The sequence below is a fragment of the Anopheles nili genome, chromosome 2, assembly GCF_943737925.1.
Source record: "Anopheles nili chromosome 2, idAnoNiliSN_F5_01, whole genome shotgun sequence".
Taxonomy (NCBI): domain Eukaryota; kingdom Metazoa; phylum Arthropoda; class Insecta; order Diptera; family Culicidae; genus Anopheles; species Anopheles nili.
This window is the reverse complement of record NC_071291.1, coordinates 33187575-33258016: the sequence shown is the minus strand read 5'-3', so window position 1 is coordinate 33258016 and position 70442 is coordinate 33187575. Positions and strand designations below refer to the sequence as shown.

The window sequence follows — 70442 nt, the reverse complement described above, 5'->3', positions numbered from 1 at the left end:
TCGGAGCGAATCCGTCTGTAATTTAGCGAATAATTGCTCACACCTCACTGCTCTGATAAAGCTAGCATGTTGGCCCTGCGAATGGATTTTTGGACACTGCCGGCGGCATCAATTAAACCGAGCCTTCAACCCACGTGGGGTGATATCGTTTATAGTCTTGGCGCGTCTCGCGGTCGCGGATTCGTGCGCTAAGCGATGAGGAGTCACGATAAAACTGTAAACTGCCGCTCGTACCCGTAGGAGAAACACAACCCGTGGGTCTCCGTGGGCCTGCTAATTACCATTTTGGTCACCACCACGGCTAGCCCGAAAGGCGTCCGGTCGATCGTCCTGTTTTTCTAGCCCTCGCGGACCATGGTTCGCCATACTGCGGGATCCTTTTCGCACCAATTTTGGGCTCAAGCAGTAAAGCAAAGGGGTTACTGCTTCGCGCGGGCTCCGTCAAACCGCGCAACGCGTTGTTTGTGCACTTATTTCATCCAAATTTGGTCATCATGATGGGGTTGTTTGGTGGAGATTTTTGTGTTTTTTTGTTTTTGTTGTCTTGGTTTCATGAAGCAACCAGCAGTTTAAGCTGGAGTTCTTGTGAGTTTTTGAATGCGGGGTTTGTTTTTTTCATTCGTTAAATCTATGGAGCATAGAGAGCATTATTTTTCCGGCCGGGAACGGTGTGTCGGTGGGGGCCGTTTGCGGGCTACTCTTTCCACGAATGGCTGCTTTTATTGATCAATTAGGAAGTTCACAAACTTTATGAGCTACGACGCACTAATAAACCGTGTTTGGGACGGCACACGATCGGCCAATCGGACCGGCCTTGATAATCTGCATGACAGCAAGCGAACGAACGGAAAAAGAACAACTTCATCCGATCGTCGTTACATTTGGGCACGCATCAAACGTGTCGAAAAGGATTCAAGAAAAAAGTACCATCCAAACGAACGGTAACTGCAGCCTGGTTGAAGATCACGGGCCATTCAGAAAGCTCCCCAAGCCGGAATCGTAAACAGGCTGCATCCTGCGGAGTGGACGAATTCCGTTTCTTCGCTGCTCGCCGATTAACATTTTATTTCGACCATTATTTTCGTACTCGTGCAGGAATGGTTGGGTTTTTTGGTTTGTTTTTTGTTTGCATTTCGCAAGCGTTCGCCCAACTGGCGAGGATGGAATTGATGGTACAAAATATAAAATATGGTACCCCACATTGACGAATGCATTCGTCCGCAAGACGTCAGTTTTGGTGTCCTTTTCGAAAATGGTTTCATGTCGGGGTTCTTTTTTTTTGCAAACACCACACTCTCGCAGGTCTCGCAGGGTATCAACCTGCACAAATGGCATGACAACTTCCTTTTCGTCTTCCGTCCGTCGCCCGGGCGGTTTGCAACTGGAACAGTTTATCGGGACGATAAACGATCGCAAATTAATTTATTTACGGCTGCCATCAGTCGCCGGAATGTTTATTGATTTATTCGACGAAACGGGCCCGGAAAAGGGCACCTCATCTTCGTGTGTCTGCGATATACCCGCACCCGGAGTTTTGGGGTTTGTTTTCAACGGCTCGCGAAGGTATTCAATTAAGCTGTTGAAAATGCCGCCGCCGTACATGTGCTTTTAGGATCACATGGGATGGGTTTTGTATGCAAAGTGAGCCACCGAGACGGGGGCCGTCGGAGCCTTTGTGGTTAAATATAAGTATCATTAATAAGGGTTATTATTTGGTTGTCCGGAATTGAAATGCATCATAATTTCGGGCATAAGCTCCCCACACTCTGCGGAGGATGAAAATTATAATGTTGATGGTTTTCGCTCCGTTTTTCTCGACCAGTTATCAAGGTACTAATTGTTAGACCAATTAGCTGCTCGGGAGACTATTTTTTGTCCTTGTGATCGCGATGTTTTTGTTTGCCGTGTTAGCATCCTTCCATGTGGCTGGACAACTTGAGCTAACAACAACCACATCACGCTTGTGAGCCATGTGTTGCAAGCAAATAATTTTCACTAATCGAAACGTTTACCCCGATCGTTTCACGGGTTTCTGCCGGTGTTTTCGTTGGTAAATCACTGCACTGCAACAGGTATAGCCACAGTTCGAGGCCGTAATGCAGTGACCACTCGATGTTGCAGCGTGCCAGCCCGGTTCGTGTATCGTGTTCCCGCATACCGATCGATGGACCACAGTTGATTAATGGGTTTTTGATGAATTTGACATTTTGCAGCTGTCAACAGTGATTTTCACCGCGTTTGCTAGTGACCACTTGACGGCTCCATTCACTTTGCGACCGCAGCCCTGAGAACGCGCCGGCTGCCTTCGTGACGATCGGAGTTCCTGTTGCAGGGAGAGTAGGTCAGCCGGGATGTCGATTGCAGCGTGCTGGACTGAACATACTTCGAGCAAAACGAGTACTGTTGTCACCGGTTGCCAAAGTGAACTCAAAATCGAGGATGTAAGACTGTCCCGTTTTTGTGCCGTTGGTTTTTAGTGTCGTCACTAGCCGTGCGACTCCCGAGTCTGAAGAGTCCTTGTTGTATATTCATGAGCCTTGGTCAGGAATCGCATGCCATTGGGAGGATTTTTTTGCCGGACATTGCAACCCGCCCTGCCACTAGTGGTGTCCATGATTGATGCGGTGGTTTGATTTTTATGCGTTCCTGAAACATTCGTTCAATACTCCGGACGGAGGGAATTAATAATTTATTGTAAAGTTTTTCTACCATCTTCCTTCAGCCGCTCGTAATGTATCAAAAAAAAAGCACCGAACGGCACCAGCTCACGAACGCGAGTAATTTTTAAGTGATACGACGTTCGGTTGAGAAACGGATCGAGTTTGCCGACCCAAAACGCTTTGAGATCGTTCCGGGCGATCGTGTGCCGATCAAATTTCGCTGGAATGCGTAATGACGGTCGTAAATTATGATGGAAATGCACAAAATGTTCATAATTTTGATATATATTCGCATATATATTTATGTGCGTCAAACATTCTACCACGAAAGCCCCACAAAAAGGCAATCGTCTCGGGCACCCCTCGAGATCTTCACTTATTATGCACACGGTTTGGCCATATTTTTGGACGAAAGCTCCGCGTCAAAGCAATCGGCACGATAATGCTCTTCCCGCGGCACACGAAAATGCACCTTGCACCCTGCGAGAGCGCACCGTATCCGTAAAAGGGCAAATAAACCCGTTACGCTGATGTGCGATGTGCGCTGTGGCTTTCTCGTTGGCAGGTCGCAGTTTAATATGATAATCAAGACATTCACTCACCCGGCAGCCGAGAGTCCTGTGAGAGTTACCAGCCATCCAGGACGTGCGATCGTACTGGCAAATTGTTATTATTCCTGTGATCTTCCTGTTTGTTCTTGTGTTGCCTGCGGGTTGTGGCGATCCGGGCGCAATTCATCATGCATGGCAGCGCACGAACGGGTACGTTTCACAATGAAATAATGGCACAATGATGCATCGGTTTGCCGATGCACCGGCCTGCTAAATGAAGCCGTTTTTCCCATTTGCCCGCGTGCCCTGCGGCGCAGTGTGTGCATTGTGACGGGCTTGAAGGGCCGAAGGTAGCTTGCAAATCAATATCTCGCAGCACGCCGTAAAAGCTGTTGATCGTGTTTTGGGTGCAAACAAAAGCAAACGAAAATCCTCTTTTCCTTGGCGTTGATTCCGTTGATCACCATTTCGTCCGATCGTGTAGCGTGTAGGCGAATGGGGAGGAAAAAACGAGTCAACCAACGACACAAGGGAAACCTTCTAGACGTTAAGCAAACGACCTGCAACATGTCCGAAAAGGACACCGAGCCAAGGCGGCGATCTACACCGAAATGGATTACATCTGATAGCGATTTTGTCATAAGTGAGCGTAATTTTCGCTCACAGATTCTACGATTGCTGGCGGCCTGCTCACCGGAACGCTGCGAGCCCTTTTACACCTTCCCTCCTAGGGCGGCCTGGCATGTCCTTGGACCCTTTTTTAAGCGCAACGAACAGTTGGCAGGTTGGCAGGAAAAATTGTACCCCAGTTCCAAGAAGCACGCGGACTTCAACACCGCGGTGTTTTTGCGCTTTTTTCGAGAGCAACTTTCTCGCAGCTCGACGATCACCCGCTCCGTCGTCACGTGAGCGCGAGGTCGTAAATTACAGCAGTCAATTAAGTTTAAATAAACGAGTTAATTTAAAATACGACCGCACGAAACGGGTGTCAGATTGAAGGAGGGTTTGCGTGGTGGGTTTTTCTTCAAAAACCGAGCATGCGCGTCCCGCAGGGTGCATCCGTGCTGTGAGACCGAAACAAATTATGGGCAAATCGTTGTTTGCAATGCAATATTTATTGCACTCTGCGCTGCAACCGCAGTGCTGATGGTTCCAGATGATATAATTGATCCTGAGTGCGAGCGTGCAGCGAAGGTACGAATGTTTGCGTATGCATATTCGGCTCGTCAACGTGCCTGGCTGTGTAATCGCTGCTTACGATGCTGTCGATGCAGCTTGACAACTTCTCGACACGGGCACTGGCAACTGTCGATCGACACCTGAGACAAAGGCGAATATTGTGCAAGCGAAAAACCCGTGGAGTACCTTTTGTGGGAGATGTTTGAATTTGAATTTAAACTCAAACGGTTCTAGAGCAGAGAGATTGAGCTAAGCTTTCGATCATAACCACCGGCGGATCGGTTCTGCCGGGTGGAGTAGGCACGTGTGACGGTTACGTGAGGCGTCCCGGACAGACACCTTCGCACATTACGGCCAAGTAATAAGATGACTGATGCATTATTCAGTGTGGTAATGAGGCGCGTCTGGACGGGGAAAGATTCTCCGGCTGGTTTCCAAGATATGGCCCGGGGTTCGAATAGCGCCATAGCCGCTCGTAGTCAACCTCACCAAAGCTGTGACGCACATGGAAATGGCATCTGTCGCTCGATAAGATGCACCCGGCACTATCGCAACGATCGCGATGGCTAGTACCTGGTGGCTAGACGCGAGATTAGCTGCATCTTCAGTGGTCTGCGCGGTTGTTCCTTCATTTTGCTCCATCCCTGAGCCAGCTTGGACGATGCAGCTGTTAAGTGATAAATTAATTCGCTAGCTTCAGCCCGAAATGGTGCACGGAATCACCCTCGTGGGGTTGCAGGCTTGGCGCAGATCGATTATGCTGTCTCTGGCCCCCTCGAGAGATTGACGCCACACCTTTAGGGATTCCTACCACAATCGGTGCCCTGTTCGATCGGCGCACAGATCCGTTTGGGAGCTCGGAATCACCACCATTCGAGGCGTGTTATTAATTTCTTGCCCTCTCTCTCTCTCTCTCTCTCTCTCTCTCTCTCTTTTTCTCGTACACGTGGCACAACAACAGTTGGCGGGAAACGTTACTCAACAAGCCACGATCGGGCCTGTCACGATCGCAGGCATCTGGATGAAAGTGGCGTTCGTCGGTATTTTACTCTTGTCGATCGCTCAACGACGGTTCGAGCCGTCACTCGCGCCGCTATGGGTTGCGATTCTGTTTTTTTTTATCTCAAGACATTCATTGAATGCCATCTTAAGACCCACCGATTCAAATGGTAATCCATGCACACGCAGACGCGATGCCTGCATAAAATCGGCGCGGTAAATTCACATGGGAGATGCGAAGTGAAGCAACGCGAAAAAAAAAGCATCCCGCTCGAGCGGTCTTCTCTCACGGGTTAAATTCTGTTCAAGAGCGTGCGATACGCGTTGGTAAAGCGAAAAGAAAGAAAGAGGTCCGTTAGGGGTTAGTATGGCGTGTGAAGTAACGATTGATGATGACCAATGTTGAAATCCGCGCTGTGTCCAATTTCTTCTACCAGCGATCCTTTAACTCAGTCCGGAGTGGCGGCACCGTGGGCTTTTAAAAGGATGAGTAATCGATTTCCCTGTTAACGTGCAGCTTTGTTAACATTTCGCCCGTTGCATGTACGGATCGATTTGAATGGTCCCGGTGAAAAACTATTGACAAGCATTGTGGCAGAAACCGTGGCGAAAAAAAGGGTGCTAAAACCGAGGAGAATCACACAATCAAAGACCCAATGAAATGCTTTAATGGATACGCCGTTTTGGGGACGTGCGCATTTGTTCGTGGATTGAACTTTTACTTAGCCCAAATTGAGCTCTTGGTTCATTCGCAACATGCATAATCTCACCTAATACATTGTTCAGTAGTCGATTTTGAGAGGCACCAAAAAGTCCCAACGATGGTTTTACCTTTTTCTTGACAGGATTCGCTTTCACGCTCGTTATGGATTGGCCGGAAAAATCCACGCCTCTCTTCATGAGAGTATTGCTCAAGATGCTTACAAGAAATTAATTTATTTATGGGATGGACCAGGTGGAAATGGTTATGATCTATTTTGTATCCCGCATCACGGCCACGATAGCGCCTCAATTGCGCCTAGACGATCGGCTCCTATGAGACTCGCGCGCGCCCCGACAAGCATCGCAGCGGGGCGGGCATAATTATAAATAATTATTATCATTTGCCCGATAATAAAACACCGATCGCTGCAGATATCGCAACCTATCATCCTGCCCGGGATGTGTACGGAGCAGATATGATTAATCAAAAGGGGCTTACGCGTTTGTAACGTCGTTTCGGATCTTTCTACACCTCACGGCACGGCGCTGGATGCTGGATGAAGTTGTGGTTTTGAAAGTTAAACCTTGTTAGCGTTGTGGCGTAGATTGTGCTATCGCGATAAGATAGGACAACACGACACGCCTCGTAACATCAGTATCAACGGACGCCTAGCTCTTCCCGAGCGCGTAATGATGCGTCAGGCGCTAAAGGCAACATTATGATTAAAAGGATGCATAAATTTTCCTTTTGCGAGGAAATGATTGCTCGTTCTACTTTTAGCATGAGTTCGGCTCATATGCTCAATTTTGCGGCAATGTTTTATTTTCATAACAAAAAAAAATGAACACTAAGTAGAGTTATTGTGATGCTCAAACAGTTCAAAGGAAAATCCGTTTCTTTAGTTCGCTTGGATGTAACAAAACTGGCCAGAATATTGATCACCGCATGCAGAATTATCGGACGGTGTTTCGTTTCCCGTAATCGAAAGGATTGGCGTGTTACGGGCTCCTGTCGTACACGTGTTCATCGATGGTGTATCGCAATGTTAGCAATGTTCTACAATTGCTACTCGTGATAGTTGCGCCAGTCCAAAGGGCGGCGCAAACAACACGAGAAACACATTTGCAACGGGGTGTTGAAAATGTCTCCGCACAGAAAACATAAAACCAATCAACGGTTCTCTCCCTGAGCCGGTGGCAAATGATCGTACAGGGAAACATCGGTCTAAAGTCAGGTTCGTACATCGTCCACCGATTGTGGACACCGCAGGGATCTTACTTCAATGTGGAATATGGTGTGGCTTGTGCTTGATATCAGCTTCCGAATGCTGGCGCTCAAATCTCGTCGATGGTTGAAAAATTGAGGCGCCTACATTTTATCGGCAGACTTACAACATAATTAATCCAAACATACATAAATCATTCGCTTATCACCCGCTCGTGGTACATGCAGCTGGTGGTGCCGGTTGGCGATTTGCAAAAAGAACAGGAGCCAGATGTGAGAGTGTGTGGAGTTGTTGGTAGATAGAGATACATAGTTTATTGATTAGGTTTGAACTCGCAAGGAGGCAAGGATTTTCTCGTCCGTTGAACATACGAGCTTACGATATTATGAATGCATATTATATGCTTTTAATATGTTTCAGTAACAAGAATTCTTGATGGAAGCATCAGCCTATATCACGTCTAAAGCTGTCAGCTTTGACATCGAAGGTGTTCTCGGAGACTTTAAACTGTGCAAGGAGTGGGTCAGGATTCCGCTCATGTTTCGAATTAACTGGAGTCTCTCGTTCATCCGGCTTAAGCTTCGATGGAAGGAAGGCGTTAAAGTGCATGTAAATGGATGGTTCCGTGAGCCGTTCCGGGCACTTGTTCTGTAAAAACCGAAACACCAACACGACACCAACCCGATAAACAAGGGTGCGTTTATTTTTTGGGGCACTCCGCGCGTGTTGTAAGATCAAAGTCAACGAAATTATGTGAAGTAGCACTTCCCGGGCCGGGGAAAGAAGCTATAAAGTTTGGCAAAATATGATTATGGGTTTTTGTGTGTTTCGAGCCACTTCAAAGCCCTCGCCCAGCGTTATCTGATGTGTCGGGTGGCGAGTGTTAAACGGTTTCACCACTATCAAAACGCCAATGGCTTCAGAAAGCGGGTTTTCTTTTCCACACCGCCGTTTAGATTGTCTGGTTTACGTTCGCCGGGAAAATCGCATTCGGTCGTTCCTTCGGTTGGCATCATCCTGCCGCCTGACAGCGACACTTAACGCCATCACCGCCAGCTTGGAGCGGATTTAGTATTTGTTTATCGCGCATCGATTGTCGACCGGACCAATAAACGGGATTTGCGGCCCGGTCTCGGCTACCGTTACGCGCAGATCCATGGTTAATCATTAATTAAAAATGTATCGCTTGACGGGACGGGCCGTGGCTCAAACGGGCGGCCACAGGGTAGCTTTTCCGTAACGACGCGAAGAGCACGGGGACCATTATTCGGATGTGGTCCACACCCGGGATTAGAGCACTGGCCGGCAGCCGTCAACCGATGACAGTCGGCAAACATGCGAACCCGTATGAAGTCGATCAATTTATGCAAATATGACAAGCGGCTTCCAGGCGCGAGCAGCAAAAAGCTCTTAAGTGTCGCCGGACGTGATTGCGCGAGATCGGCCACGGGACGGAAGCGGTCATTTTGTTTGCGATAATTTTTCACACCATCTGTCACGGCCGCTGATCCGAGCGTGCGAGGAAGCTCCACCGTCTGGCGGATCTCGCGGTCGACATCGAGCGGGTCTGTCGGTGTTCGCGCCGGCACCTGATGCGTCGCTGATGTCAGAGTGGATAGATTTACGGTCTCGCGGGTCCGCTACCACGGCACGTATCTGGTTCGTAAAACGTTTTTGCTAATTTACTGTCAAGTTGTCAATTGTCCGAGAATGGATCTGGGTGCCGTCGTCGTTGAGCCGCCGTCATGTCGATGGCTACCGGTTTTTATTTTACATGCCGCCAACGAAACGCCGTTAGTATCGGTTGCGAGTATGTTTTGATCGCTGCCTTTGTTTGGCACAAAGATCGACCGATCGACGATTGAATAGAAAAGGACTCTCAGTGACGTGGGCGTGTGTTTAGAAAGCATTAGGCGCTCGGATTTAATCCGAAATCAATCGCTAAGCATTCGGACAATCGTGTGTTGGAACTAAAATTAAAGGGTTAGATTGTAGGAAATTGGTCTTATTAGCAGGCATTTGATTCGTTCACCTTCTATGAGATAAAAGACCCGTTACAAATGAGACTAACCGAGCCAATGCATTATTTGAAACGAAACGAACTCCTCATCGGCTTACGAGTGGGTTTATATGCCTGAACTTGCATTAATGTACCATTGCGATATTAATGAGCTAAACATAGGTGAATTCGTTGTGGCTGGTGCCGCCCATCCTTGGTAGGCGGTTTTGTTTGAAGTTTCTTCTCGTTCGCTATCCCAAATGCCCCTCAACGTTGCATTAGAAACGCAATCACAAAGTGGAGCATATTTGCACAGGCTAGGCATCGAGATAATCAGGGAGCGGTTGCCGCAGGCTATGAAAAGTAGCTGAATGTACGAGAGCAGCAAAAAAAATGAACCGCTAACACTGGCTAATAAATATTTGGAAACGATTTTGAACTCGATGATGAGATCGCCGTCGGCAAAAGGGGCTGTATAATCGATTTGATCGATTGATCGTTGAATGATCCGTTCGCACACAATAAACTGTAGAATATCGCCCGACGTAAAGTGCCGTTGGGGAGGAACTTTCTACTACCATAGGTTTTAAATCAAAGATTTCGTATTGTATACACGTGAAGACAAACAGTTGAAAACGTTAAAATGTTGCGTTGAATTTTTGCGTGAATGCTGCTCGAAGTTTTATGACACAATTTATCACGTGATCGTTTTATGATGTACAATTTTGCCAACAAAACTGTCCCACGTTGGAAGAGACCATAAAAGAGACCTCGAAACAAAATGGTGCAGTTGTGGTTTCAACGAGCCGCGATGTCGGTTGTCGGTGCCTTTTTTTTGTCATCGATAAAATTTAAACCCAACTTGTCGCCGTTAAGCGTAAAGCTACCCGCCACTGCTCATGTTTCGGTTCGCTGTCGTTTTAGCAGGCGACAAAAATTCGCAGTCAATTTGCACGTTTTTTTCACACTCAATTGCACCTCTACCGGAACGAAACCTGGCGTGGTGTTGACACACGGTGGAGCTTTGTTTATTTCCGTACCGATGTCGTAAAATGTATTTTGCGGCTGTTTGGGAGGAATTCTTTCAGCACTAGCCCTGTATCCCTGTACCGCCGAGCGTGATAACGCAATCTGGAAGAATCGTCTGTATTGAGGTGTGATGCTGATGCAAGTGTGTGGTTTTTTAGATGTGGTTCAAAACGGTTTTATGATCTAAAAGATGCAAATTATTCAGCTAATAATAAAAAAACAATAAGAGCATGAAGCGGAAGATTTATTGAACATATTTATAACACTCTCAGGCATGGCATCATTTGGGACGTTTTCAATTTTAAGCTGTACAAAGTAATTCGCTTTTAAACCGTTGTTTATCGCAAAACATTGTGACAAAAATCAATAAAAACGTGACAATATATTTCCCCGTGTTTCATAAAATAAAACGGCATTCAAAAATGGAGAATCCGTTCTCGCTACTTAAGGTGGAACGTAATTCAAGTGAAACTTCTCTCCCATCTGAATAATCTGGCTTGCCACACCCTTGTCAACCCCGGCCGTTTTGAGTATGCAAAAAATGAGGTTACAAATCGTTTAATTTAATGACCGTGCTGACAAACAGCGTCCGTGATGACGCAGCCCGATCCCACTGCCCCAATGCCAATGCTGACAATGCAAAATACATCTCAGCAGCAACATTGCGAAGTAAGAGGAACCATCAACAGCGTGCACGTACAATATGCGTACCGAGCGTTAAAGCATGTCGCTTTCCTAGCTAATCTCTCGCGATCAAACGTGTTTTCTTTATCTTAACCATCAAAAAGTCATTCGCATGGCCGCTCCGATGCAACAAAACTGCAGACGATGCAATTCGATGCCGTTCCGTTTCCCCAATCCGAGCTTGCTGGGTGCGTTGGGAGATAATTCGCATTGCTCGTAAAAATCTCCATCGCATGTGTTAGCCCTCTTCCACGTCTGGACGCCGTTCCAACGTAGCGTCATTAATATGCTCCAATGCTCAATGGAGACATCTTCAGCGATCGTTGTGCGTCTTTCGAGGCGCCCGTTGCCTCCAACCGGGTTAACTCGATCCCTTCCAATCCATCTCTAGGAGACGCGCAATTACGCGCGATCGTCGATTAACCCTTGTCGAGCCGCCGGTCGGTACGATAATTACGGAACGATAGCTAACGATTACAATTTAATTAATTGCTTGTGATGTGTGCCCCGTGGAAGTACTTTTTTGCGTACCTGTGCTGGCGATCCACTTCCGGTCGATCGGACGAACCGTAGCACTGCAACTCGGTGGGGAAAATCGTGCTGCCTGGCGGCTGCTAACGTGCAGATCCTGCCTCGGCCACCTGGACTTAGTGAAGTGAGTTATCGCAGTGTGGAGAGTGCTTGAAGTTCGGGTAGAGTTCACGACCAAAGACAGCAATGTCACTTTTCTCATCAAACAACGGCCGTCCGCGGTCCCTCATGGAGGCGCTGCTGGCGAAAAAAATCGAAGCTGCGTCGCAACAAACTGGCCCGGGAGGATCGCGACTCATTCGAACGGATTCCATGGATTCGAGCAGTAGCATCGGCTCGCTGGGATCGCTTATTTTGGGTGACGATGTTTGCCGCTGTGACGATTGTCTGCTCGGTATCGTCGATCTCTACACCATCGGTCCGAAGGAGACGGCCAGTAGCATCAAGAAGGTAGGCAACTGTTACGTAGAACAAACTACTGCAAAGGGGCACATCAATTCCAATTTATGCGGGTGTTGCTCAGAGAGTCGCATGACGTGGATGCTGGCCTATTTTAAGCTTTTTTCTTGCTGTGAAAAAATGTATATCTTGTCACTTTTTGGGATCGTTGCGATAGCGATGTATATTTTATGTCCTATAGAAAATCGCCAACTAGCGTGTTTATTATGGCTACCGCGAACATGAAATCGATACTAATGCGGATCGTTTGAGCAGATGGTAATACCTTCTGTGCTGTTTTATGTTTATCGTTATATGTCTATTCTATGAGATGTCGCTTTTCTAGCAGAAAAGTTCCAACAATTTAGCAGTCATATTTAAAAATTCCGTCTAAGCTACCAATTAACAGCACCGAAGTTTATGTCCTTTAGTGTTGTTCATAGAAAATATTTATGCTAAATCTTATTCATAATAATAGTTGATTTATTTCGTGATTACAAGTAACATTACATGATAGCTTAGGTTTTGCACTCAATATTTTTATTTTATTTTGTAGTACTAGGAAATACTTACAATGCTTATCAATCTGGGGTCCAAGATTGGTCATATATCGTGTTATTCGTATTTATTGCAGAAGTTTATTTAAGAAATGAGCCTAAATTGATTAAGTAGATTAGCAGTGAAAAAGAAAGATTTCTATACCAAATGTTGCAACTAGTTTGCCGATCATTCAATTGTGCTGTATTTTATCGTATGAACATTTATTCGATTAAATCCAAGACTAATTCAAGAGCAATTTGATAAATACGAAAAAAGCGCCATCTTTTGGCCGGTATTCGTTCCTGACCGCGAGATGGCGCTGTGTGTTGTTGGTTGAATATGATGGCAAGAGTATAATGGTTGCAAATGTTTGGTCTGTTAGTCTTAATGCGTTAGTAATTCTTTTAGTAATTAGAAATAAAATACATTTACTGAAAAGCAGGTAATAAAAGTGCGAAAAATAAGGTAGTAGTTTGACTATTTATTTAAGGTTTCTAGTCAATCTGCCTGTTTTCCCAACATCCGAATAATTTCTAAAATTGATGTTATTAACTCTGATTGATTTTATAAAAATAGTGAGAAAATTAATTACTATTTTTTTGATGAGATATGGTTGAAATATCTGAAGAAGAAAGAGACAAAAAATCAAGTTGTTCATAATAGGCATTGATTTACGCTATACTTCTACTAAAACATACATTGATGAATAATGAGAAAGCTAAGATAATTAGCCAATCTACAAATTTTGAGTATTGTTGTGGTCGTTGGAATTAAATAGATGTTTTTGAATGAAAAAATGTTAGAAATTAAATAAAATCAAATGAAACAAACGGACGTGTAATTAACAAATAATGAATGGGAAATGTTTTTTTTTTTGAATGCGATTACGTGTAACCAAGTGTAACTGTTAGAAAACAATCGTGCAAATAGAGCAAGCTGGTGTTAAACAAGAGAAGCATTCATCCATCACAAGAATAATTTGGAATGACGATCTAGGGAACGAAAAAAGAAAGTATGGCCAACCCTAGAGCCAAGCCCTCAGTCTCTCAGTGCGAGAGACGCTTGGAATTGCTTGAAATTCTAAATGAATAAATTAAAATACTAAACGAAGATAATTTATTTTATTGCTGTATTGTGCAAGTCGCGTGTGCTGTGCTAGCGCGTTTAGCTCGCTATCGTGCAATGAGAAGAATGCAGCCGCAGTAAATTGAACTGGAGATGCTGCCTCTATCTTCAATTTGGCTTTGTTGGAGTTTTTTTTTCCAGCAGTAACTAATAATCATCCCGCATGATAGTGTTTTCTGTGCGACGATGAAATGTGATTTAATTCGAATTCATCACACACTTGCACGCTCATGTAGCGTTATTTGGACGGAATCAAAAGTTGTGTAAATCACAGCTGCTGCCAGAACTAGGTCACATTTCAGAGCAAACGGAATGTTTTAGACGTATCGTTTTCTTAAAAATCGATGCAATTTTATTAAAGATGTTGAAGCGTAGAAATCGCAATACGAACAAAAAGCTCCTCGACGAGCGATTGGTAAAAAAGAGAGAGAGAAAAAATGAGACTGAGAAAGTTGTCAGAGCTTTTGATCGTGCGCTCTCTGATACTTCTCATGTACACTATGTTCATTTAGATGCACGCTGCCATTGACTATCGACTTTGGTTAGTAAATTGAGTAAACTACTTACTACGCATAGTTCACTTTTCGTATTGCGTAGCAAAAGTCACGATATGAAACTGATAATAAAGTTCTTCATTCAGCTAAGGCTCGATAAAAAACATATTTCGGTGGCTAACAAATGGCTCAAATCAGCACATAGTTAGTAAATGCTGCGATTATTGCCATAAATCGTTTATGTAAAAAAAATATAATCATATTTCATAAAAAACATAGGTATTTTACATTTAAAATTAAAATTGAAGTAATACTTCTGACGAACATGAAAGTTTAAATATCATGATCATGAACTTGATTGTAATAAACACCTCATGAGTTTCAAAAGCAAACAATGTTTTTCAAAATTTTCTGCTTAAAATGAGCAGAAAGTTCACGAAACGATCGCTGGCTTGGAAATGATCGCGAATGAAGTTTCGCCTCGTGCCAACAGAAAGAGAGATCGCTTGAGAGCTTGCGCCAAGCTTTCGACGCCATTCTCTCCGATCCGAGCAACGGCAGTCGGTGGCCCCAGTTTCCAAACACCAACACACGTACCAACCGCCCGTATCACTGATAGCGTGCGATTCGTGTGAAGCAAACGCGACGATCAGCGTCACAAACGCGATCGTTGCTCGAAGCTGGTGTCCCCACGCGCACCCAGCTTCCAAGCTCGCACCCGTGTGCCCCGAATCCGTACGAACCAGCTCGATCAGCACACCCACACACATACACACTCATTTGGAGCGCGCTTGGCTGCCGCGAGCGCTATTGTTGATATATCAGTTTGATTCCAACCGCCGGTCGTTGTGCGTGGCGCGTTTTCCGAACCGGAACTACGTAGAACGATCATCCGCACTCAATTCAGTTAATTTCGGGGCCCGGTTAAAGCCCGTGGTGATCGTTCAGAAGAGTCGATCTAAGGGCGAGGTGATCGCGGTGAGCGATCTAAGGGCATTCAACGCCAACGTGACACAGGACTCGCAGTGCAAGGCGGCCTACGCGCCCCAAAAAAAGACACAGTGTTTGGGAAGAGCGCAAACTTTCACTTTTGGCCCCGCGGAAAAAGGTTAAATTTCGGGCGTGAACGCGGCTACCGGTTTGCTTGGTTTCGGTTTCGGCTTCTCTTCGCGGCGGTTTCCGTGCCCGTCCCCGCATGGTGAAATGATCGTTCCAGTGTTCCGCGATGGTGATGGCCACAAACCGGGCGTGCACTAAACCGACAGGCCCCACAGTGTACGTAACGGCATCAATGAGCAGTGTTGTTGTGCTGCGTTTTTATGCGCTTTTTTTTCCTGATCTCCCCCCACAAACGCAAAAACCAGCCAAAGGGTGTAGCGAACATGGCACCCATAGGGGTGGGAATCTCACCCCCTACATTCTCCCTCCACACACACACACACACACGCACGCATGCGATTGCACGTTCGATCGCCACCAAAGGTAGCGTTCTCGGGAGCTCCCGTTCCCGTGCGAGACGACTAAATATTTGATCTCGCGATTAGGGTGTGGGATCTTGCGGGAAACAATATACACGCGCGAGAACACAACCCACCTGGAATGCAGCTGCGCACCGGTGGCTTTCGCGCAGGTTTACATCGCAATATCGCCTGCCCGCGGAGACATTCGCCGAGAGACCGTGCACGATTTCGCGGTTCTGCCCGATACGGAGTGGACGTTTGTTTTTTTTTTGTTTCTCGAGCCGGATTGAAACTTTCCCCAGGGCCCGGTGAGATTATTTAAGGCAGGCAGGCAGACAGCCCCAGGGGGTGATTATCTCCCACGAGGCATACAGCCTCCTCCGTACCGGGATGGAAGCAAAGAAAAAGGGCACCATTCCCGCGATCTTCAAAAACCCACTCGAGGCGCCTCCACCAACACTGGATTGTGTTTGAACAACGCGGCTCATTATCAGTTGCTGCGGTGGCGGTGGATTACGGGCCTATGGGATGGGAGTATCTGTTTGCAAAACAAAACCGCGCGTTAATGCACAACTGGCGGAATGATAAGGTTGGGAGGTGAAATTAAATTAAGCCACCGGTACCGCATCTTTTGGCTATTGGACCGGCCAACATAAAAACCCCGGCAGATGGTCAGGGTGATCGTTTCGCCTTCGAGCGAACGTGCAATAAATTTTCCACTCTTCAATGGATCGCCCAACTGGCGAATGGAATGCCGTGGGTCGTGGGCATCCTCCCTGGCGAATCCTCGACGAAACGGTTCGTGGACGTTCTTGAACTGTCATCGTCAAGTCGCACGTCCACGCACCGTCGTCGGGATGAAGTCGTTTGCCGTACAGCAGGGTCTGCTGTTGTGTGTAAAATGCGTAGACGTACGCCTTCTACCGCTTCCAGGAGTCCAGAGTCCGGAGAAGCTCAGCCTCCTACGGATTGGGGTGGTTTTTTTTTTCGTACCGATGAGTCATTCGACTGCTTGGTGGCCTGGAAATGGAATGAGCGCATTTTTTTCCCACCCTATATGTCATCCTTCCGTCGTCGCTCGTGTACAACGATCGATGAGCCGCACGAGGATGATGAATATGTTCTGTTGGGTGTTTCTTTTTCGTGCGGATGCTGGAAACATCGCGGACAATAATTCACATGGTGCGAGAAAAAAAAATAGACGACACTGTGGCCTTCATTTGACGCACACGCCGTAACGTTCTCGTGTCGGAGGGTGTGAATGCGGTCAGCTTGCGGTTTTGTACGACGTACGACGTCATCAATTAGCAATTTTAACATCCTCTAGCCAGGGGTCGGGTTTTGCGACGATGGCGCAGCTAGCGGAAGCCCCCGTCAGAATTGTATCGATCGCTGAAGCGTATCGACTTTCCTTCATGGTCGTGGTTTGCGTCAAAGAATTGTTTTAAAATTCAAAACATTTTAATCGTGACGCACGGTGGTGACACACCCCGTGGCTTTAGCAACGATGATCGAATGGAGGCTCAACATTTAATCAGAATCTTGGATTAATCGACCATGGCTTTGGACTTTCCAGCGAGCTCTGGTTCTTTTCTCGGTTTTGGGTGCGTTGGATACGTTCTAGAAGTTGCTTTTCTTGTCATTGAGAAAAAGCATACAATGTCTTGTGCTTGGTTATTCCAAAACACCGCAGAAAGGGATTTCCACAAACAGAACGTAAACGTCAGAAGAGACAGACTGAGCAAACGTACGAAGTCACCGAACGTCCGCATTAGTTGTCATCATTTAGCGACTCCTCTCGCTTCGATGATGGTTTGATTTTATGTGGCGTTTTGGATACTTCAAAATGCTTCAAATTCTGTTCACATATTGCTCGCACGGTTGTATTTCGCAGTGGAGCAAAACCGTTCACAACAACCCGACTCGGCGGTTCTGAGTTGTGCCTCTGAACCGGTTGTCATCTCTAATGGCCGCTAATGGCGTCCCTGACGTTTCCTTATCATCTTAGCGTCACATTTGTACCCAGGCAAGAGACACGCCACCGTTCACGTTGGTGGTTGAGAAATAAATTTTTATTGCCTCAGCCATTTCGCTGGGTTCGAGTTGATTGCACAATAGTGCGATGTTTCAATTGCAGCAGCACTCCGAACGGAGCAGAACGCGAACGAATGAGCTAGTGACAGGTTGGTCGGTTGAAAACTTGGCAGCCGGCAGAATGGTGGAATACCATTTTGCGTGCTTGCGTGGAACGCACGCGTTTGTAAAAGCCATCACGTAAAGATGTGCTTATGTGCTACCAACGCTGTACCAACTGACACATCGCGAGATGCATGCTTAACATGCACCTGATGCACCACTGGTGCCATGGCGATTTCTCAAAACCGACATTCTTGGGGATGCTTGGTGAATGTCGCAGCAACAAAAAAAAAAGCAAAACACCTTTCTCTTCGCTCCAAACGCGGAAAGGTTTTCGGTGGAACGTTCGCAGCAAAATACACTGGCACAAAAAAGCCCTACAATAATTCGCGATTTTATTGTTATTCGCGACGTTTTGTCTTGCGCCCGCGGGCGCAATGCCATACCTTTGCGCTTAATCGATTATACCATTTGTGGGGCAATTTCGATGAATTACAATAATGTAAAGCTGATTACTGTGTCCACTCGGTAGCCGGTAGGGACATTCATTGCCCGGTCCGGGATGACGGGCTGTTTCTGGAGCTATGTGTGTTGAGCTCGTCAAAAGCTGGTGGTCCAGAGTGACCGCTCATCATTCGCTCCGTGGCCCCAAAGGAATATGGCGTTTTATTCGCACGAGGCAAACCCGTCCCCCGGCCAGGGCAACCGGTTCGGAGTGGCCCACTACCAAATAAGACCCCTCATAAGTACCGCAATAAATTTCCCTCGGTTCCTTCGGCGACGGAACGGGAGCACTATGTGGCCGTGTTGGTGACGATCGATTGGAAGTGGCCGTGGTGGGGTAAAAGCGACGGCAAAAGGCATTTTCACCCCACTGATGGACGTCCTGAAATTGGTCCGTACACTTATGGAAACTTGCCCGAGACCCTCCCATTGGGGATGGTGGGCTTGGTTCAAGACAAATTAACTTCGGAAGCGCGTTGCACGCTCGTTGGCAATACAAATGGGGAACAATCGGGAACCAAAGGGGTTTGTGCGTGTGTGTGTGGAATGAGAACATGGGATGTTTGTGCACCTTTTTGCCTCAGGGGAGATCCATTGTGTGGCAGTTCGGCTTCCACTGACTGAGGTCTTACCCATTTTGCAGTGCTCCGGAGAGCATTTCCCAGGTCTAAGTGCCACAATTCCCAGCGAACACTACCGAGGGCTCAAGAAAGGATGCCTATCTGCACGCTACCGACGGTGACAATTTACGAGGATTTCGATAAGCTGAGCGCGAAGGAAGTTTACTTCACGGACTCCGGCGACAAGGTGACGGTGAAGCTGCTACACTTTCCCGACCTAAGCCCGGAGGAGCAGGATCACCTGAAGAACATGTCAGACAGTGGCGACGAGCATGGAAGTGCCGCAGGTATCAGTCCCACGGCGAGTGGATCGGGTGGTGATGCGATGCCACGCACGCGCAAGAAGTCCTTCACCAGGAAGCTGTCCAATGATGCTCGCAAATTCTCGGCCCTCACAAATCGCAAGAACTCGAAGGATGCCGACCTAACGGCGCTTGCCGGTGCATCAGGAGGGCCGTTAACTCAGCAACCAGCGGCCGGACAACATCACCATCACCATCATCATCAGCATCACTTCCATCACTACCATCATCATCATAATCAGCACCATGGGCAGACGTCGCAGCACCGACAGCGGTCTCAGAGTTCGCCCCAACCGCAGTACTACTATCAAAATCAGCTTCCCATACTGCAGCATCCGGCCGCGGAGGCCAGCGTCGGTGGAGGCAGTTCGCTGCGCCACCGGATGGGTGTGAACCGATCGCCTTCTCCTCGTCAGTCCGCCAGCCTGTGCCCGGGGTATGAGCAGTACCAGATGTCACTGCTCGAGGTTCCCATGCCACGTGACTACGGTGATGCATCGAGTGACGATCTGAGCTCCGAATGGGACTCGGATGTACCGGACGTTAGGCATGAACCGGGAGCGAAGGTAAGCTGGAGGCGATGCGAGGTGGCTGTACAACACTGGGCACCATCGATTGCTGGAGGTTGTGGAGATGTGCCCTATCGGAAACTAGCTCGCTGTGATGGGATGGATTTTTGGTGCGATCATCGTTGAGATCTGGTACAGTTTGTCGAGGAAAACGTTTCTCTAACGGTAGGGTTTGTTTGATTGCAAATTGCACTGATTGCATTCAGATTGAAAACCCAACCGGACACGTGTGGTAAGGTTCTGTCGTCATGAAGATCGTGATGCAGCGTTAATGACGACGTTTTCACCCTCTCCGTGACGTACGTTTCGACCCTCAGGATTCGTTCACTTTCGTTTTCTGGGGCATGTGCATGGGTCGTAAAATTTCGTCCGATCAGAACGCGTTCTAAATCGCTTCCATGTTTATTTCGCCGGTTATAGCGATGAGCCTTCACCGCGCGATAAGCGGTCGCTTCTTCTGTGAAACTGCGCAGTGTGTGTGTATATAAATAGCCTGATCCGGAATCAGCCGCAACCTGGGAGTCATTTAACGATTGTGATCCGCGACTGGCCCCGTCCAACAATGATCCATCAGGGGTGATCATGATCACTCTGTCGATCAGAGGCCAGGGAGCCTTAATAAAACCCTTTGAGACGAGAACAAAATGCCGTAGCTGAACATATGCATTTAAGAGGATATGAGTGGCTTAATCAAATGTGTACTGTAGGATTTGGGAAGTATTATTCGAAGGGGTGTTAGGAGTACAAGCTTAAGAAGCTTATCAATGAAAGCCCATTCTTTCAAGCTCATTCTGCCAGGGGTAATGGTGTCAGCAGAACGAGTAGCTTTCACATAAACATCGGTTCATGGTGTTCTGAAACTGTAAATAGTATGAGTTAGAAGATAAGAGTTTTATAGCTGTACAATTATCGAACGATCTTTGAGACAAAAACAAATCATAGAATTTACTAGACGTAAAGCGGTAGTAATTAAATTTACGTGATATCCTAGAAGCCTGATACTTGCAATTGGTGAAAAGCATATGAACTACTGTTCCATAAGTTTGTTTCAGCATTTTATGAAAACTAGAGTACCTAGAGTAACGCTGCAATCGTGAACCAACGTCTTCAGCTGCGTTGCGTACTAAAAGCACAGAGCGCGTATGTTCTCCTACACGACATGAACGCAGCACGTGTTCCGCGCGTTTGCCGCGATCACTTTCGCGTTAATCTAATTTATTCCTATCAAAACCATCGCTTGCCAGCGCTCGCTAGCGGTGCGGATCATTCCTTCCCACAAATTCAGCGCTCGAGCAGGTGCATGCGAGCGCGCATTTCGCACGCCACTTCCGGAACCAAAGGCTAACGAGCTAATTTGCTGGCGGCGAAAATCTGATCAGCCGAAAATGGCGACAGCAAACGACGCACGGCGATAGTAATTGACGTGACATTTTGCTACGCACGGCAATGTCGCCCTCCATCCTGGCCCTCGGGTTTTGCGGTCGCTAACCAGCGCCGTGCGAAACGGTGTGTGGGCTCCAGCGTCATCGGCGTCATTGGCGAAGAAATGTGATAGCCTCCAGCGGCGGTGTGTTTACGTAACATTGATGCTTACGCATGCTGCTGCCCCTGGGATGAAGGGAAAAGAAATCGGCGCGACAACAAAGCGCTAATAAAAATGCCACACAGCTGCAGTTGGGCATGAAACGAGTGTGGCACCACTCGCAGATGCGTGTTGGAATGTGTGTCGTTGATTCGATTACATTTAAGCGCAAAATGTACGCGCATTTCGACGCAATGATCTGTGAACGTCGATCTCGTTTGAAGAGCTTCGGCGAGCTCCGAACGTAGGTTAGTGAGCAAAAAGCAAAAGTTTACGCGGGAATTAGATAAACATGACGCAATGAAAAATGCAAATCCAGACGCAATGAGCGGATGGTAATGAATGTTACATACGTTGGAAACTTGAACCTGCTCCGCTTCGAACCACAACGCTAGAATCGAGAGATGATCTTTCCAATCGGTAGAAACCGGGTAGACGTCAACTCATCCTGAACCGGGCAGCGAACTGCAACGAATAATAAACGATAGGACGTGTTAGTGGTTTAAGGGGCGACATTTACGGTTCGGAAGCGTAAACCTGTACCATATTGCTAGCAAACACCGACAGTCCCAGCAGGGAAGATGTTCGCGGCTGCGGTGAGAGTATCGAATTTCCTACAACACCACACCGGTTCGAGGTGTTTTTGGATGCGTTTGTTGCGTGGCTAGAAAACCCGCAAGGTTGATGTTATATTACACCGAACGTTGGAATTCAAAAATGCTATACACACGGTCACTAATGTCGCATAAATGTCACCGTCTTTCTTCGACAGCCTTCCGGATGGCGCAAGCTGCGAAACATCGTCCAATGGACACCGTTCTTTCAGACGTACAAGAAGCAGCGCTACCCGTGGGTACAGCTAGCCGGTCATCAGGGAAACTTCAAAGCCGGCCCGGACCAGGGAACGGTACTGAAGAAGCTGTGCCCCAAAGAGGAAAAGTGCTTTAAGGTAAGGGCCGAAATCGGCGAGAGTGATCTAGAGCGAATGGCGTTGGAATTCACGGTGTGTCTTGCTATTTGCCGCAGGTTCTGATGAAGGATGTCTTGAGGCCCTACGTCCCCGAGTACAAGGGCCAGGTGAACAGCGAAGATGGAGAATGTATCCTTTTTAAAACATTACATAGCTTAATCTTAAAAATATCTGCCATGTGTTCAGGTTCTTCGATCTGATTGATTGCACTAAACTTTGTTGAACTTTATCTTTCCTTAACTGCATAATTATTTCACCTTCAGCAACATACATACAGTTGCAGGATTTACTAAGCGACTTCTATCAACCTTGTGTCATGGACTGTAAGATAGGTGTCAGAACCTACCTTGAAGAAGAACTGTCGAAAGCCAAAGAGAAGCCGAAACTTCGAAAAGTACGTATGGAGCACTCTGCTGCTCAGGTCCGTCACTAAACCGTGTGCTTGTTTTATCTCATTGCAGGATATGTATGAAAAAATGATTCAAATCGATCAAAACGCCCCTTCCGAAGAGGAACACCGAGCAAAGGGTGTCACGAAGCCACGCTACATGGTGTGGAGGGAAACCATTTCCAGTACATCCACGCTCGGATTCCGAATAGAGGTAAGGGCGCTCAGCTCATCAATAAGCCCAGTGTTCGTTAGCGGGAGCCACGCTACAGAAGCAGGATGTGAATTGGTTTGTTTTTGCTCAACATTCAGCATGGTGTTTAGATAGGTGATCTTATCGATCGCAGAGGGAATGATGTGCACTTCGAAGTATTGAGCAGAAAACTCGCATTTGTGTTTCTGGTTGTTATGTACCTCAAAAAGAATAATTGTTTTCGATGTGAGTAATTGATGCCGGCAATTGTTCAATCATATTATTTTGTTTTATTTTTTTTTGTTTTCTGTTATGAAGGAACATATATGGCTTTCAGAGCTTTTAGAAAGCTGGCCCGGATCGCTTCAAAAGCTCCAAAAGCTCAAATATTTTCGGAGTTATTGCACCTAGGCCAATGAATATTTCAATAAATGAGAATTATTTCTTTAAGAATAATGGTATTCTTTTAAATATTCTGAATAGTGTACAAAATTCTAGGTTTTCATTATTCACCCAGATTCTAAAGATTCTAGATTGAAGACATGCTTTTTATGCAGAATTCAAAACGCTGCTATAGAGTGTAGTTTACTGCTAAAATATATCTAAGTAAATTGAATCGAAGTAAAGCATGCGTTCGATCTCATTTTAGGGCATTAAAAAGAGCGACGGAACAAGTTCGAAGGATTTCAAAACTACAAAATCACGGGATCAAATATGTGATGCATTTCGCGAGTTTACCGAAGGATTCCCTCATGCAATGGTAAGCAAATGCGAGTGCGATTTCAGTCCTGCGGTTGCCTCATGTATGTTTCACGTATGATGCTTTGCAGCCGAAATATATCCAGCGGCTAAAGGCGATCCGGGCGACACTGGAATTTTCCGAGTTCTTCAAGAGCCACGAGGTGATAGGCAGCTCGCTGCTGTTCGTACACGACCGGCACAAGGCGAGCGTGTGGTTGATCGATTTCGCTAAAACCGTGTCCCTGCCAGAGACCGTCGCTATCACGCACGACAGCAAATGGAAGGTGGGCAACCACGAGGACGGCTACCTGATCGGGATCAACAATCTGATCGACATCTTCAGTGAGGTGCACGATCGCCAGTCGCTGCAGTCGCTAACGGAACGAATTCCGAGGCTTTCGCTGCCAGACGACAGCAACGGTGTTGATGCGGTTGCGGACGATCAGCAACACTGTGCCGAGCGTACTGTGAACAATGAGTTCCCGCCCAACGCCCTGCCGACCGCCTCAAGCCGGTGCAGCGATAAGATCAACTGCGTGAACAATAACAACAATTATGGTTGTAAAGCGGACGAACAGCAGCTAGCAGGCGGCAACGCAACGGACGGCACGGGTTTACACGACTGCGTTGGATCGAACTCGGGCTAGCCTGTACGATTGGGCCTCAAAGGGCGCGAGTTAAACGCTGCCAAACAAGGACTGAAACTCGAAGCGATGCGTTTTGAAGAGCTACAAATAAAATTATACACTAAACGGTTTCACTGTTCCCATCGCCTGCGCGGCTGAGGAATGCAGTACATTTTGTTTTAGTGGCTCGAAATGGAATGGTCGAATTATAGTCCCATTCCCTGGGCCGGCTCCGTTTTCCATACCTAGAAATGGCGGGCGAGAAACGGTTGCTTAATTTATAAAATAAAAGAAATACTACGATCAAACACTCTGAGCAGTAGGATAGAACGAAATAGTGTATTTTTTAGCAGCATAAGCAGGCACATATTAATAGATTCGTACGATGAAAATCGATGGAAGATGTGTGTTATTTTCAAATGCTTGCACGTTATGTATGACGTAACGTTTGATGAATGATGACCTGTATAACTCACATAAAGTCACTAGGTTTAAGCGTTTCTTTTAGATAGAGATATCTTAAAATAACACAAGTTAGAAATGACTTTCGTCAAAGGTGGAACAATTTATTTGCTTTCTTATGCTTTCATCACGGTTTCATGTGATGCAGGGAATAGATCGATATACTTATGGTTTCATCACGATGTGTTGCAGGGAGTAGATGTGATGCTTACAGCTGTTGCCGGTGCATAAGATTAACGTAATGAAGACTCAATCCGACCGAAAGTCACCGATCTTCTATCGAAACTATACACCCGTTAGTGATTCTTAGTATGACGGCAAACTTCACCACTAAGTCCTGCATAGTCAACGATGTGTTAAAGCGATAGTTTCGTACGAGATGTGCGATGAGAATTTTCATCGACAACCAGGCGTATCGGATGCCTACGCAGTTTCTAGGACCTCCACTAAATGGTAGATAAGCGTACGGGTGACGCTTTGCCACTTTCTCGGGAAGAAAATGATCGGGATTGAATTTCGTCGGCTCTGGGCCCCAAATGGACGGCTCACGGTGTAGAGTATAGATAAAGATGCATACGGACGCACCCGCTGGAATGGTGTGTTTTTCTGTAAAAACATTCGACGGGAAAATAATGATACCTTCTTCTATCGATCGAATAGAAAATGAATGCTTACCATCTAGTTTAACATCCGCCACGCATTTCCTTCCAATCAAAGGACCCACAGGAAAGAGGCGCATCGTCTCCTTACACACCATCTCAGTGTAGACGAGATTATTCGCTTCCTCCATCGTGACGGGCTTGGATTTGTCCGGACAAACGCTCATCACCTCCTGGTAAACCATTTCTTGCGCCTCCGGGTGCATAGCGAGCATGAGCAGCAGATTTGACATCGTAGTGGCGGTTGTATCGTGCCCAGCGGCAATCATGGTATCGACATGGTCCTGAATGTGATCCTCGGTTAGCGATGAATTTTTCGCAGCTATATCAAACAGGTTGTCCGCAAAAATGTGTACCGGTTTCTGCTCGTGATTGTCTCCCTCAGTCGGTTGCTTCGAATCACGTGGATGCAGTTTCCGTTCCTTTAGAAATGTGTTGGACATACTACGGATGATGTTCCAGCAGTCCGTTTCGGTTTTGTAGTCTTTTGTAAAGCGGTACAAAAAATCCGGGTACCGTTCAACAGACAGAATACGCTTGAATATGAGCGAAAAAAACGTATCCAATGTGTGAAGATATTCGTCCGCTCCGTCGTGTCCTTGGGTGTTGAGATCCTTTCCAAACGAAGTTGCTTGATTGCGAAATAGAGATCGTGCAGTTGAGCTACATTGACTTTGTTGAAGCAGGTTTTTGATTGATTGTTACTCACCAAACAACGCATCAATCATGCACTTCGCAATATGTAAATTCAGATCAATTTCACCCTTCCCAACATGCTTTCTGATGTTCTCCACCATGATGAAGTCTTTCTCGTTAAAAATATCCACAAAGCTGGATAATATCGAGGGACTGAACGATCGGTTCAGCAGTTTCCGATCGTGCTTCCAGATGTGGTCTGAGCGCAAATAGACAGACTTGTAAATGGCCAATTTTAGCAGGAAATGAAAAACACTCCAACTAACCTGGCTCGGAAAACAGTCCACGGCGTACACGGAAAAAGTTGTAATGATGCGTTTTGTTAAGCAGGTGCGGTGAGTTGAGAACTGTTTGAAAATGGTCCGGATTGTTGTTGATGCCGACAACGAATGCTGGCCCGAGCCAGATTCCCACGGGTGAGTTGTAATTCGGTGCGAAGCGATTGAGCACATTCAAAAAGTCATCTAAAATTGAAATTGAAAGCCGATTGAATTGCCGTATAAATTATTTCTGGGCAGCGATTGTTATAGGATTCAGAATGCATTAACTTTAGTGTCTTTTTACACAAATCAGGCCGACGCTAAAATGCACCGTTGACATTACTTTTTAAACTCTCGCACTCGCTAAACGCGTTATTTGTTCACTTTGATATTTCCTAATCTAAGGATTTTAGTAACTTTTTGTAAACATCTACAATTATGTTAATGGTTTGCATCACGTATGAGAACGATTGGAATAAGCACCTTTACGTTTTTTCCCCAAGATGAGATAAAGCTGGCCAATTAGAGGCAAAGCCAATGGGCCATTCATCGTTGCTGCAGCAGCATACAACTTTCGTCGTTTCCATAGCACACAAACCAGAGCAAGAGTTGTCAATGTGACGGCGACATATACCAGCGAAAACTGTATGTTCATTCTAGCATTGAAATTATGCCAAATTGGGTTGGGAAATGCATTCGATATCACTAGGGTCCTACGATAGTTTGACGCAAACTGAACTGATACTGGAAGGGACAAGCCTCATTTATACGGTACGATTGGCTATGATTGGGTACTAATCAGTTACATTCGGACATAAAACGGGGATTCTATAGTACCGAGAAACGCAACGGCGGATGTCGAGTTGCAAACATTTTTGCCAGATCGATATCTTGCCTCCTTACACCAACGACTGCTTCGGTAATTGATGAGATTAATCCGTACGTAAGCGAACTAATCGTGCCGTAGGATGCACACATTACGATAGAACGATTCTATGCCTGTGTGTGCGGGGTTATGTCTCAATGAATATTAATAGCGAGCGATGGAAATGGAGTTTGAACAATGGGAAAATTATAGACACTGGCGTGCGTTTTCCTTTTCTTTCACTTTTACTCCGGTGGAACAATACAATCTAGTTCACATAAAAGCATCGCTTCCTGGTTGATTTTTTTATGAATAACTCCTGATGAAAGCGTCAGGTCTGTATTGGATTGTTGATGAAAGCCATGATATGAGAGTTAAACGTTTATTAGCGTTGAGATTCGCATTATCAATTAAACACAAATGGGAAAAAATACATTATCAATTAGACCGCTTATGGCTAACATTTTAAAGCGTTTATTCCACGCATGATTACGACAAAACCCTTCGCATTGAATTACAAAATGAATTCGTTTCATTTTTTGACCGTTGATACGGTACGGTAAGGTTGAACAATTGATATCACTGGTAAATTAGCTTGCGGTAAAATCAACTTACTGTAGTTAGTCTTGAATAGGAATGCCGTCAAGGAACGATCGAAACGATTAAGTACGCTCCATTACGATACGTCACACCGGACTGTTGCCGCGATCCTCTATCGACACGAGGCAACCGTTGGTGATCCTCAGAATGACGGCAAATTTAATGAGTAAATCCTCCATCTTGAGCGAAGTCTTAAAGCGATAGTTTCTCACAAGATGTACGATGAGAATTTTCATCGACAACCAGGCGTATCGGATGCCAATGCAATTTCGAGGACCTCCGCTAAAGGGAAGATAAGCGTACGGGTGCCGTTCGGCTGCCTTCTCCGGAAGGAAGTGATCAGGATTGAATTTCGTCGGTTCCGGACCCCAAATCGAAGGGTCCCGATGGATCTGATATATCCCGAGCGCTACGCAGCATCCAGCTGGAATGGTATGTTTCTCTGTAAAAATATTAGACGGGAAAATAATGAGATCTTCTTTTATCGATCGAATAGAAAATGAATGCTTACCATCTAGTTTAACATCCGCCACGCATTTCCTTCCAATCAAAGGACCCACAGGAAAGAGGCGCATCGTCTCCTTACACACCATCTCAGTGTAGACGAGATTATTCGCTTCCTCCATCGTAACGGGCTTGGATTTGTCCGGACAAACGCTCATCACCTCCTGGTAAACCATTTCTTGCACCTCCGGGTGCATAGCGAGCATGAGCAGCAGATTTGACATCGTAGTGGCGGTTGTATCGTGCCCTGCAATAATCATTGTGTCAATGTGATCTTTGATATGCTCCTCGGTTAGCGTGGGGTTGTGCTCTGCCAAATTGAAAAGACTTTCCGCAAAGTTTAGTGCGGGTTTTCCTTCAAAGGCCTGCTCTGCATGGGCGACCTTCGTTTGTTTCGAATTTTGCTTCAACTCTTGCATTAAATCGAACGACATGTTGCGTATAATATTCAAACAGTTTGTTTCGGTTTCGTAATCCTTCGTCAAACGGTAGATGCTATCAGGATAACGTTCCACGTGCAGTATTCGCTTGAACACGAGTGAGAAGAAGGTGTCCAGACAATGTAGGTACTCATCGGCGTCATCGTGTCCTTGCGTGTTGAGATCCTTTCCAAAAGCAGTTCCTAGAAAGTTGAACACGTGTACGATCGACATGACATCATAAAGGAATATGAATGTTATTTATGTAGTACTTGCCAAAAATGGAATCGATGGTGCATTTTGCAATGGTCATGTGGAGATCGATTTCTCCGCGACCCACTAGTTTCCGCATATTCTCCACCATGATAAAGTCTTTGTCATTAAATATATCCACAAAACTGGACAACATAATCGGGCTGAACGATCGATTTAGCAGCTTACGCTCGTTTTTCCATGTGTGGTCTAACAAAAAACGAACGACGGATAAGATTTTCCATCAGTTTAAACCATTTCCATTTAGCACAGTACAACGAACCTGGAGCAGCGAAAAGACCATTAACAACACGGAAAAAGTTGTACTGGTCCATCTTGTTCAGCATGTGCGGCGAGTTCATTACAATCTGGAAGTACTCGGGATTATCCTTGATACCGACGATGAGCTGCGGTCCCATCCACATTCCGATGGGAGACTTGTATTTAGGAGCGTATCGATCAAGCACTTGCAATATGTCCTCTGCGAGGAAGAATAATAAAGATCGAGGGAAGTTAGGTCTTCAAAACTATAATATGGTAACATTCAACTTGTTGAAAGTTCTTTATTATCTCTTGATTAAATATTATCTCTTTTTTGTTTAAATCTTTATTATTATAATTAATTCCCAATATTATCAGTTGATAGTTTGATCAGCTTACTGATTGTTTAATGTTTGATTTAACTGCATTTTAACACATATGTAGACATTTATATTGACATTTTTTTTTAATAATTTCACTCTACGCCACGTTCCAAAACCAATGAAATTATTCCTAAACATCTCTTTTTTTTTGTTACACCACTGAGATCAAAATTGGGTTTGAAAAAAGAAGATGTTCTAAAAACCAGGGTATTAGTTTCCTAATGACACATTCACCAAATACACAAGCACTAATGGAAAACGATCACACACCTCCGCATCGCTTGCCGAAGATGAGATAAACATGCCCGACCAACGGCAGACAAGGTGGCCCATCCATGCTCGCTGCGGCTGCGTACAGTTTTCGCCTTTTCCACCGAATACACACCAAAGCCACTAGCGCCAAAGCCACGCTGACGTACACTAGCACCAATTGTAGCGCCATGGTTATGCTGCGATCACGCACCAATCACAAAACACGATCACTGCCAGGCCTAGGAGTTTCGTGAGGACACTTATTGAGGTCGCAGGTTTTAGCTCGGTCCGTTCAGCGAGACCACCCTGTGCGCACGTGCGGAGACTTGAAAAGAACTGAACCGCATGGCCAGCGACGAACCTCAATTTATAGAACCCCTCAAATGGTCGGAAGCTCTCGCTGGGTTGCAAGCATAAGGCAACGGCGGTGAGTGTGTGGTTTGCGCGAATGCATCAGCTGGTCAGATGCATTTCCATGCGATAGCTTTCAGGGCGCAAAATCACGCCCTTTTACCGCCGATCGTTTGACTGTACGGTGCCACACACGACAGTGGGCCTGAAATTGCCTGGAAAACTAGCGCTATATTCCAGGGTAGTTATTCGAGTGTCTTAGCAGGGCAATCTTAGCAGGCTGATAAAATCGTCTAGGCCGGTGGTGATATGCAAACTCTCACGGGTAATGATTGTGAAATCACACAATTCGTTGCAGCAAATTGCATTCATTTACACAATGGAAGAAATTCTTATCAAACAAGTTGGAAATTGCGAGCCAGCTAACAGCGTTCCGTTCGGAATTGCCTTACGGGATGGAAGAATTGATTACGGCGTGCAGGGTATTTACTTTATCAAATAGGTGATTTGTAATGCTGCTTAGAATTTCTAAACATGGCTCCGTATTTCAGGAAGAATCGAAAAATTTAAATTATTTTAATTTTCTTCCATTAAAATAGCCATAGTTAAGCATGTCCTTCTAAAGAGCCACCTGAGGATCGTTCTCAGAATCTTATAAACATACGTAAGAAGTGAAATGTTGTAAACTTTGCGTAGGAATGCTAATTCGTGCTTTTATTGGCACATTTTATTTCAAGGATTTTCACATTAATCTCGCCCCTGCTAGTACATTTGCATGAACTTCGTTCGCTCATTTGCAGTGCAAAATCCCAACATCAAGAGGATTCATATAAACTTCTTCAAGGTGGCGATGTTTAATTGCATCAGCCGTGATGATGTGGACGCTGCGATGGAGTGAACCATCAACAGCGCATGGGTTGTGGTTTCTCAAGTAATAATGGCTCGTAAATTAAAAGATGAGAATAGTTTGATGTAAGTATAAAATTCTTTTACACTTTGATCATACTCAAAGGCATGCGCATGCACTGTACAACTGTAGAATATTGACATGTTGATTGCTGCACTGTGGGTATCAATGAAAAAACAAACAGCTGTAAGGAAAAGCAGCGCCAATCATGAACACGTGCTTGCACTACACTCTCGTTTTACTAACAACCCAACCCCGTACGCTTTCGATGCATATCTAAACAAATGCTCACCCGAAACCGCGTGTTGACAAGTCAAACTATAGGTTTTGGATGCAATTGCGATGCGCATGTGATATCTGTTTAACAGCACGTGCCAGTTGGTGAAGTGTAGCTGCAGGAATTACAGTGCGTTTTGTGTGCCTGCTTTTACCGTGGCAGTTGTTGACATTGTGCCATCTCATAAACGAGCCCTTGCCCATCTGGGCATGAAAACGAAAGTTAGCGATCGGCTCAGTTCAACAGAGATCGAACCGGCGTGTCCTGCAATTTGCATTGCAATGTTTTGGAGTATCGAACGCCGTAAAATAACGGGCTTAAACCGCCTTTCATGCACCTTACCAGATTGCACATCGTTCTTGGGGGACAGCCGATTCACCATGGAATCAATGCCGCTTTAGTACCCGGTGCCATAAACCCAACCACACGAATGGTGTTAATTGCATACGTACGATCGCCGCAGCTACTTGTTCATCGGAACCAATAAGAAACCGTGAGTGGACAGAATCGTGGGCGATTGTGGCCAGGAAAATGCCCCATCACCTAGGGCGGAATGTTGTGTACTTTGCCACACGGTGGGGGATTAAGATCTTCCAGATCGACGGGGCTCAACCCGCTAAAAAAGGGGCGATTGGCTTGGCACATAATAGGTCACCCGTTTCCGGGAGCAGTAAGGGGCCATAAACTGCGTTCCTCTATATAAGACACCGATGTTAGAGGCCGCCGTTTAGTGCGACAACCTGCCCTTTGCGGTTGTGATCGAAGATGATCTTGTCAGTGGCCTTCGTGGCTACGGTTATCCTGTTGGTCGCGTGTTGGGCCCTTTGTCGATTGAAACGCTGGAAACACTACAAAGCTTCGGCTGAGCTGGATGGTCCTCGTGATTTTCCGCTCATCGGCAGCGCGCATCTGTTCTTTGGCAAGAGCACTGAGGAGCAGTTGCGGTGTGTTATCGATATCAGCAACACCTACCAGTCACCTTGCCGTATCTGGCTCGGACCGAAGCTGTTCGTGTTCATCGACAATGCGGACGATCTGCAGACGGTGCTGAATTCGCCGCACTGCCTCGAGAAGGCGGACGTGTATCGGTTTTTCCAGTGTGAGACTGGGTTGTTCTCTGCACCGGCTAGCGTGTGGCGTGTGCATCGGAAACATCTGAATCCGTGCTTCAACGCAAAAATATTGGCCAGTTTTGTGACGATTTTTAATGACAAAAGTGCAACGCTTGTGGGGCAGCTACGATCGCGCGTGAACGATCGGGCGCTGTTCAACGTGTACGAGAACATTGCCAAATGCACTCTGGATATGGTTTGTGGTAAGGAGCAATTTTTGGCGTGCGAAAAGTGCGTGTGGTTAATGGAACAATGGACATTTGTTTGCGTTTAGCTACGACACTCGGGACTGACATGAACCTACAGAACGAGGAAGGAGACGAGTATATCGCCGCCATCGAAAGGTATACCGCGGAGATTTAGACCGAGAAAGATAGGCATGTTGGTGAACGTTTTCTTCTGCTTTTTTCCCTCCAACTCCAACAGAGCGTCGGAGTTGTTGAACCACCGTTTATACAAAGTTTGGCTGCATCCAGAATGGATCTACCGACTGACGCCATACTACAAAGTGCAACAGCAGTGTTACGCGACCGCGTACAAGATGTCCCGGAAGGTGTTGGCTCTAAAGAGCGACGAGCTGGCGGATATCAGAATGCGACTCAAAAACGGGAAGACACCATCGAACACCACCGGGAAGGATACGACGGATGACCTCCGAAAGCCTCAGATCTACATCGATCAGCTATTCCGTTTGGCGAAAGAAACGGACGTGTTTGATGAGCAAGCGATTCGCGATGAGATCGACACGATCATCCTTGGAGGCAACGAAACATCCGCTCTTACACTGTCACACGTCGTGCTGATGCTGGCCATCCACGAACGTGTACAGCAGAAAGTTTACGACGAAATGGTGGACGTACTTGGAGCGAACTTCACGTCCGTGGAGCTCGAGCATCTCCCGCAGCTGACATACATGGAGATGGTGCTGCGAGAAACGATGCGCCTTTTCCCGGTTGGACCTGTGATCGCACGCCAATGCACGGACGACGTTAAGATTTGTAGGAACACGCGAATGCGCACCCACTTCTGAAAGCTCAGTAGCTCACAAGACACTCTGTTTGATACGCTTGCAGCTAGAACGACACTCCCGAAAGGCGTGACGGTTGTCCTCGGGATCTTCAACGTGCAGCGCAGCACCAACCACTGGGGACCAGCGGCTGATGTCTTCGATCCAGACAACTTCCTACAGGAACGTGTCGCTCAACGCCACGCGTACTGCTTTCTTCCGTTCAGTGCCGGCCCGCGCAACTGCATCGGCTACAAGTACGGCCTGATGTCGATGAAGGTGATGCTGTGCCATTTGCTCGCGACGTACCGGTTCTCGACGGACCTCACGATGGCCGAGCTGACGCTAAAGCTGGACATAACGCTCAAGATCGCAAACAAGCACCTGGTGCGAATCACCGAGCGCTAGTGTCCCGCGATCTCGCGCATTGTATCATGCGCGTGCATTTGGGTGAATTGAAAAATAAAGCTTAACAAACTACCCGGTGGAGCAAAAAAAATAAACAGGGTATAATTTAAGCGTTTGCATGTGCTCCGATGCCTGTCAACACCTCTTAGCAAAAGCAGCCCGCTAACAAGCGGCAGCGAAATTGTGGGATGATTTACGAGCACGGTTCGCGCACGCGTCTAACCCGAGCTGGACGATAAGAAGGGGCGACAACATTGAGCTAAATTCAGTGCTTCCAATGCAATCCGCCTATAGCCTGGGCGAAAATAATAATTGCTATCGAGCGCAAGGCCGACACGCTCGTACCGGCACTAGCCCTAGTCACGTATGGTGACCGCGACCGGGTGTGGGAAGTCCATCGCACGACAACCCCTACCGGCCATCTAGGTGGGCCTGCGAATGGGCTAGGTCAGTGGAAAAACCAGTGCTACCGGGCGCGTGAGTTGCTTTATTTCGGTTCTACTGGCGCGCGTTTATTTACAGATAAAACTCCGTCGTCCCGTGTCGGTGGCGTGATGTCAGATCAATCGGTCTAATCGTTGGGGCCGAGCGTCGCAGGACGCTTAGGACGTCGCCTTCTGAACGACGTGAATGTAGAAGGCCGGATTGGAGACGCCCGTCAGGGGTTTAAAGTCACCGTAGATCTCGTGGGAACGTGCCGCGTGGAAAAGGGACTGCAGAATTTCCTCGAAGACGCGCAGCTTGTGCGGGTAGTATGACAGCCGGAACTCGCTGACCTCGCTACCCGTGCTGATCTGGTAGTCCAGTGTGACCAGCGTCGGTTTGGAGGCTACGTACAGTACCGAAGTTTTGATGTCCGTCGTGTGGCTGCTCTGTTGGGTGCGCATGAGTGTGTAGGAAAAGGAGAAAGGTTCATTTGTGAGCTCGAGCAGTCCTAGCGTGGTGAGCTAGCAGAACGTACATTGTAGTAGATGCACTTGGAGGGTGTCGCTCCCGTGTCCATGATGTTGTCGTAGTTACGGTGATCGATCAGCAGCAGACCGCCGGGTTTGACGCACTTCTCAAAGTTCCTGATGGCTTGGATCTGCTCGCGTTGGTCTCCAAAGTTGTCGAGTAGATGGGCGAACGAGTTACCGAGACACATGACCGCATCGAAGCCACCCTTGAGCAGATGCTTAATGTCGTCGTAGAGAGTCAACCAGTTCGCTTCCTCGATGACTGCAAGTACACCGATTGGTGGAATGTCACGATTTTTGAGATCCTCGAGCTCGACCAAGTGATCTTCTTCACCCGAATGTCACTCACCCCAGTTATCGAAGCTCGATTCCTTGCGCCGGTTCCACCGTTCCTTCAGCGCGTACTTCAGCATCTTGTCCGAGGCGTCGATGGACACGACCTCGAAGCCTTCTTCCAGCAGCATAATCGAGTCGACGCCCGTTCCACACGCCACATCGAGTATGCGCCGCACGCCATTTTCTCGCAGCTTCTCCACCAGGAAGTTGCGGTAGTTTTCCGTGCGGGATTTTTTGTCACCGATGAAAATTTCCCACACCTTTGCCGCCTTACCGTCGGCGTACTGATCGCGCACACCCTCGGCGGAGATACCGTCCGAGCGGGACTGGAACACGGTGTCGGCCTGTGGCATGGTGGTTTGTGGTGATGTTATTTTTGAATTCTGGAATGCTCCAAAACTGCTGAGGAAACGAAAAAAAACCACGAATTAAACTTTAACCCAACGTTGTGCGCTGACGTGAGCGCAATCGTGGGGCACGCATCGCATATTCCCAACACATAATAACGAGATTTATTTTTCGTCTGCCTTATCACCGTTTTCAGCCTTCATTAGAGCAGGAAACTGTTCGAAAAAGCAGCGTAGACTCTTTTACAGTAGGTTTGGTTGCTTTTTTTTTCAAATGAAATTTCAGCTCAAGCAAACAACCGGATTGGCAGATATTTTTCAATTCTGTAAACAAACTGTGGAACGATGTTATCAAATGTGTTCCCTATAATAACACCGATCGCTCAATGGTCCCTTAGGTTTTGCGCGATAAGAACGCGTGGAAAAAAAACAGGCACGGTGCCTTGGCAACTTGGAAAGCATGCTCACGGAAAACGAAGCATCACTACGCATCACTTATCGGCGCACGCGTAGCAACATTGGCGGTTTGGAGCATGATTCCGTGATATGTTCGTGCTCGGGATCGGGAGCCCCACCAGAGCAACTGCAAGGTGCTAATTGTGGTAACGAGCATACACACAAAATAAAAAAGAAAACACGCACAATCCACATTCACAAATGTAAGGGTGCATTTTTTCCCCTTCGCGGCCCGCCTATTACCGTCATTACATCGCATTAGATGCTTGTTTAATTGTTTCTGGACGTCCGATTGAAAGTGGTGTCGGTGTAATGTGCCCGGTTCTAGTAATTGCGCCGCGTGCGACGACGAACCTGGGCGGGCGAACGAGTAAAAGTGTGCTGTCGAACGCGGAAATCTAGAACGATTTGGATATAAAAGGTTAGATAATGAGCCACGCAATGCCCGGTGTTTCGCGTGCTGCGTTACGTGCGATGGATTGCATCGATCGATCGTCGATCAGCGTGCCATGTTTCCCACGTGGAGGCGCGCGACAACGCCACGTACGTCTAGGGTTAGCGCGTGAGATTCTACGATTCCACATGACAGCTGGCACCACAGTCGAACGCTAACGGTTCATGTAGTGCCGCGGCTTGGGCGCGTGAAAAAGGAAAAGCTAATGAGCATCTGCGAATGACTCGACGTCAAGAACCATCGGAACCACACGGAAATGCACCGTCGGTCGCAGTCAATGGGTGGAAAAACGTGACGCCGGAAAGATGCGCTCGATGCACAATGCACCAGCAGTGCAACGTGCAGGTTTAGCTCTCGGTGAAGCCACTCATTACACACATTAGCCCTTCCGGTAGGTCGTGTGTTTGAAAAGGCGTTGGCATTTGTGCGCGCGCGACATAAATTGCACCAAGCCAAGTGGAGTTTGATTTACCGTCCGTGTTTAAATTATTCCGTTAATTTATGGTTTGTTTTGCATCCACCGCGTGATGACATCCGTCGGGATCGACAAATATACGCCCGCGTAAGGTTGGGTAAGTTTGACATTTGACTCCTGCGGGTGCTGCTTTTGCGGAGCCTTTATGCTTTATCGTGCGCGATCGTGCACACGATCGTGATGGCGGTTCAGCTACGATTCAATGTTAATTCCACTGTTCCACGCCACGCGTGCGTACGTGGTAGCGCACATATACCCACGAGAACTGTACACGAGATCACCACCCCGGGGGGGCAAAGGATTGCATAAGCCCAAAAGCACAAACGAGAGCCCGGTCGTTTGTAGTTTCCTTCGGCACAACAACTCATTCTCGGCACGATCACGCGCGCGATCGTTCTAGCGCCGGAAGCGATCGCTTGCCGTAAGTGCCTCATGCGTACGTGGTAGGAATAAACTGGTCGAAATTAATTGTGCAACACACACTCCCTACGGTCACGGTCAAGGATGGCTCCCGGGGGGGTTTAGAATTCACCATGGCCTTAAATCCTTCACACTTACCTCGGAATCGTTCGTCGCGCGATTTCGGATGTGGAACCTCTCGTACCAAACGCCACTTGCTGACTGCTTCAAGGGTCTTCCCTGAGTGCCGGGGACGGCATGACGACACGGTGGATCGTTTCTTGCTTGCAAAACATTGTGCCGCGTTGTCGTGGTTCCTGGTTAGCCAGGCTCGATCGAGCGCTTATCGCGGACGAGACAAATACGGTGATAAAGCAGATTTCGGCCTGCACAGGCCTCCGGGAAGCGAACGCTTTTCCAACGCTGAACCGCACAAACAACCGATGGTGCGAATCTAGCTGTGAAAGCAGCAGCAGCAGCAGCAGCAGCAAAAAAAGCAGAAGTACAACCTGAACAACAAGAGCTACGACAACACAACATCCTATCAGCGGTACACACTGTGTGTGTTCGTCATTTCGTGGACCTTTGCGATAATACTCAGCTGGTGGTGATGCCCTTTCAACCTGTTGTATTGCTTGCGCACGAGAGCGTCGACTTTCGGATGTTTTTATACACCTCCTAGACATACCCTTAAAAATACCGTGTCTTCAGCGCCATGCATCTGAAGCACGAAGCCACAAATGGAATAATGACGGTGATATCTACCCAACGGCGACAACCAAACGCTGTACGATTAATTCCATTAGTTTATTATTGCACTATGTTTCCGCTTATCGTTAGACCCACACTATTACTACAACTTAAATCCGACACGTCGAGAATAGCATCGTTTGATTGCACAGAAAAAAAGGGAGTCGATCGCCTCGACGTTTGTGTTTATATTGCACCGTTTGTTAGTTCGACCCGATGTGGTTCCGGGATTAATTTGTTTTAAAAAAAAAGTATGCCTATAATAAATAGTAAGTCTCTTGCGTTCGAGCTTTCCGCTCGGGAAGTACTTGGAAAAGTAACCAAGTCCGGAGGACCATACAGAGGACAGATACGAAACGAACACCGCGGGAAATAACCAGCGCACGTTGCGCTGCCATCCTTAAACTTAGTGTAATCGGCTGCCTTAAGAGCTACTGCGCGCATTTAAAATAATCCAACGTTCTAGTTACCCAACCGTTACCAAATTGTACAGCTTATAGCTTTATCTCTTTCTCTCTCTCACTCAAACGCTTTTTTTCGATATAACCTCGGCTAAAACCAGCCCCGAAAGCCCTGTTTAAAGGCCAATATCTTGCCTCCCACGCATGTCCGCAAATAAAAGAGCGCGATATTCCGGGAGGTCCTCGCGAAGGATACTCTGCCGGATAGGTAGAGTGTGAAAACCAAACAAAAAAAAGCGCATCTGGAGCTCTCGTCTTCGCTGAGAGTAAACGACATCGCGCCCTCCAACGGCTGAGCGATCGATCCGTCGGATGAGGGCCGTGGATGCGTTTACTTTCAGGAAAAACCTGAGCCCAGGACGCAAATCAAACAGATAGGTGAAAGGCATCAACGGCAGGTCAGCCTACGGCAGATAGCCCAGGGAGTCCTCTAGACCCAGCGAGGAGCTCACAGGACGACCAGCCTGATAGTAGCTCTCAGACTTGGTGAGTCGTTTCGGGTTCTTCAGCTCTGAGTGCGTCTTACCCGTGGCTTGGCGCACAATCAGGTCCGACTGGGTCGAGTGGATGTACTGATAGTCACCACCCGGAAGCTGCCCTTGTGGCAGACTCTTCTTCTTCGTGCTGGTGCTGTAGTGATGCCTGTGGTAGTGTAGCCCACTGTTGCCACCGGGTCCTGCATTCGAGCGCTTCTGATCATTCTCCTGATCGCGGTGATGATGCGTATGATGGTGATTGTGGCCATGATGTCGTCCAGATGCACCCCGATGTTCGACGGACTTCCGTGTCGTGGAGGTCAACGATGAGCTACCGGATGTGCCACTGGTCGTCACGTCACCCTTCAAGTTCGTGATGTCCGTCGTTTGGCTGAGCTTTACGTCCGCAAACTCAGCCGCCACTTCGACCGTTTTCTTCACGCTGAGTGCCTCAGATGCCTTCACAGGACGGCCACTACCACCGACTGTGAACAGCTCGTAGTCCAGCGCAAGCTTATCGACCTTGGCGCTTTTACCACCGGCTGATGGCTTAGTCATACCCGGTGCTCCAACACCGACTTTTGAGCCACACTTCGCAACCTGACCGTGGCGTGTGGAGCAGTAGCACTTCTCGTTGCTCAGGCAGCTGTCCGTATCGCACCAGGTCGTCGAACCATCCTCATTGGGTGTCTCACCCATCGAGCAGTAGCACTTGTCCTCGCTGCGACAGCTTGGTGCCGAACTGCGGTTGCTGGCTTGATGTAGCTTCGCGTTGATATCATCTCCACCCAGACTGCAGTAGCACCGGTCGGCTGATGTACAAGTGCACGCATCCGAGTCATAACTGCACTCCGAGCACGACACATACCTGAAATTTGGGGAAACGAAACACCTGCGGTTAGCGACTTGCGGTTCCTTAAGGTGGTGACGGCCACATCTGAGAACCTACCCACTGGAGCTGTTTCGATTGTGCGCGGTCAGTGTATGCTCATGTCGAGCGTCTGAAACCTCCGAACCACTAGTTGCAATTCGTGATCGGTCCTTCTTGCCGGTCGCTTTAAGATCCAGTGATAGCTGGTCTGCGAGCTGATGTGCCCGGCCAATCGCTGCCGTACCGTGCCCGCCGGTGAGCGCACCACCGCTTCCAGTAGTTCCGTTTCCGATGCCACCAGTTCGCCCGTTGCCGACGCCATGGCCGCTCGTTGCATCACGTGAACCGGCTCCGGAGTTGCCGGCCGTGTGGCTGCCTTTTTTGCTGCGAAACTTACCGAAGCGAAACACCTTCCGGAGACCTTTGGCTCCGATCAGCAGCTTGCGGCGTTGGTTCTGCAACAAAAGCGAAGATGGGTTGGGAGCTCGATTAGCTGTGCCTGGCAGGTGGTTAAGCTAAGACCAACGCAGAGTGAGAGGTTAGACGACAGATAGGGTTCGGTTTTAGTTTGAAAAAAACAGCCACTTTATTGGGTCTTCGCACTTGCGCTCGTCTACAGACACACACACACACAGTACAAGTCGTTTGCTGGGCCCTAGACTTCGGCTACGTGCGTCAGATGGTCAGTGTCTACGGGAAGAGGCGTTAGTAGCTACGTGCACCTCAGTCTACGCTCTACGGGTCTACAGGGTGCGTCTACTCTACGGGAAAGGTGTGCGTTAACTGTGTCGTTACGTTGTACTCTCTAAGTCCGCTCTACGTCCGAATGCGCAACCTGTATCGACTCTCGTACACCGCCTCCCAGCTTACCTGCACGTTACTGTTTCTTCGCTTCAACTTTTTCTTCTTCTGCCGGCGCATGATGCTCTTCGAGCGCTGGTACAGCTCGTCCTTCGTCAGCGTGACGGCGAGCTTGAGCAGGAACTCCTTGTAGATCGGCTTCAGATCGTTGAAGGACATCCCGTCCGAGTTGATTATGGCATTCAGTATCTCGTCGAGCGAGTGCAGGTTCTCCTGCAGCCGGAACTCGTTGAACAGCTCACTGAACCCGAGCGGCGATCCACCCCCACCACCCACCTTGCCCGTGTGGCGCCGGGTGGCGCGTGATTTGTACCGTGTGAGCCCGGCCGTGTTCAGGAAGGAGCCGGACCTCGGGATGGCCACCCGCGTCAGGATGTCTCCGGTGGAGTTGTCGGTGAGCGCCGGATATGGGCCTTCCTTGGCCGCGATTCCGGTTTCGTCATTGGAATGGCTGCGATCGGTGTAGATCTCGTCCAGTGGTGGTCTATTGGAGACTGCGGGAGCACAGAACCATAGCAGAAGGTCCTTGTTAGCTGGCGCTGTTGGTGAATGGCCATCACCCTCCAAAGAACACTTACTTGCGCGTGGTGGATTCGGTGGAATCGGCGGTGGTCGCTTGCTCTTGACGTTCTTCTTGCGACGTTCCTCGGTCGAGGACTCGTCCTCGCCATTTCGTCCTGCGATGACGTCACTCTCGCCACTCAACGAACTCGTCGCGCTGCGTTTCATGCGCGGCGGTCTCGGTGGAGGTGGCAACATACTGCGCTGACTGGCGCTAGAACGCCTCGAGGACAGCTTGGTAGAACCTCCCGGCAGATGGGTGTTGCTCGTGACAGTACTGCTTGCGATGCTCATACAGCTAACGCCGTTCCGGTTCTTGGGGCGTTTTGGGCGTTGGTTCTGTGGGTGATCGAGATCAATGAGATCGAGATCGTGTTCGATCCATCCAGATCAAAGAGACACTTACATCGCCACCACTCATGTGCGCCATCAGGCTCTGGTAGAGCGTCGCAGCGATCACGATGGCATCTTCCGGTGTTTGGCAGACGAACCCGTGGCATTCCAGCTGACGCGGCACAGTCGTCGATCGCATCACGATCGCGAACAGCGGCGAATGGATGCCTGATGACAGTCGTCGCTTATCAGCGGCACTGGAACGCAAAAGCGACAAGTAATGTTATCTCAGCTCTAGCAACCACGAGAGAAAGTGTATTTTCAGACTTACCTGAGCGGCCGAAACAGTGAGCTTTTGTCGATGTTCTCTGGATCGGTGATGAGTGGCAAAAAGGCAGCGCCTCCCTCAGCTCCGGACACCACAAACTTCACCGCCGACCAGACAGCGATGTTTTGGAAGGGTGTAACGGCTGGTTCCTTCCCACTGCCTGCTCTGACCCGTAGTCCTATGGGGCTGATGTCTAGCGATCCTCCGGTTTGTGTCTGGTGAAAGAGGGCGAACAAAAAAAAAGGTCCATTAGTCATTGAAGTCGACGTCAGTGACGCGACAGGGGGCCTTAAGTCGACCCCCAGTTGACCTCATGCGAGTTGACCCATTTTCCGAGCATCACCATCGATCGGGAAGCATGAAGAGAAACGGTGTTCAGGAAGCATGCCACGCGAGGAAAAAAAGAAGACCCAACTCATCGCTTTTTTGGATGCTTTCCGATTGGTTGTGATGAAAAACTACACCTAGTCTGGATTGGTGTGGAAAAGAAACGCGTAAAATTCACCGCTCGATCGGTGGAATTTCACCTCGCGGAGTCTCGCGTTTTATTTTCCACCCATCGACCGGGCTTCCGATAAGTGGCACAGTTTGATAATTAACGGTTAACACAAATAGTTATGGTGGTCAGCGTGAACATCGGCTGCACGCGTCGTGCGGCGATGACATAAATGAGCAGTGGCATCATAAAACCCCACCAGCGGGTCGAATTTATGTTGCCCTCAACCTTCGCCTGGTCGATTCACACCTCGCTAATCGAAAAGAGTGTTCATTCGACACGAGCTTAAAGCTGTCAGGAGGAGGTTTCTGAATGCTAAGATCAGCAACGGTGAAGGTATTTTGCGCATCTCGCACTAATACTAATGACGCATAATTCTGGGTGAAAAATCAAAACGGTTGCAAATTTGCCAAACGGTGAACCTTGTTTTTTCCACGGACCTAATGAACGGATCCCCCAGTCTAATCGGCTGCAGGCATTCATCCCATGCGCTCGCACGATGCGCGGCTAGCGATGATTAGCTAATTTGGTAATCGTTCAATTAATTAGCTGGCTGGGAAGCGTTCCAGAACCGTGAGATAGCGATCCACACCGACGGAGGCAGGGACTTTCCACCATGGGCTTTCCAGCTTGTTTGAAGGTGCAAGGTGAAATTTGTATGCCGGCTGGAGTGATAACGAGCCGAGCTCGATAACTGTAATTTCTCAATTTTCCCTCCGCATCGCCGGAAAAAGGCGAAAAGCGATAGTATAACCGCCGGTTCCGTCCCATTCAGCTGGCCCAGCAGCTGGCCTCACCGGCGATGGCGATGTTGACCTACGAGGCTGAGCAATTACGTTATTCTTCGGCCACGTACGTACGAATCATTATCGCCGCCAAACAACGATGGGGGGCTTTGGCGTAACGGGATTATCTTTCTCCGCAAGGTGGAAAGTAATTTTAGGCGAGCTAAGGAGAAGCAAAAAAAAACCCTTACTGGTCGAACGGTCCTAGGCACAATGCTTTTGTTGCTCGATAAGGCCGGAGTGGGCTGGAAAAGGCTTTAAACTCACACACATACACACACTTTAAACGGTCCTAATAGGCGCTTGAAGGCTGTTTAGAAAAGCACGCTGTGGGCATCATTTAGGTCAGCAGATTTCGTTGTGCATTCTTGCCAAGTGCGTAAGCAGCAGGTTTGTGCCGCATTGTTAAGCTATGAGCTTATTTCTAACCATCAAAATTATATTGCCTACCCAACCAACTGCTCCAACGTATCAGGAGCATTAATTTGAATAATTTGCGACGTACTGAAGGCATTATTTGTAATATGTGTTATGAGTTAATTATTCCCAGACGGTCAATACTGATTATATGTGCACATACAAATCTGTGATTCGCGTAACAGAACAGCTCAAAAGAGCTTTCAAAATGTACAGAATTTGTCAAATGTCCATTTCACATCTTCTCATACTATTAAACGGGTAAGCCGTTCAGGATGAAGATTATTTTTCGCATCACCAAAGGCACGCAGAAAAGCCACAAACTGTTGTTTTGCACCGTGGGCCAATTGGCACGCGACCGGGGTAATTCTTTCAATTAGAGGAGCATGCTTTAACTCGTGTAATGTTTTGCAGTGCGAGACCTAATGGCGGTCTCATTAGGTACCACTTTCACCTTCCTTCGAACAACAGGAGCCGAAAAAGACAATGAAAAAAAAAGCAGAGCTGCTCAAAGGAAACGTCGGAAGATAGACGATAGAGACGATCCGTCGTCCGGTGGGTGGGTTTTCACTTTTTCCCGACCCTTACCGCGATGCCAAATCAGCAATTAAACCAAGCAGCAAAAGACGTCCGCTAAAACGTCTCTAAAGCGCGTCAGAGCAGTCCTCTTGCGCAAAAGCTTCCGCCTGGGGAAGGTCGCACTCGTTGACTAGCGCTGGCGGAAATTAAAAGCTACTTGAACCGTACTCGTGCTCATTAAAAGCGCTCGTCGGTGGCGAAAGTTTCGTTGCCGTTTTTTTTCTTCTTCTCTCCGGCCCATTTTGGGCACGATCATCCTCTCCATATCGTATGCAAATGGGGCATGGAAAATTGAAGTTGGAGCGTGCCAAAAAAAACAACGGAACCATTTCGGCTGTCAGTGGCAGCCTTTCGGCCGCAAAAACACTATCTTCACCAGGCGCGTGGAAAATCGCTCCCTTTTCGGCAAGCGCAACTTTGCTGCGCGTATCGAGGCCAAACGAAGCTTCGAGCACCGATCACGATCAACCATTGACATGTAAACCCATGCAAGGAAGACGCCAGCCATCGCTAAACCAAACAATGGGGCCAACGCGCGCTGAAAGGGGAAAATTTCGGCATTTTCCCTTTATCAGCGAAACCCGCACTCGGTGTGGTGCATTGTTTTCCGTGCGCCGCAGCATAAATGGAGTGCGCAGCTGGTCGATTACGATACGGGATGGGTTTTTCATCGATGCTGGAAGAAAGCTTCCCGGTTAGTGATACATCGAACGTACACGATCAACTCACGATCTCGCCAGCTCACTCAGCTCGATCAACGAAGCATCGCAAACGTTGACGACCAAGCCAGCGTGGGCAGTGAAGGAAAAATCGGGCGCTACAAAGCGAGCGGCCAGAAACGAAATAAAACCAACCATCGCGGAGACCGTAGCCGAAAATACGCGCCCCCGATGGATCAACGAATCGCTCGGTGGCGCTTCGATGCGTATTTGGGTGAAATTTTGGATTTCAAATCAAAACCACGGCACTCGTCTCCCGGGTGCCTTTCTCCTCGCGATCAGCTTGACCGTTTAATCAGCACACCAGATCACCACACACATACACACAAACAGCGCTTCGGGAAAATGCGCGGAAAAACGGAAACATCGAGCGCTCGTTTCGATGAGGGCCTTGTTGTGTGGTTAGATCTTTTCTTCTAGTCTAGTACGATTATTCTGACTGCCAGCGTATGCATCGGTTTGCCAATAAACCAACAAACTTTAAAGCGATTGGCACGTGCTGTAAATGTTGGCTAGCAGCAGGAGGGAATTTTCCACCGAAAAACGTACAATCACCATTATTCGCCATTCAGCAATTTTACATCGCACGTGTAACGGCACACAAAAAAAGCCCCCACTCGGGCTCGACAATCGAATCAATAATACTTTAGCATTTATGTGATTACCACTGCAAACACAATAATTAGAGCAGGCGCAACAAAAAAAAATAGCTCACTCCGGGAAATCGAAACTAAACCACCCGGGGGTGCTTTTTTGCGCATTTTCTCGCTGCCGTCCACCCTACGCTAATGGGTCCGGTCCGGAATGGAACTGGTTTTGCATTCAGCTTCGATCTTGATGTTTTTTTTTTCTTTCGCTCGCCAATCCACCCGACGGGTTTCGTTTCTTTTTTCGTGTCGTTGTTCTGCGAGCGTTAGAAATGTTGCTTTTTTTATCCACCCAGCAGTGCTGTTTCCTTTTTCCGAGTGCTCGATGGGTTTCCTTATACTGCAACCGAAGCCGGTGCATAACTGGGTCGTTCGGTTACTTTCTTGCTACGTGAAGTCAGCACCCGGGCGGGTGGCTAGTCGGTCCGGTTGCCTTCAGGACGCTCGTTTCTTGCTCTTTTTTTTCCACCCAATGCCAACCCCGATCGCCTAGGATGGGTGGCGGGGAAAGCAATTGAAAAATTGTTGCAATTAAAGTGTGTCAAACTGAACCAGTTCCAGTCGGCGCGAGGCTTCTATTACCGCTATCGGCTACCGAGCTCCGGAACTGGTCCGAAGGGCCGCATCCCAGCGCCATATTGGCCCACTTTCGGCAGCCACCAGCGAAAAAAGCCCTCGCCGATAAAGGGGTACGCGTCCGAGCCATGTGGGTCAGCTCTGGAAGAGCTGGAAGTTGCAGCTGAGTTCTATTGCAAGTATCGCGCTTGACCTGCTCCATTTTGGGGCGATTTCTCAACCCGTTAGGCGTGAAACGCGATCGTCAGCGTTTCAGGATTCAAGGACGAAGTGATCCTCCTTCAAACAGGGAGTGTTAGGTCAAAATTTCACATTACGTTCGCCTTCACGAAACGCAACGTAACGTCCTACCTGTGATGACCTGAACGCACCTTAGAGACTCACCGAGGAGCGGCACTTGCGTCAACCAACGTTACGAGACGCGCGGCTCGAGAGATGATTTATGCACATTTCACAGTTCGTTAAACACTGCGCCCTGGCGCCAATGCGCCCGTGTGTGTGTGTGTGTGTGTGTGTGTGTGTGTGTGTGTGTGTCCCCTCCTGCAACACGGCCATAATCGGTCAGCGCCTTTGCCGATCATAATTAGGCGCATTATGAGATTTCTTTTCGGAGCGTCCTGCCGACCGGTGGGATTTCACACGATCGACCCAGACGCCGCGCGTTGAACGCGATATACACGCCGTGGCAGCACATTTCACTTTCCACAAATTTCCCCCAGCACCCCAGCGTGACGGCGGCCGAGAGTCGTGAAGGTGTGACGTGCCTTGTGCGTGAGTGTTTTGCTGCGCTTCTCTGCGTCATATAGACCCACCCGATGGGGGTGTATATTTTTTTTTGTTTCTGCTGTCTTCCTTGTCTTGGCAGCTCGCCATCGTGAGCTGTTTGAGTTGCACGTTTGCGTGCGCACGTGCGGCCAAACGAACGGACCGCTTCTAAGTGCACATGAATATGCGAAAAGTAAAAATCACCGTCCGAACGGAAAGCAAATTTAAAGCATTAAGATATATTCACGACCGTGGGCGCTGTTCCCGGACCGGAGTTTATGACTATTTAAAACAGTCGCGCTTGCCGGTTGTGTAGGTCGGTCTCGGGGGAATTTTAATGATCGCCCGGGAAAGCAGACGATGCCGCCCATTGGTAAGGCTCGTGCGCAAGGGTTTCACGCTGCGGAATCGCTGTGTTGAATGATGATATACTAATTTTCTCACATGAGCTTCTAGAGCAAGGTTGCCCAAAAAGTTGCAGCTTTGCTCCGTTGATTCAGCTTCACCAACAACCCGAAAATGCCTAATTTTCGTACGACCAAAACTCAGGCAGATCGTTTGAAGTTTAATCCTGCCCAAAGTGGTAATACAGCATGGCTAGATTGCTATCGTAATCTAGCGCAGAATCATGACCAACAGAGTGCATCGCTGGTAAGGTGGCAGAAACGAGTCTCTTCACTCGTTCCAGTCAGTTGCAGGAGCTCCTAAACGCGTTAACCCAAATGGTACAAGACACTAAACATGCCATTTGTGTCTCGGTTTGCCCATAAACCTAACCAACGACCAGATAGGGACTAGCCCCTTCAAATGGGTAGCGTTTTCGTGGGTTTTTCTCCGGAAGGAACGCTACTCCCGGTCAGGGCGACCTGCTAATTGCTTGGCAAAAGTTCAACCCACACCCACGGAACAAACCGTCTTGGCTGACACCAAAAAAAAACAAGTGCTACAAACGGATAGCGTAGGGAAGAAAACACGCCAATGGAAAAAGCGAAAAGAAAAACGCTGCCGTTACGGGAGATGAGTTTCTGTGTTCGCCCGGTTCGGTCCTGTGCCCTCGGAGAGACCTGGCACGGTTTCCGACGCTTTGGGCTTTGGGGTCAATTTACGAAAACGAACGCACCCACAGGCCAGTGAGAGGAGCGAATCGAATAAAACCAGCGAACGGAACTATCTGTTGACGCGAGGTTCACCCCACAGTGATCGTTCGCGTAAGATATAGTGCAGAAGATATTTCAATCGGACCTTCCTGGTGGAAGCGATCCTGGTGCGATGTCTTCAGTTATGAGCACGGTTCGTTGCGCCGATGATGCTCGAAAATATCTCAATTAAAGCAAGCTAGTCGCGCTAGCAGCGAACCACACCTAATGGTCGTTATTTGAATATTGGATCTGGCAAATCTGCTGAGCCTTCGACGAACGTTGAGGATGCTTGAAAGAAGCTTATCAGGGCTTAGGCACATGCGTTCAACCATCGCCATTTCTTTACTTGAAACCGATCGCTATTCAGGTCAAATAGTCCAGTCGAGCCATAGTCAACGACTTGGCGAAATATGAACACTGGAAACGGACCCTCCAAACCGGACTCGCAATACTTCGTACAGTTTGACGAGCCGTCAACACTTTAAGTGCTTCAAGATAGGAAGTTGCTTCGTTTACGAGAGTTTCCCTCCTGTAGTAACAAAGAGACCCCCAAATGGGCAGCTCACGAGAGCTTAGTCGCAACAGTGTACATAAACGTTTGCATGAATTCGCGATGTGCGCATCGCAAAGTAAAAACCAACTGGCCCCGTTCGAAAGACAGATGGTGCAACAAAGCGCGTGTTGATGGCGGATCCGTTTATACACCACTTCCGTGCCCAGTGTGAAGTGATTGTCGAAGCTCCGGAAACAAACAAACGAGAGGGAAAAATGCCCAACCGAACAACCTCCCCGGTACGTGATTGAATCAATTGTTTGAAAAAGAAATTTTCGGCCAATCAATGCCGTGTACGAGCGTGTTTCTTTTTTGGGTGGCCCCAAGCGGCTCGAGGAATCGGCCGATCTCAAGCGCGAAAATATAAAAGATGCCGTAGTAGTGCTCCTCATTAAGAGCTAACGGCTGGTGATAAAATCTCGCGTTTGCGATGTGTGTTGATAAATGTATCTTGATTTACTTCCGCACGGGGTTTGCGACTGATGCAACGGCGCAACACGAATCAGTGTGCACCAGATTAGTTAGGTAATCGAGGCCACTACAAAAGCTGCACCCCGATAGCGATCTTAGACATTGTGGTGCAAATTATACCCGATTGTTAATGCGACGTTTCACTTTGCCAGAATGTCGTTCAACTCACCCCATGTCCAGCGCCGCTCAAATACAGCTGCCTTAGAGGCTCCTGCAGACCGACCAGACTCGTCACCTTATCCTTCAGCGGCAACGAGCCCAAACAGCGCACGCTGAAACTTTGTACATTGGCCGTGCCCGTGCTGCCGTTGTTTTCCTTCGCGACATCCGTGAACATGCGCTCGATTTGTGCCTGCACGCTGTTGCTGATCTCTCGCCGGGAATCGCTGGCATTTCTTGAGACTCCTGCCGCCGTTCCAGCAGGCCCACCACCATTCGCAGTGCCAGGACCTCCAGCAGCCCCATTAGAGCCTCCGGACGCTGCCAACGCTGAAGAACCTACGACACCGGTGCCAGCAGTACCACCGAGATCTCGCAAGCTGCTCGCTACCGTGCTGATGTCCAGATTGTCACGATCATTGATGATGGCACCGGCGAGACTGCCTCGGCTCAGCCCACTGATCGAGGACGATCGGCGGCGGCCGTTGTGCGAGCTGCGATCATCTAACCGCTGGCTTATGATCGACCTGCAATGGAGCGAAAGAGACGAAAGGGATGCATCAGTGCAACCGGTGGATGACTGCAGCGACGGGACAGGAAGAACACGCTACTACTCGCTCGGAACATGCATTTGCCAGCCACAATTGACTATTATCATTTCCAGAGGGCTTATTGTTGTTAGCTTTTGCTAGCTCGCTAGCTTGCCAGCTTCTACCCGGCGCTCTCGCGCTCCACGGTGGTTAGTATGGCTACTCTAGCGCTAAAGGAAATTAGTAGGCTTAGTAGGAGGATCGACACTACCGCTGCCACCGTACCCATTGTGAATATGATCACCACCGCAGCCGTAATGACAGTGGTTGCTACTGTTGCAGTTATGATCGCAGCCGCTGGCGTTACTGTTATTGTTATGGTCGTAAAAGCATAGCTGGTGGATTAGGTACACAAAAAAGTCACTAACTGTTTGCCACATTGAACCGAAATGTTCGGATGACGCTCATCGATCACGCACTGCTGGTTGCACATTAAAACTAGCGCTTCGGGAACGTCACGATGTGAGAAGGGAAAAGGCGCCGTCGTTCGGGAGACTGATAGTCCTTGTTCGCTATCGATAATCCTGTGCGCGCTCCCGATTGGATCGAAAGCTGCTTGGGTTTGTCGCACGAATTCTTCACTATGGCACTGAAACACGCGTTTCGATGTACTGCAGTTTGTATTAGCTCATTTTCTCCACCGCGTCCACAAGGATCGTATTCTAACGCTCCTGTTCAGGACCTTCTTGATTTATGTCGCCCGCAAACAGATCCACTGCACACTGTACTACGCACTCGCGAACGCACTTACAGCTCCACTTTCGCACGGGCCAAACGTTACTGACGAGGAGTCTCCACGAATGCTCACGCTCGCTGCGTTTGTAGTTGGGTCCGGAAGATATTAAACATTTATGAGCTATCGCGAGGCCGTTTTTTTTTCGGGTTTCGAGGCGAAATTCGGTCAATCGAATGCGCGACCGCTCACAGCTCGCAACTCTAACGGGCTCTTCACTACACACGGTTGGTAGTATCGTACGTTAGCGTAACGATAATCCGAATCCAGCACTCAAGCACTTTAAACAACTGCATGATAGCGCGAGAAGTAAATCTGACACGCACCAACGCACGGACACGGACACGGAGTATGCGTAAAATTTGACCAAAGACGGAAAGAACGGACACCGTGAATATCAATGCGACGATCGGTGCCAGTGAAATGCCAATTTTCCTGGCGTCTCAGGCAGCAAACGGATGGAGCACGACCGTACGGTACCGCGTACTGCAAGCTATTGAGCATTGAGCGATCGGTTGCGCTCAACCTAGGCCAGCCTAGGTGCGAACAGATTTCCGCGCCTCGGTTCCATGCGTTCGCTGCAGGAAAACCACTTCCGCAGCTGCCGCGCTCGAGGGGTGTGCTTTTCTTTTCCTCCATACGCGGGCATTCGATCGTGCTCGGGTGTACAAGAAAAACAACTTTCTAATGCTGTGTGCCGACGGTCTGGAAGCTTTTTGGTGCGAGCTTTTGGGCGGGAATTATCGCTCTATCATCGTTATTGGCCTGTTACCTTTATTTTTGATAGTTTTTAAAGAGACTTTGAGCTTGGGAGATTCATTCGCCTCAGTTAGCCTGATAACGATAAAAGAGCACGTAGTGCATCTTTCCGCAAAGAATAAGGTGGAGTGCTACGACAAGAAGTACTTGTAACAAGGATATACACCTTTTTACAAATTATAAGAGGGTATTTTTTAAACATTTATTTAAAACAATATTTCCTTGTGACACTCAATATTATTGGTCACTCGAATATTATTGATTATGTCTTGACTTTTGTACGCAGGTATATAATATATATATGTATATAATCACAGTGTAAATAAATAGTATCTATTAGGTATATAGAGGAAAAATAGTACCAATAATTTAAGGATACATTGATTAAATAGTTTCCTTATTGTTTTTGAAACGGTGGAATTATTTATGTGTCTTATTTGTGTAGAACAAAAGATAAACAATGAAAAAGAAATCCTGAGACAAGTATATTATAACCACAAACTGAAACAGAAACCTCTTTTCCGGCAATACCACAACATTCACTGAAAGCTTTTACCCGTTCGTGTCAGCACATTGCATACCTTCAGGGGTTTAAGCGCTACAGCAGGCGGGAATTATCTCGACATTAAACGCATGACGCCGCAGAGGAGGGGTCCAAAAGCACAACGTTTGATGCAACCAGTTTTTCCACCTTGACCACCACCATTAGCCGGAAGCGAAAAATGTCGTTCTCCTAGATCCGAGTTGCATTTGGAGCGGGTTATCTGAGCTGACCCATATCGAAGCGTGCGTCCTCTGGATGCGTCCAATGGCAATGTGGGGCTATACCACCGCTGCGATGGTACTCTTGCTGCACGCGAGCTGACAGTAAGTGTCATTGAAATACAAGTGCAACGGAAATAGGTGACCCAAATGCCGCGTCACTGACAGCCTCCGCATGAAGGACCTTGTGATAAACGTATATCACGGTGGTCGCTGCACTGGAGCAGAATTAACGGTGTCCATTAGAGGATGATCTCATTACGACTTGGCCAGGTGAAAAGTTGTTTCTGATTGGGCGTCTGATTTCATCTACATATCATTGCACTCCAAGCAGTCTCTATTTTGAGCTACTTTTCGTCGTGAAACGATGATTTATCGTTCCCCGATAAGGTCGCGCTCGTTAGGACATGTTACACAGCAAATGGAATGGAAAGTGTGTTTCAAAATCGATTGATTGACAACACTGAATCAGCTGTTTTGTTTTTAGCTTTAAACTACTGAATAGTCACACATAAAGTTTGTGTGACACACATAAAATAAAAATCCGAATGTATGATGTAAATCAGCTTCAACTGCACGCTCTGCTAGTATCACCTAGTTCCTTAAACACCAATAAACCACATCCGACCGTATTCAAACAGTGATTGTTTTTGTCATGTAAAGATTCGCCTGTTTCCAGTCAACAACCGACAGTGCTCACAAATCGTAATCAGTAATCGGTAATGGTGTATCGGTATGGGTGTGTTACAAACGTTGAACTTGTGCTCTCGGCACAGATGAGACTCTCAGTAGCAAAGTGCAAGCATGCGGGCAATCTCTAGCCTCGTGCAATTCATTCCACTATCAATAGAGCTCCCAAAACATTCCCTTTGTGGATCAACGCCAAGATGCGCAGCCTCACAGTTATAAGGTACGCAAGAAATGTGAAAAATGGTGCATCTTTGCGAATTGCTAACAATTCCGTTAGTGTTTTTCAGCTCTTGCTCTTTGTCAAATCGGCCACGGCAGTGGAAATAAGCTGTAGCATTGTGCACGAGCTACCGATCGGTTCCCATCGGCGGACGTTCATGTCGGTTCAAGATAGCCCCCACGAGAATGTTTGCATCATACTAAGTGCCAGCATCACCAGCATAAACACTGTTATGACATTCCCGAAGCACCGAAGCGTGGAGCTGTTCTACTTGTCGGTAATGTACGTCGGTCCGGAACTGTTCCATCAGCTCGATGCTAGCACTGTGAACCTAGAACTGCGAAAGGGCACCTTACACGAGCTTGTGTACGGGCTTAGCAATCTAGAGAACTTGAAAATCAGTGACACCGGTCTGGCCCGCTTCGAAGTACTTCCCGAACCCGACTCAGCGCTTCAGACACTGGTAATAAACGAGAGGCACATGACTGAAGTTCCCGCCAATGTGGGATTCCTTAATGGGCTGAAGATGCTCGACCTATCTGGCTGCAGCCTGATGACCGTGGATCTTACCTTATTCAGTGGTTTAAGCCTGCTGAGCGTGATGCATCTCGCCGACAATCAACTGTCAAGCGTGGAAGTAAGCCCAGAAGTCGATCTGCCCGCGATCACCATGTTCGACGTGCAGCAGAACCAACTGTCACGGATAGACCGATTCCCGGACATGTTCCCTGCACTTAAGTTCACGCAGATCATGCAAAACCGTTGGGACTGCGAGTGGGTCAGTGACGCCAGGCGAAGCATTTGGGCCCGTAAGATCATCGTACTAGGTACGGATTTTGATTGTGCAAACAGAATCAAAAACGGAGGACTATGCTGTTCCTACAGCAGCCCTACGCGAGCCCGTCTGGCGCTTGCAAAAACGATTCTCTCCGAGCTAGACCAGCTCAGTCCCCCGGTGGAGCAAAACGGCCACTCCGATGGTCAATCGATGAAACCCCTGATAACGTTCAAAGTGTTTGAGAACGAAACCATCAACGGGGTGACCGGTGCTGAGACGCAAAACGTAGGAATCTACTTGCAAGATCCCCTCGGTGCAGTGTAAATGAAGTACGTTGGGAGTCTGTTATGTTATGATACGTGTAAGACCAGCAGCTTTAGTTGATTAGTAGCCGCCAGTCCGTGATCGATGCTGGAAGATCGCGGCTGGTCAGTTTGTGGTGATTCTTCGAACGTAAGTTAGCCGCTAGAGAAAACATAGCCACAATGCGTCATCCGTTGCTTATGTGAGTGGTGTTTGCGTTAATGGAACGATAGTGATTCTAATGCACCCGTGTATGCGCGCTAGCCTAATTTCAGTAATCATCTGCTCATCGCCCGCGATCGCCAAAGTGATAGCGTGCACCCGAGTCCAACGGAACTCATCGTGCATCATCGATGGCGTATCGCTGGTCGACCCATTGGATGAATATTCCACCGTATTTCCGACCTCAACGCACATAATTATAGAATCCAGCGAAATTCTCCATTTCTCGGTCCATCTGTTCGAAGCACTCGACGAGACGGCGTTCCTCACGCTCAAGGGCAGCTTCATCCCGGCGGTTACGTTTCGCTCCGATGGCTTACATTCCCTTCGCATCGATAATACGGAGCTGCGCGAGTTTGCGGTGGGTCCACAGGAAAACCGTAACCTTAACACGCTCATTATCAACGGCAACCCCCTGTCGACCATTCCGCCAACCATTCGGCACCTCGTGGGACTCTCGATTCTGGACCTCTCGAACAATCAGCTCGAGCACGTCAATCTCAACTGGTTCCAGGTGATGGACAATCTGCTCGTGCTCGACCTTTCGGGCAACCGAATAGTGCGGCTCGATGTCCACCCGGCACTGCGCCTTGGTCGGCTGAAGAACCTCTGGGTCAGTCACAACCAGCTGCGTCAGATCGACTTCTTTCCAAGCGTTTTGCCCTCATTGCAGCGCGTACGGCTTGTAGATAACCAGTGGAGCTGTGAGTGGGTGGCACGCGTCCGTGAGTCCATCTGGAACTTGGATATTCAGGTGTACGGTGCGGAACATGCGTGTTCGGAAAAGCTTGATGGAGGCATCTGCTGTTACGAAGACAATGCCCCTTACGCCACCGTGCCGAGTGCTGTCGAAGAGGTGGTGTTTTTGGGAAGAACCAGCCGTCTAGGTGAATCGCAACCTCGTGCCGAACGTCTGTTTGCTCCAGATGACAAACATGAAGAACATCAGCTCAAGCTGCTCAAGCAATCGTACAACGTGCTGGAGCAGAAGTACCGCAGATTGGTCGAGGAGAAAGATCAGCTCGAAAGGCGCTTCGTGAACACGGTCCGAGAGCTGGAGCGAACTATCAAACGTTTGACGGATGAACTGACAGATGCCCAGGATGCGGCCCGATTGCGCCGTCCGAAAGAAGGATAATCGGTTCCTAGCTCGGTAGGGTTCTCACTGTTGTGCATCTTATTAGTACATGGATTAGTTTACGAGCAAGTTGTCACGCTTTTGAATGAATAGATCTGTGCCATTCACCAACACCATTATCTGCATTGCTTTACTCACCTCGTGTCGTCGAACATGGAGTCGATTTTAAGCTTGTAAATACTGTTTCGGCTGATGCTGGACAGCGCGTCCAGCTGGTCGGAGTCCATGAGCCGAAAGCCGGAGGAAACACTCGAACCGCGCCTCGGGCGGCTCATTCTTTGCGAACCGTCCATGTTGTACGTGACCATTGCTTTCATTCGAGTTTCGATTAAAATGCCTACACTACACTCATCCTTCCTCGAAACGCACACACCGAACGTGAGTTTCTGCTCGTTTTGAAGCCTGTGAGCACTTTGACAGCACAATGTTCCTGCACAAAGCACGGCCTACTACTCGCACTAAACGTGTCAAGAGCTTCGGACTCTTCCACAAAACGGTGCTACGATGGGGCCTGCTTATTCTGCTGTTAGTTCAGTTACATCGCAATTGTGGCACTTTCCCAATTTTTGGGACCCATCACCATGGAACGCGTAAGAGAACCATTAACGTCGCGTTCGACACACGGAACACCTGCTCTTGACCCATTTCGGGCTCCGAACCAATTATTCGCCCCGTCTCGCAGTTCACTCGAGAAGCGCTTGCTTCGATCGGTAATCAATGCTTGATCGCGATGAGGTCGCACTATCAGTCGAACATGCTCGCGATGCTTATGCTGCTGGGCAGCGCGAAGGCTTTACAGTGTGGTCCACTTGCTTCCCAAATGGCCGCTGTTGAAGTGCCGACCATCGAGTAATAACGCCGTACCCGTAACGGAACCCTTAGTGTGTCGTGAAATCTGGGCTTCCCCGCCGCAAGTGGTCCCTTTGATAGGTCGTTTGTTTCTCTTTGTCTCTCACGGCCACGATGCTGACCCTAAAACATACGACCATTCCTTGTCCGTGGTGCGTCCGATTGCATATGATGCTCATTCACTTTGCACCATTGAAGCGTACGTGCATTATGCCGATCGAACGAGGTTGGAATCCGCTGTTTTCAAGTTCAATGACGCAAACTATGGACGTTCGATGATGACGGTGTCGGTGACGGCGATGGGCATGATGATGATGGTGGCGGCCTTTGCTGGAATCGGTGGAAGCGGAAAAACGATAGAAAGAAGAAGGTTAATATGGTTACATTGCGTGATGGAGGCGCACGAGCTTCGCCGATCAATCGACGCCATTGAGGAGTTGCATATTTGTTTCTGGTAATTTGAGCCCCCACCGGGCTGCTCGCAAGCGGAGTTTGTTTGGGATGCCGCAGCGCGCGAGGGTGTATGGTTAATTTTGAGAAAATGGAAAATTGTGCGCAATCAACTCGTGGCAGAAGAAATGGCAACTGCTTGACCATGAGATGCGACGTCGGAAGCAAAAGAGGAACTGATCGATTGGTTCAATGCCAATTCAGAAGCGAGTGGCAAATGGTTTAATTGGCACTGTCGAATAATAACTAGCTCTACTTTCTAGAACGCGGTGAAGCTAGCCTTTTTTTCGAAAGCTCTCTCGAAAGATTCTATCACCAGAGCTGGCTTTCTCAATGCCGTTAAATATATTCAGAAAATAATGAATGCAAGTACTTTTAAAATGATCATAAACTCTACACTTATCGATCTAATGCTTAGTTTTAAATAATACCTGTGCGGTCTAGCTCTCTAACTATTCTTTTCCATGCTTTGTTCCTATGGTGAATTCAAATCAAAGACATGTTTGACAGTTATTCCTGATTGTTGAGATGGCACCAGTGATGGTGGTAACAATCAATCAAAAGAAAATTCAGCTTTGTTTGCAATGAATGTATTCTTGACAACCCTTTACAATCTGCAATTTACCCCCTTCACATTCCTTCAATTTTGAAAAACGGGTCAAAAACTTGTCACCCTTTTTTATTTGTGGTTTGGAAAAAACGTGCCCTAAACTTCATAAAATCAAAAGCTCCATAGCTAGTGGGCATTTCCTTCCATCAAAAATTTGTAGTAATGTATAAAAATTTTACGATTTAAACATAAAAGATAAAAATCGCAATACATATATTCATGGAGAATCTATGTATGCTCATAAAAATTAAGAAATAACAGTGCACAAGGCAAATGAGGAAAAATAAAGTTTAATCAATCTGTGAAGGGGTTAAGTACAAAAAAATCTTTTCCAAACCCCCCTCAAAAGGCACACGAATCCGTCAATTCGATAGTTTTCAATCATATCAAACGCCGGCCGAGTTGCAACAAATGCACAAAAATCAAGCCCACGTGGCCCTCGTCGCTAAGCGGCATCGATTCGACGACCGATTTTGAACACCAAAATCAGCAAGTTTGAATTCGCTAGTAACGAGAGATCATGCGTCGAAGAGGATACATGTACCAGCTGGAATCCGTTTCGAACATCATTTGTCACTCAAGGGTTACCAAATTTAATGGATTTCCCCTCCTAATGTTATCAGTACATATCACCGATGTCTCTGGCGCATGATAATCAGCTTCCCATCTCGTTTACTTTCGTTTGTTATCGATCGCATTGTTCTTAGCACACTGCTTGTAGAGCGTCTTATCTTACTGGTCATAATACGGTCGCAGTATTTTGACGGTCGTAAAAATATGCTCAATAATATGGATAACTGTTATTTAAGTAACAGACCATTGGCTGCACTATGGAGTGAAGCGTGTTAGTTGATCACCGTGTTCGATAAACCCACTATTTTCATATAGTTTTGTGGTAAAAAGATGCTCAATGATATGGAGAACGGTGATTTACATAACATAAATTTATCACACACCGTGTGCTGCTATGTTTTGTATCATAAAACGATTTAATGTATGCAGCCAGACAATTTATTATGACCCGCAAAATTCTGCGACCGAATTATGACCAGTAAGATAAGACGCTCAACAAAATCCTACAGTGTGCTTAGAACGATGCGATCGATAGCAAACGAGAGCAAATGAGATGGGATGCTGATTATCATGTGCCAGAAAGAACGACGATATGTACTGATAACAAAAAGAGGGGAAATGTTCGGACCGAAATCCAGCTGATACACGCATCCTCCTCGACGCATGATCTCTTGTTACTCACGACATCAAATTTGTCGCTTTTCGCATTCAAAATCCGTCCTCGAAATCCTCTCGACTGACAGCGTGCGCCACATAATCTGAAATTCACGAGCGCAGAAACTACGCGCAACGACGTCAGATTTGGCACTGGTGATTAAAATCGTGCGCCATGGGCTTAAAGATTACTATTTCCGATAACGGGAGCAGCACGTGAGCGCAAAAATGACAAGCTACTATATTTTGTACCAGGCGAGCGTAGGAGGTGACCATTGCCTGGACTATGGAGTGATGCGTGCTAGTTGGACACCGTGTTCGATCAACCCACTATTTTCATATAGTTTTGTCGTAAAAAGATGCTCAATGATATGGGGAGCAGAGGTTTAATTAACAGAAATTTATCGCACACAGTTTGCTGCTTGGTTTTGTATCGAAAAAGGATTAAATGTATGCTGCTACACAATTTATTATGACCGGCAAATTGCTGCGACCGAATAATGACCAGTAAGATAAGACGCTCAACAAGATCCTACAGTGTGCTTAGAACGATGCGATCGATAGCAAACGAAAGTAAACGAGATGGGATGCTGATTACCATGCGCCAGAGAGATCGGCGATATGTACTGATAACATTAGGAGGGGAAATCCATTAAATTTGGTAACCCTTGAGTGACAAGTGATGTTCGAAACGGATTCCAGCTGGTACATGTATCCTCTTCGACGCATGATCTCTCGTTACTAGCGAATTCAAACTTGCTGATTTTGGTGTTCAAAATCGGTCGTCGAATCGATGCCGCTTAGCGACGAGGGCCACGTGGGCTTGATTTTTGTGCATTTGTTGCAACTCGGCCGGCGTTTGATATGATTGAAAACTATCGAATAGACGGATTCGTGTGCCTTTGAATGGGGGTTTGGAAAGGTTTTATTGTACTTAACCCCTTCACAGATTGATTAAACTTTATTCTTTATTTATTTGTTGAACACTTAACTTATTTATTTAACATGCATAGATTCTCCATGAATATATGTGTTACGATATTTAACTTTTATGTTTAAATCGTAGAATTTTTATAAATTACTACAGATTTTTTAAGGAAGGAAATGCCCACTAGCCATGGAGTATGCGAAATTATAGAATAAGAATGATTGCATAATGTATTTATGAACTAGAAATTTAGTTTTGAGAACAATACGCCAAGTCGTCATTAAAATATAAACAATTAACTTTTTGACTGAAGTCACGAGAGTGTGAAGTTTGTTGCTCGTGCAGAAGCAAGTGCGGTAAAAACCTACGTAAAGAAACTAAATATTATTATAAGACTTTGGTTAGGATTCCTTGCTCCAAGGGATTAATCAAAACTGCCAAATCAGTAGATGCATGCTGAATGTGCGGGCAAAACTGTGAAGAAGTTAAAGACATATAAAATACCTTCCCCATGCTCAACCCATGCCACATTCTTGCATCGTTTTACCCAATTGACCAATGTTACCGCTACTCATCACATCTTACAACGATCGCTAGAGATCGCTTCCGAAACCACCTAAATAAGCTGCATCGCGTGCCAAGTCACACACAAAAAACATGCCTCACCACTCGGCCACGAGACCAGCAAAGCTTGATCTACGTCGCTGTGAACAAGTTTCGAGCTGACCAAACGCTTGTGCTCCCTTACAAGTACCGTTTTCAGCCTGGTTTGGATTTTTATGGCGCACTTACATCGCCCAAGAAACGGTGGGTAAGCGTAACCGCGAAAAAGAACCTGTTTCCAGAGTCAAGACCGCGAGAGAAAGAATCCCGCCCAGTGCCACGAGCTAAGTAGAACCCAACAAGTAGGCCATTCCACGCGGTGACCAAACCATTTCCAAAGGGTTTGAACACGCGCTAGAAGGAAAACGAAAGTACCGCCCTAGACCCGGGTACCCGGGGCTCTGGGCCGTGGAAATGGAATCGTGTTTTCCCGCCTGTGTGTTACATTGCCAATGAGGATGAGGATGGGATCACGCACGCAGTCTTGAAGGTGAACAGCTCGTTGAGCCCATTGCTGGCGCTGGTGAGAGAGCAAGTGCTGCTTGACATCGCATTGTACGAAGCCGTGAAGCGAATAATTTCCCCCAGAGTTGACATGGCGACTAGGCGCATTGTGCACCGCTCGCAAACATGTCGTTGTTCACTTTGTGCAGAGAAAGCTCGATCGCAGGTCTAGGACAGTGATTGAAGGCATCATTACATCTCTTCACTGCCCAGATTGGGTCTGGGACCTAAGCTCATCCCACCGGGCAGACGAGAAGTGCACCATGTCACGAGGTTCCGCTTGCCCGCTGCTTTCACCCATTCTTATGCTCCTTCACGTGTACGGGTGGGCCATTGGACCTAATGAGCCACCAGTCCGGGTGGCGTCAATAGTCGAGCACAATCGAGAGGGGGTTTTTTTTTCTATTCACGATTTCCTCGATTTGCTTGCGTCAGCGCGTGGTGGTGGCGCTGCTAGTCGCGTCGATGCGTCGCGTTTCATTATTACCGCACGCAACCAGGCCGGGCCAAAAATTTGATTTTCTACGGCTATCAACCGAGCATACGATTTGTGTAATCCGGTCCGGTGGCGCTCTCGAGCGGCCCTGCAGGCATAATAAAGCGCTCTGGTTCGAGCGCGCGCTCGCGACACCACGAACGAAAGCGGGAAAAGAAAGTCCTTGCGTAACGCGGCCATTTTCCGAAAGCTCCGCTAGCGGTGGCCATTTTGAAGCTCGTGTCAGGAAGTCCAGAAATTCCTACGATTCCTCCCGTCAGTCCGTGCCAATGCAAGGTCAGAACGACGCGGGCAAACGTTATAAGGCGAGCGTTACGGCAACACCGCCAAGAGCCACCAACCATGACCCCACGGAGGCAACGGTTTTTTTTTTGGTTTCGGTGGTTCGCCTCTCAACCGGAACGAGATGCCGCTGATGAAGCAACCGGACTCGCGAACCATATCGGCACCGGGTACCGATAGCGGGATCGACGGCAAAGACACGGCCCGTGTGCGCCATCGGTACTAATTGGTTATTTATACGGCACGCGTTTACGATGCGTGGGCAACCGTTGGTCAGAATTGGACGGAAACCAAAACCACGGGACTTTACGAGGGTTCTCGGTTCGCCAGCCAAGTTTGTTTCGCGGAGTCGCAAAGGGCCATGCACTGCCACCGGCACTGGGTTAGTAGTTAGCTGCGTGCAGTACCTGCTTCTTGCGCAGGAGCTTTAAGGGTTCATGCATTATGCATTATGCGTGGAAGCTGCTGGCGCTTGAAGCTCGTTTGCGGGAGATTGCGCCAGACGGAAATCGACGTCCATTCTAGGTGTCGAGCCGTTCGGGTGGGTTTTGGGTGCTTGAAACTGTGCAAGCACTTGTGCACGTGTCGAAACAACTCGAGCGCTCGGCGATTGCGAACGTGGCGAGGACACGCCGGAAAAGTCGCGCGAGACTTTAACGCTCGCATTACGCAATGTCTGCCACATGGCGATCGCGATCGCGATGTCGAGTTGCACCCACGTCCGAGACACTCATGTTTGTCGACAATATCGATACGGTGCGACGTTGTAGGTCAGTGACGATTACAATACAGCGCTGGGCGAATCGCAAACTGGTCTCCTTTCTCATTCCGGTGGTTGAACGTGGCGATGGTGTACTGATAACGCTGTGATCATTATGTATCATTATGCAGGGTGGAGGAATTTGAAAATTTATGTGAACCACCTCTGCGTTGTATGCAGGTGAAGCTATTTAAAATTTAAAATAATAAACATGTCAATAAAATCGCAATATGATGCAATTTCACAGCTCCCCAATTCCAGTTCCTGATGCAACTGTCGTAAAATGACAAACCTGTATTCGAATAGAAAAAAAAACGAAATAAGGTTCGCTTCCCATACCTTTTGCGTTACACTTAAAACTCCGTCCAAAGTTGTTATCTTAAACCGGGTCCATTATTGTGTGCTCTTTCAGCAAGTGATTTCGGTGGTGCGAAAGTTATTTCCGTAACAAGCATCACCACAAGCTCGCAGAAAGCCCTTCGAGTAGTTTGTTTAGAAAAGCCACATGCCAACAGGACGCGAGATGAAAGCAGCACCCATGATCTAATAAACTACGTAATCACGTCGTTGACCGATTGAGCTCATTTTCTAAAGCGCATCTCCTTTCACCAACCAAACGATGGGCATCGTTAAAACGATGGCAGAACGGCATCGTCTCGTGGAACAGGTTCTTCTCCCGATGGTCAGGTGTACCGCTTCACGGTGTAGTAATGCAAACAGGTTCTGAGCATCCTCAGGAAAAGCGCACACCCGGCGGGGGGTGATGCCTCGAACAGGGCGCTAATCACAATGAAGGAATTGAATGCTCGCCAGAAGAAAAGCGCAAGTGAGAAACGACCAGTGAAAGGCGATGCATCAATGCTCATTCCTCCATATCGGTGGGCCTCCGATTGCATTCCGCGCAGAGGGAAAATGTTAGTGCGCGCGCGCGCGGATGCTAATGCATCGCTGCATAATTCCAGGGAAATTGCACCACGATTCTATTGTTGCCTCGGCGGCAAATGCCAAACCCTCTACCCCGTGCGGAGGTGCAGCTGCAAAGTGCATCGGACTGGAAAGTGCGGCTCGTGTGCGAAAAGGAGGCAGGTGGCGAGAAAAACGAGATGATTAATTGTCGCCCGTGAAGTCGTTCCACGGCCCAGCCCCGGAATGAAGCCAAAAGCTTTCCGCAGCTTCGGTCAACGTGCACGAACTAGTTATGCAAACAAGCTCCATCAAATCGAGCCCCGAATTATGGCGAAGCGGAAACTGCGTATGCATGCCAGATCGTGTGTGTGTTATCATTCACTAGCAACCGTGTTTTTTCAGGAAGCTGGTTTGCGCCCGATTTTACATACGCAAAGTTGATTCGGTGCGTCGTGTGGCTTAAAATGCAACTGCAACACTGCGCTTTGGAATTACACCGCATGGGAGCAATCTCAGGGAAGCCATTTTGGGGGCAAGAGCACGATGTAACGATCAACTGACGCGTGCAGTCGTTCGGCATACTTTTCGATAGACCGGACGTAAAGCTAACAGGAGCTTTTACATGCGCTAATGTAGGCATAATTGCGTCTGGTGTGCGGCTTCCACGGCTCATGCCGTCGGTGGTTTTCTCCGCCGACAGATTAGTGAAAAATTTAGCAAACATCGGTTCGTCATGGAAGTGATACCGGAGGCAAGGCACGTTAATGCTTGAACGGTGTACGACGGTAATATGCGGCAATAACGTAATTACTCCAGTCACGATCAGTTGCCTTGTCTGAGCCACCGTTTCTGCGCTGTTTGCTTTCTGTGGCTTCGAAATATGACGATGGATGGCTTAAGGAATATTTATGGCGTTGATTTTCTGATCGTGCGCAATGGAGTTATTGTGTGTGTCATTTTTTTTTAACATAGTTAAATATGCTGCTTTAACGATTCCGAACGTATCCATATTATAGAAAATAACAAATATTTCAAACTAAGGCATGAAAAAGAAGCCATGTAGAAGGAGTAGGAATCACTTTCTCAAAATCAAATATTATACAATGTATAAAAAAGCATTAAAGGTGCATAAATGGCAGTTGATGAAAATATAATTGAGAAGAAATTTAATCATATTATAAATGTTACAGTAGTATATAAATTTGGTGCTTAAATTATACTTCGGTTTTAGATGGCTGTCCCAAGGATGTATATGAATTCATTAGAATTAAGTTTTAATGCTAATACTTAACATGATTCAAATAAAGAAAAACTATAGCTTAATTGAGAAAGTTCTGAACTAGCAGTCGTTTGAAAAAGAATCACGGAAAATCTTGAATTAATAAAACTCCCAATTTAATTTAACATGGTAACAAAATATTGTACTGTTAAGTTGGCAGAATGTAACCAATGTCCAAGTGAGCTCCCTTGAACTTTGTTGACCTTTATCCGAGCAAAACAATGATCAATGAAAAAAAAATCAAAGATTCTTGCGGCCATCACTAACTCGCGCTATAAAATACGACCCAACATCCACCACAGAACACCATACTAAAGAAAGAAAACCGCACCAAAAAATCGCTCCGTTCTCATTTCGAGATTCCGTTTCGACCATTCCAAACCCCTCAGGTGAAGCAATTAGGCGATCCTCACCCGTCATTATCACTCCGAAAAGGCAAATTAAAACTAGTTTACGCACGTTAGCATTCCGATAACGCGCTCTGTGCTGCGGCCACCGGCACAGGGGGGGCGCATTATTATTACGATAGCGGCTGGAAGTAGGTGAAAGAAATTTAATTAACGCACCCGAATCGACGAGCTCGCAGGCTGTTATCAAGGTACCTTGGCGGGCTGCTGCTGTGAGGCAAAATTTGCACCCAACACCGTTGCTTCTCGTGACGCGCTAGCACGATCGCTTCGGTGATGCGCCGATTTTTGCTCCAGCCATTTGGCCAAATTTCAGCAACAGCTCCCGCTGAAACATCCCGTACCCGGCCCAGGCGGGCTACCCGAAGTAAACCTACCCAAAAGCAGGAAGGAAGCTGTGCGCATCGAAACACCAATCGGGTCGTGTATTACGTGTCCAAGCGCCTGATGTTGAAGCTCAACGCTCAACATCTTCATTAGCGCCGGCGTTCCCGTACTCCTTGGCCGGGGCTTGGGGAGATCTCTACATCGCGTAATCATAAACAACAAATAGGAAGCTGTTTCTAGCGCCCCATTCCTCCCGGTACCGAAGCGAATTTGTATTCGATGCCTTCCCTCGGTCTGGTCGGGCCAGATCGGGGTGAAAATAAATCGTTTGACCTACTTCCACACCAATCTCGAGTCCGTTGTGCAGTTCCGTGTTCCCGGGGTTGCGTTCGAGGATCTCGCACCGGAATGGAGATAACAGAGAAAAGAAGCAAACCAGAAGAAAAAAACAACAAGTTCGCCCAAAAGCATCTCCCAGAAAACCCACCGAAAATCATCTCTGCTAGCCACTTGTTGCCATCAACTAACGCGCGAACGCAGCGAGCGATTGGGCGAGTTCCCAATTCGGGTGCTTCATTGTTCGGAGGACCTAGAAAGCCGGGCGCGTTGCAAGAAATAGAAACGGTTTTACTAGTTCCCAATGCCCGTGGGCAAAGACCATATGCGAACGGGTTCGATCGGCGGGAAGAAAAACTCATCATTCGCGCGGGATGATGCCGCTTTGATTGGGAAACGGATACCTCGGCAGTGTTCCATTTTCCACTCCTGCCCATTTCCAGATCTACCGTTCCCAGCGGCCGGCCGAACCGGACAGGTTGCAAAATAAATCTCCATAAGAATGAACACGCATTATCGATGGTGTTTGATTATTTTCCGGTCCAACGGGCAGCAAAGCTGGGAACCAGCGGGTTTGTGGTGAGGCAGCAAATTACGATAATCCTTCGACCATTGTCGGCCCAAGTAGCCCTTTTGGACTTTCGCTTCCTTTTGGGGTACGGTCCAATTTGCGCCACAATTTGGGAGCTTCTCCACCTGCGATGTTCGTTAAACGGGATAATTTTAGGATTTGCATACTGCCATTTTGGGAGCAACCAAATGTATGTGTATCGCGTAAATGGGGAGTTGGGCTAATTTGTTGTTGAGCTTCCGCCTTTCTGCGAGCCCTGCGCAGTACCAAACAGCTTCGTGCGTCACTTGGAAGGTGTTGTTGGTTTTCTATTGCACCCTACAATCATCAACCAAACGCGTCAAAACTACGGTTATCTGCATCGGAATCATCATGCGCGTTGGTGCCCACGATTTGCGATCCATCAACGATCCCAGCAGCAGTCAGCAAACCATTAATCAAACGTATTATCTAATGCATTTCGGCACCCCTTCGGAAGACAAATGGAGCACACGGTGTGCGGAAGTATTCCCGTTGCAAAAATTAATTGTTTTCGGTTTGAATCTTTGATTTAAAGATGGTCAAAACAATCATAAGCTTAGCGTGGTAGGAAACAAGCAAAACAAAAAATGAGCGCTTTTTTGGGGCATTTGATTTACACATTCATTGCCCATTAGGAGATCGTGTAGTAACCGATGTGGGCTGAAAATGAAAGATGATCAGAAATTGGAGCCATCTCTTGCTGGGTTTGGTTTCCCGCCGAGACGCCGAGACGCGTATGCACCGCTACACATGTGGCCGGTTAGCGTATCTTGCCAAACGGATCATTATATTTGTTTTATTCGTCACATTTTAATTATTATTTCGGTTCGCCCGATGGCGGTGGGCGCGCAGTGACACGCGCGTGAGGATGATTGATGTTCACGCGGGGAGATGTTTCGTAATCTGTCACGATCGTTATCATGCGGTGGACGAAACGAAACGGTGACCATTTTTTTGTATGAACTCACTGACTGACCACAACCGCTGTGAAATTGGACCCAAAGGATCCCTAACGTAAAGGAATGTTGACGCTCTGGCGTCTTTCGCAGGGCATCAAATGCTGCGGTTTTCGGGTGTTAGTTGCAAAGGCATTTAAATATTAAACTTCGTAAGCTTAGCTCTCTCTTTCTTGTTAAACATGTTTTTTTTTGGTGCGATGAGTTTTGATTTCCGAAAGCCAAGCATCACTGCCCATTTTACTGCCGGTTTATTGAGAAGTCGAGTAACTGGTTCGGGTTGGTCGTTGACCACCGAAAATGGTTCCGGTTGTACGTGTACGTTGTCGTTGCACAACTGTGAAGCTGTTTAAAATCCCGTTTCCCGGGATTTTGGAGGATATCATCATGAACACCACCACACACAGCACATCGCCTGAACTCGCTTCATTTATGCGTAATATCCAAGTTTCAAAATGTTCACCTTCGCAAGGATACAAACTGCTGCACGTTTTGAAGCTACTACTCAACAAACATACCAAAAGAAATACCAAGCATACCTTACAAACGGCTTCGATTAAGCCTCTTTGTAGCGTATCGAAGGGAAATGCAATTATCTAGCTCGAGCATACTCACTCAATCGGAAGGTGTAAGCTCTGTTCCGCTTGCAATTAGAAGATTAATGGACCACAGCCCATGGGGTGGGTTTGAGCACGTGTAAATTTGCGCTACAATCGCGGTGTGAATCCGTGTTTAGACGATGTTAGTCCTCGTACAACATTATCACGCTGCAGTAACGATCTCGCGCCCGTGTTCCGACCGGCGTTACTGTCCACCTGCGGCCCTTCAGGGTAATGTTCCATGTCGAAAGCAATAGCCACCTGTTTACAGCACCAATTGAACACGAGGAAACCGATGGGTGAATTGAACCGATCAGTGCCTCAGGACAACGATGCTTCCAGCCACTGTTGCGTGCCAAACACGCCGCATTGGCCTAAGATTCAGTTAATCAATTTGATTGGAAAATTACTAAAACCGAGAACGGGAGATAAACAAACACCCCGCATGGTGCAGCAATCGAAATCGGTTTTGCTAAACACTCGCGATTGCTATTATAATCTCGGAAAACGCGTACGATAATTGTCTAAGAATGAGGTCAAGCTGCGAATAAACATCGCAAAAATGGCTTAAAACCGCGTCGGCTAAAATAAACGCACCTCACAACAACAGTTCTTACTTCCTGCTCGTCGATCCGTTACATCCTAGAATTATCGATAATTAACACTTGCTGATCGCGATTTTCACTCGGCTTGGGTATCGGATGTCGGATGCGCAGAAAGCACCCGGGCCGGAGCTGATTTGTTGCGATCATTCTTGTTCAATTTTGATTATTTTCCCATCTTTTCTCCACTGCGGATGCGTTAGAGGCCTGCCAGGGAGCCTTTCCCTTCCTGTACAGTTACATGATGGTGCGGTATCCAAAAATTCACACCACTAGCAGCAATGAATCTTCTATTTTCATCGCCTTCCAGCGATTGTTGGGAAATTGATTAACTTCGACTCGAAAGCCTCCCGCTCAGCTATTCATTATCCGGCACCCGTGAGTTCGATTTTTCGATCCAGAAAAGCGCGCATGCTCCCGAGAAAAGCGTGGCGTGTCGATCAGATCGTTCCTTCACGCGGATGGAGGAATATTTGTTTTTTACAGCCTATGACCTCTAGATTGAGTGCAGGAAAACGTACAGATCAACGATCCATCAGAAACGCTAATGATTGAGGGTAGGCGGGAACAACAAAAAAAAGCTCAGTAAAAAGCATTTCCGATTGATTCTGCACCCTTTTTAGAATAAAATGAATGAAAATGAGCTCAATCAATCGACCGTACGCCAGTTGTCGGAATCGAACCCCAACCGAAGGTCAGCGAGTGGTGAAATTTTGTAGACCCCCAGATGAATTTCGCACCTTCACTCGTCGGCTCCGGCGTCCGTAAACAGGAGATTGATTTGTAAATGGCTTTCTAACATCGCACTTGCCCGTTACTCCCGTACAGCAAAAAGCCACACCGTCAGGGCATAGGAATGCCGGACGAATATCGCCAAGGGAGTAGTAAAAGTGGTTCTCCAACTTGGGCGGCAAACTAGTTTGTTTTTTTTTGTTTTACTTTCTTCCGTTGAGGTCGAACCGCCTCGTAGAAAATCAAAGTGATTCACAAAAATTAATCACCATTCAATTGACGACACCACTTTTGATTTAAGCATGAGACCCAACCCTCAACCCCCAGTCGAGGGCGACGGTGCGATGGAAAATCATAATTTTCACCCATTTTATGCAAAGTCTCGTGCCAGCGCTTCATATTGTTATCCGTTAGATAGCGCTCCCAGAAAGCTCGCGTTTTCTGCCCGGAAAAGTGCTTTCCATTGTACACCGGCAGTGGGCTCCCATCGACAACAGGGCCCATAAATCCCAACGCACCGCTAGTGGGGCCGAAATTCGATCACGTTGACAGGCGCAACTAATCGTTTCCGGTTATGGCGGCGAAGTGAAATTATTTGCAGCTCTTTACCCGCCGCCGGCAAGAATTTCGACACTTTCCTATCGAAGCAATTTTCTATGTTTTCAGTGTTTCGGAAACAGCTGTGGCTAATTGCGGACCCGGGTCCGCCACCAAATTCCCGTCCCAACTGACCAGCCAAGCGCACGGGTGGTTGAAATTTCGAGAAAGCAACGCGCGCGCGCCTGTCAGTTTCCACGCCGTTTGACGGGGGCCGAAAAAAAATCCACCGATCGAAACGATCTTTCGGCGTGGAGTGCTTTTTCGCGGTTTAGTGTGGGTTTTGTTTTTCTCTCACTCTTTTTTTTTCGCACCACACCTTCATAGCCTCCCGAGCAGAACTCCACGTGCCGGAAAAAGGGCCCGAAAGCTGGGCCGGTGCCGAGTGAGTGAAACCCAAACCGGGCTAGGCGTTTCCGGGCTGGGAGTTGCTGGCGAATTTATCGGCCAAATGCACAAAAACCCTGGCAAAGCTGATGAACCGATAAGCAGTGCCGGCTGAAGCGATGGTTCGGTCGGAACGTAATCAGATCGTAACACAAGAAACGAAAGCGAAATTCCACTCGATCTCCGGGATTCGCAAACTACCGGTCTGTCGGATGGGCGGGCTTTTACGCTGAGACGGCAGCCCTATAATACTGGCGGCGTGTGCGCTCGCAGTTTGTTTACATGCGCCATCGCCGGTACGAACAAGCCGTTGGCCAAGCCGTTGTCCACGATCTGCAAGTCAATTAGGGAGCGCACGATTTGATCGCGTTTTCACTGGAGTGAAACACGGCATCGATGCCATCGCAGTCCGGAGCCCTTTCTGTGACAGAGCCGTTCAGCGTTCCCATTCAGCGCAGTGACAAGCCGCTTTCGAGCCACATTGCCGTTTGAGGGGCTGTAAATGCTTTATAGAACCCATGGCGAG

The 70442-nt window shown here is 47.7% G+C and overlaps 6 protein-coding genes across 6 annotated transcripts; 3 read left to right on the top strand and 3 right to left on the bottom strand.

Moving 5' to 3' along the window:
• The first annotated feature begins 11622 nt into the window (after positions 1-11622).
• LOC128721932 (inositol-trisphosphate 3-kinase A-like) lies at positions 11623-24622 on the top strand. Its single transcript, XM_053815735.1, has 7 exons — positions 11623-12010; positions 22103-22279; positions 22357-22429; positions 22564-22694; positions 22762-22902; positions 23531-23641; positions 23712-24622. Exons 1-7 carry the CDS (start codon positions 11747-11749, stop codon positions 24267-24269), a joined length of 1455 nt encoding a protein of 484 aa, XP_053671710.1. The 5' UTR covers positions 11623-11746; the 3' UTR covers positions 24270-24622.
• Positions 24623-24975: 353 nt separating this feature from the next.
• Positions 24976-30051, bottom strand: LOC128721790 (uncharacterized). The gene is given in 10 exon segments (XM_053815586.1): positions 24976-25316; positions 25386-26000; positions 26079-26264; positions 26332-26529; positions 26809-26981; positions 27881-28232; positions 28302-28918; positions 28920-29175; positions 29249-29446; positions 29880-30051. Coding segments are annotated over 10 exon segments (3108 nt in total).
• Positions 30052-32161: 2110 nt separating this feature from the next.
• On the top strand, positions 32162-33922 carry LOC128730862 (cytochrome P450 4g15-like). The gene is made up of 4 exons (XM_053823949.1): positions 32162-32711; positions 32783-32852; positions 32935-33506; positions 33582-33922. Exons 1-4 carry the CDS (start codon positions 32162-32164, stop codon positions 33920-33922), a joined length of 1533 nt encoding a protein of 510 aa, XP_053679924.1.
• A 473-nt stretch (positions 33923-34395) lies between these two features.
• LOC128730867 (glycine N-methyltransferase) lies at positions 34396-37539 on the bottom strand. The gene is made up of 4 exons (XM_053823953.1): positions 37505-37539; positions 35228-35613; positions 34884-35140; positions 34396-34794 (listed from the first exon to the last, which is right to left on the bottom strand). Exons 2-4 carry the CDS (start codon positions 35565-35567, stop codon positions 34525-34527), a joined length of 867 nt encoding a protein of 288 aa, XP_053679928.1. The 5' UTR covers positions 35568-35613; positions 37505-37539; the 3' UTR covers positions 34396-34524.
• A 1421-nt stretch (positions 37540-38960) lies between these two features.
• Positions 38961-55804, bottom strand: LOC128730860 (uncharacterized). Its single transcript, XM_053823946.1, has 8 exons — positions 55626-55804; positions 49303-49819; positions 41990-42201; positions 41732-41915; positions 41343-41664; positions 40774-41258; positions 39982-40358; positions 38961-39900 (listed from the first exon to the last, which is right to left on the bottom strand). Exons 1-8 carry the CDS (start codon positions 55802-55804, stop codon positions 38961-38963), a joined length of 3216 nt encoding a protein of 1071 aa, XP_053679921.1.
• On the top strand, positions 54381-55590 carry LOC128730866 (leucine-rich repeat-containing protein 40-like). Its single transcript, XM_053823952.1, has one exon. The coding sequence runs from the start codon at positions 54381-54383 to the stop codon at positions 55485-55487; it is 1107 nt and encodes a 368-aa protein (XP_053679927.1). The 3' UTR covers positions 55488-55590.
• Positions 55805-70442: the final 14638 nt, after the last annotated feature.

What these genes read in the sequence shown, in the direction of transcription:
- LOC128721932 (XM_053815735.1), top strand. Translation starts at nt 11,747, where the DNA reads ATGTCACTTTTCTCATCAAACAACGGCCGTCCGCGGTCCCTCATGGAG. An exon ending in CGCTCGGATTCCGAATAGAG is followed by an intron (nt 22,903 to 23,530) that starts GTAAGGGCGCTC and finishes ATCTCATTTTAG; the next exon opens with GGCATTAAAAAGAGCGACGG. An exon ending in AAGGATTCCCTCATGCAATG is followed by an intron (nt 23,642 to 23,711) that starts GTAAGCAAATGC and finishes GATGCTTTGCAG; the next exon opens with CCGAAATATATCCAGCGGCT.
- LOC128730862 (XM_053823949.1), top strand. Translation starts at nt 32,162, where the DNA reads ATGATCTTGTCAGTGGCCTTCGTGGCTACGGTTATCCTGTTGGTCGCG. An exon ending in TATATCGCCGCCATCGAAAG is followed by an intron (nt 32,853 to 32,934) that starts GTATACCGCGGA and finishes CAACTCCAACAG; the next exon opens with AGCGTCGGAGTTGTTGAACC. An exon ending in CACGGACGACGTTAAGATTT is followed by an intron (nt 33,507 to 33,581) that starts GTAGGAACACGC and finishes ATACGCTTGCAG; the next exon opens with CTAGAACGACACTCCCGAAA.
- LOC128730867 (XM_053823953.1), bottom strand. Translation starts at nt 35,567, where the DNA reads ATGCCACAGGCCGACACCGTGTTCCAGTCCCGCTCGGACGGTATCTCC. An exon ending in ATCGAGCTTCGATAACTGGG is followed by an intron (nt 35,141 to 35,227) that starts GTGAGTGACATT and finishes GTGTACTTGCAG; the next exon opens with TCATCGAGGAAGCGAACTGG. An exon ending in CCAAGTGCATCTACTACAAT is followed by an intron (nt 34,795 to 34,883) that starts GTACGTTCTGCT and finishes CGCACCCAACAG; the next exon opens with AGCAGCCACACGACGGACAT.
- LOC128730866 (XM_053823952.1), top strand. Translation starts at nt 54,381, where the DNA reads ATGCGCGCTAGCCTAATTTCAGTAATCATCTGCTCATCGCCCGCGATC.
- LOC128730860 (XM_053823946.1), bottom strand. Translation starts at nt 55,804, where the DNA reads ATGAAAGCAATGGTCACGTACAACATGGACGGTTCGCAAAGAATGAGC. An exon ending in CGCACATGAGTGGTGGCGAT is followed by an intron (nt 41,665 to 41,731) that starts GTAAGTGTCTCT and finishes GATCACCCACAG; the next exon opens with AACCAACGCCCAAAACGCCC. An exon ending in GAAGAAACAGTAACGTGCAG is followed by an intron (nt 40,359 to 40,773) that starts GTAAGCTGGGAG and finishes CTTTTGTTGCAG; the next exon opens with AACCAACGCCGCAAGCTGCT.